Source organism: Megascapheus bottae, chromosome 11 (assembly GCF_031878675.1).
Source record: "Megascapheus bottae isolate mThoBot1 chromosome 11, mThoBot2.hap1, whole genome shotgun sequence".
In the NCBI taxonomy this organism is placed as follows: Eukaryota; Metazoa; Chordata; class Mammalia; order Rodentia; family Geomyidae; genus Megascapheus; species Megascapheus bottae.
Window position 1 is genome coordinate 21673877 of NC_143519.1, and position 72089 is coordinate 21745965.

At 37.7% G+C, this 72089-nt stretch overlaps 1 long non-coding RNA gene across 2 annotated transcripts; it reads left to right on the forward strand.

Annotated features, from left to right (window-relative positions):
- Window positions 1–20923: 20923 nt before the first annotated feature.
- On the forward strand, window positions 20924–42826 carry LOC150056810 (uncharacterized). 2 transcript variants are annotated; one of them, XR_016536993.1, is made up of 7 exons: window positions 20924–21101; window positions 22108–22249; window positions 24243–24346; window positions 33293–33369; window positions 38260–38315; window positions 40572–40702; window positions 42754–42826. It is a non-coding gene; the product is annotated as an uncharacterized LOC150056810 (long non-coding RNA). The 2 variants fall into 2 exon arrangements; XR_016536994.1 differs by lacking the exon at window positions 33293–33369.
- The last annotated feature ends 29263 nt before the right edge of the window (window positions 42827–72089 follow it).

The following is a 72089-nucleotide window of genomic DNA, read 5'->3' on the forward strand; positions in this document are numbered from 1 at the left end:
ACACGTTTAAAAATGATCTCATTGAACTGAGATCTGAGGATCATAGTTTGAAACCAGCCTAGGCACGAAAATCCATGAGACTCATATCTCCAATTAACACCTACAAAGCTGGAAGTGAAGCTGTGACTTAAGTGGTAGAATGCTTGCTTTGAACAAAAGAAAAGCTCAAGGACAATGCCTAGGCCTTGAGTTCAAGTCTCAGGAATAGCACAATAAAACAACTGGATTTTCCAAATACTTTGCTAGTGATTCTACATCAATTTTAATTGAGACAAAGAAATTCAGGTGGGACAAGACAATGAAAGGACATTCATTTCCTTTAGGTTTTCTGTTTTATCCCCTACATCATTTACATACAGTGGTGAAAGTATGTGTTCAGGAATGTATTTTTGTGGGGGCACTGGGCTTTCCTCTCTCATGTCTTCAATATGCTTACCACATATTGGCAACTAGTTACTTGATTCTGATGTTCCAAAGGGCTTCTCACTGGAGTCACTCTATTTTCCAAGTGATCATTCCTGACAAGATGACATTTGAAACACAGATTATGATTGTTACCTGGGGCAGAAAAATCTCCCCCTATAAACTAACAATAACATAATGTGTAACCTGTGATCATTTTGATTGATCTGAAAAGATGAAGGGCCAGTACTGGAACTTGAAATTAGGGCCTGGATGCTGTCCCTGAATTTTTCACTCCAGGCTAGCTAGCACTCAAGCATTTAAGCCATAGCTCCACTTCTGGCTTTTTGGTGGTTAATTGGAAATAAGAGTCTCACAGGTGTTCCTTCACAGATGGCTTTGAACCATGATCTTTAGGATCTCAGCTTCCTGAGTGGTTAGGATTACAGATGTGAGTCACCAGCACTTTCTTTCTTTCTTTCCTTCTTTCCTTGTTTCTTTCTTTTTTTCTTTTCTTCCTTCCTTCCTTCCTTCCTTCCTTCCTTCCTTCCTTCCTTCCTTCCTTCCTTCCCTCCTTCCTTCCTTCCTTCCTCTCTCTCTCTCTCTCTCTCTCTCTCTCTCTCTCTCTCTCTCTCTCTCTCTCTCTCTCTCTTCTCTCTTTCTCTCTTTCTCTCTTTCTCTCTTTCTTTCTTTCTTTCTTTCTTTCTTTCTTTCTTTCTTTCTTTCTTTCTTTCTTTCTTTCTTCTCTCCCCTCTCTCTCTCTCTGTCTCTGTCTTTGTCTCTGTCTCTCTCTCTCTTTCTCTCTCTGTCTCTCTGTCTCTCTCTGTCTCTGTCTCTCTGTCTCTCTCTCTTTTGCCAGTCCTGGGGTTTGAACTCAGGACTTGGGCACTGTCCTTGTACACTTTTTGCTCAAGTCTAGCACTCAGCCACTTGAGCCACAGCGCCACTTCTGCTTTCTCTGTGTATGTATTGGAGGAATCAAAGCCAGGGCTTCTTGAATGTGAGGTGGGCACTCTACCACTAGGATATGCTCCTGACACCTATTTTTTTCTTTTTGGTAATCATTGGATATTACTTCTTCACACTGATTATTTGTAGATTTTTTGAAAGTGTTGCTGGGAACACAGCAAATTAATATTTGGGTTTTACTGCATATATCAGTTTCTTCCCCCTCTCTATCCACCCCCCTCCACAACACCTGATTAAGAGATCTAATCATTTCCTTGCAATGAACAAATGGTCTCAGGGCTAGCAGTCACTTGTTGGATTTAAATTTTGCTTCTTTCTTTGACTTCTTTCTTTTTTTGGAATATCTAGCTCTTTATTGGTTTCATAAAAGTGTAGGTAAAATAGCACTTAATGTCCAAATTTCTACTTAAAGATACTGATATATGATTATTTCATTTTTTTCTAAATTATATTTTATTGTCCACAATGTAAAGAGGGATTACAGTTACATTTGTCAAGTAGTAAGTGAATACTTTTTGAACACTGATACCCCTTCTCACGTCCCCCTTTCCATGCTTTTGCTCCCAGCTTGGATGAAAGAGAGGCAGGACATGAAGGGTTTAAGAAAAAGAATTCACGATTAATGTTTTTTTCCTGTGGTTAAAAACTAAGGCTAGTGAAAATCTGTATCCATAGCGTGTAGTGAATTCAGAGAGATATGCATGACAAATACTTATCACAATGCTTGACATATTTTACACATTCATTAAATCATACACATTTACATTTTTGCAAAAGGTAGATACGAACTTCAGAGATAGATCTCAAAAGTGTAGTCTCAGATTTGTTACTCCATAGCTCTGTGATCACAACGTCATTTCTGCAAGCACTTGTTCCTTATCTTTTCACATGGAAATATTAGTGTGTACCTCACAGAGATAAAACACTGGTTAAATACATATAAAGTGATCAATAAGTGAAAATAATAGCATATAGGATCCTCAGATTTAGATAGTTATAAAATAAAGAGCATTTATTGGTCATTACAATGTAGCTCCATGAGCCACCTGCTTACTGTATAAGTTGACACTGATGTTCTGTCTTTAACATCTTGTAGGGCCAAACTGATGCTTTCTGTAGTAAGTAGTCTTCATCTGCATGAATATGAGTAACACAGGATCTGGTAGCCCAAGACTCTCATTGGTAGCTTGAACACAAAAGATACTTTCTTTGTGACATGAGCACATTGTTGACCTGCTGTGCCTTGAGGCATGTAGACATATGCCTTCTGCTCAGCTTCAAAAGCTCTTCACTTACATGGCCCCTTTGAAGCTGGGCACATGTTCTATGGGCTACACAGTGTGGCCAGAGGCAAATCTGACTCCTTGTTTAACAAAAGGAAAAGAGCCAAGGTAGCATTTTGGTTGCTGATCACTTTGGTTCAACAAAGCACTTGCACAAGTCTAAGAGTGCAAGTGAACCTATGTTTGCAAGGGTATAGAAATGATTTTAATACATGTATACTTGCATGTGAGTTCACATATGAATATGTATATACAATTACATATATAACTATAGGCCCATGGGACTTAGTCATGGAGTGCAATTAACAAAGACCATTAGCATATGTATGTGAATCACATGTACAAATGTGACAAAATGTTATAAAAGCAATCTCCAGTCATATCTAAGTAAATTTAAAGTTGTACATATGGTAAGGAAGGCTATTCTAAATGTTTTAAGTCTTTAGAACTGCATTCAGGCTTTGTTTTATCTATGTTCATACAACCTAAAGTGTAGGATTGAATTATACCTCCTATTATATAGAGACCTAAATCCATTCCCTGCTGTCCCTCCCATAGTTGTGTTCCAAAAGTGATTTTTAGGACAGTAAGTCCTAGATTATAACATTTTAAAGTGATGGACACCCAGGAAAATACAAAATTGAGGAAAATAGTAATATTTGTGTATTTGACTTATGAAGTCAGACATTGACTTTACAGACTAAATATTATATAATTAGATGAAGCTTTTCTTTCCTTCAAGTAGTTCAGTGATCAACAATTGTCCCATTTGATGGAGCATCGATAAAGAAGTGTAACAAGAAGTCGATTTTCTTCACATTTTTCAGATCATGGTCCTTTTGTATTATTATTGAATAGCCCCACCCATTTCTCCCTCTATATTGTTTAAAGCAGACAGGGGAAAGAAGGAGACTAGTCACATCAGTTCTTTGGTTATGTGGGAAAACTACGATTCTTTTTCACCAAAATAGCACAGAGGCCAGGCACCTGTAGCTCATGCCTATAATCCTAGCTACTCAGGAAGCTGAGATCTCAGGATTGAGGTTTCAAAGCCAGTCCGGACACAAAAGTCCATGAGACTCTTATCTCCAATTAACCACCAGAAAGCCGGAAGTGGTGCTGTCTCAAGTGGTAGAGGAGTAGCCTTGAGCTGATGAGCTGAGGGACAGCGCCCAGACCCAGAGTTCAAGCCCCCTGACTGACCCCCCCCAAAAAAAAAGCAGCACTGAGAAGCTTTGTTACTATGGATTTACCCGATTTCTATCTTAGCTTTAGAAAACATATACATTCAGCAGGCATCTAGTTAGACCGATGGCTAAAATATACCTCTGAATGTACACTTCTTATTTAGTCATAAGCAAACCTCTTAAAGTAACCATTCTGGATGCGGGCTCTGCAGATGGAAAGCAGTACAGTGTCTTCAGTATATGTGTGATAAACCTCATGGCAGTGAAATGCTTGTAGACCTAACTACCTAAAGCCTTTGAGTAGAGCAATGTTCCCTTATAATGGGGTTAGGAAAGACAAAATGCCACTGTAATTTCCTGAAGTTTGGCTGAAAAAACAAGCACTTTCTTTTATGTACAAAGCTAGCAATTCACAAGTCCCAGATGAAATGTATTCTTTTTTTCTTCCTTTTTGTTGCTGTTGTTGGAAGCTTTCAAAGATATGGCATTGGAGATTCCTTAATTAGATTTAAGATTTTCATTGTACAGTGGATTCTCTTTGTAACTCAGATGCATTTATTTGGCAGTTGCTTTATTTAGTGATGTTGATTTCACACGGTGAATAACCAACAGAAAACTCTAATATGCTAGCAGTCCTAAAGCTCTTTTCTTTTGAAAAACAGAAAGCAAAGAAATCAGAGAAGATTTATGAAGAGTGGTCCAAATTGAAACCTATTTAGAAGTAGCTTGCCTATTTGCACAGCTAAACATCTGTGTGTTTTATTTTAAATGAAGGAATACATAGACAGATAGCTGCAAGTTTGAAACACACAATAGAATATGTTTCTATAAAAACACATTACCCAATCAGCATTCATAGAAGGCTGCCAGCTCTGGAAGACTCACGTACCCACAGGTCATCTCTGGGGGACAGGCTGTATATAAATACCAACTGCCAGTTCACAGTTTGTGCAAATATAAAGTCAGTTTGGCCAAGATGACATAAATACAGTGTTACATAGAAGTACCCAGCTACACATGTGCAAATCTTAGTGTGTTTAGGGCCTGATATTATTTTACTTCTCAGCTACAACACAATGCTATTTTGGGGGTAGATTGGCAAAAAAAAAAATCTACCACCTTAAGATGTGTGGAGTAAAAAAGAATTGAACAGATGACTGTCCAGAAGGTCTGAATAATTGGGAGAGCCATTTGCTTCCTGAAACATTAGTGAAAAAAGAGAGAGAGAGCTTTGGTGCTGGCAGCTAATGCTATTTGGTTCATTGTAGGAGTTCAAAATGCAGGACTGAATGATCTCCTATAACACAGAGGCCTAAGTCCATTCTGTGCCATCCCTCTCACACAGATGTGTGATGCTGCAAGGGTGGCAACAGAAGTGACAGGCCTATGGTGCTCATGCCTCACACGTAAGTCTGTCCCACTTCCCTGGCCAGCATTACCAACGGCCAGCATTGATAATTCAGTCTCTGCCTTACCTGGGTTGGTCTGGAACTTCAGTCCTGACCTCAGGTCTAGCAGAGCTGGAATGACAGTCATATGCCACTACACTCAGGTATAGGCTGAGATGAGATCTTGGGAGTCTTTTTTTTTTTGGTCCAGGCTGACCTCACATCTTGACCGTCAGGACTTTTGCCTCCTAAGTAAATAGGATTAGAGGTGTGAGCCACTACATTAGTGTTATTGAGCCATAGAGAGGAAGGAATTCTTGCTATATGTGGCAACACAGACAAACCTGGAAAAATTTATGCTAAGTAAAAGAAGCCAATCAAAGAAGGATCAATACTGCACATTAATATGTGATATCTAAAGCAGTCAGACTTACAGAAACAGACAATAGAATGGTGGCTCCAAGGGCAGAGAGAAGGCAGATATATGACGCTTCTAATCAACAGGTGTATAGTTATGCAGGTGAATAAATCTAGAGATGAGCTGTACAACATTTTGCCCATCATTAACAAGAGTAGAGCTAATGTTGTTTTTACCTTGAATGACTAAAACATCCCTATTTCTATAGTATAATATCCATTTAAAGCTTCGCATTATCCTTTCATTCCCCAACTATCTTTCATCTATATTTCCATTGGTAAAACTCAGGCTGATGAAAAAGAAAACAAAGAAGCCTAAGTCAAAACTCCAGGAGTGTTTGTGCCCCTAGCAGAGCATATTTTTTTCAAACTTTAATTTCCTGCGTATGGTACTGACTCAGCTTAACTTGCCCTTTCTTTCCATTGTCTGTTTGATAACATTTCATTCTCTTAATAAGATCTAATTAAATAATCACATTTCTCTCTTTCCTAACCTTGCATACTGTGTTAATTGCTCTCTCCTCTGAATTCTTCCTAGTACTTTAAATATAACCATCTCGTATTGTTCATTCTTTGGGTTTTCCTGCATGCTTCCCTCAGGTGATTGTGGGATTTTAAAAGACAAAAAATAGGTTTTATTTAGATACCTCATGAATGAGAATAAAGAGCACATTAAAAAGGCTTGCTGTATTAAACTATCATATAATTCATGATCAAAGAAAAATTTAGGTGAGCTTAGTAGACATATGTAACTTTTTCCATTCTGGTTTTTAAAATTATATTTACTGTCAGGGTAACATATAGAGGGGTTACAGTTACATTCATCAGGTAGTGGGTACATTACTTCTTGAACATTGATGCCCTTTCTCATGCTTTTGGTCCCACTTTCCCTCTATGATGATAAAGATTAACCTACATTGATGATAATAATTATTTACCTACATTTAATGAATGCTTATTATGTGTTTGGCATTGTGATAATTTCTTCATTTTGTTTATTCCTTGCAATAACTGTAAAGTTGATATCCCCTCTATATACATTTAAGGTAACATGTTAAAATAATGTGCAGTTCTGATAAAAAGTAATTTTTCCCAAATTGACAAAACGTTTGAGATTTCTTATTTTTTCTTGATTAATTCTTAGTAATTCTTTAAAAAGTTTTTAGTTATATTAAATAGTATGTAAAAGAGTTGCTAATTAGTAAACAGTTTATGATTACAATATATCTTGTATATATCACCCCTTTGATCATTCTGCAGTTAATTCTTTTTTATTGTCAGGATAATGTATAGAGGGGTTACACTTACATTCGTCAGGTAGTAGGTGCATTGATTCTCACACATTGATACCCTTTCTCATGTTTTTGTTCCCATTTCCCCCCACCCCCTCTCAATCTTGTTTTCCCCCCTTCCTTTTCCTATTTCAAATAAATGTATATATAATATACCTGGTAACAAAGTCAGATACAGTAACAATTTGAAATTAACCATAAGGGCAAAAAAGAGACGAGAAATAACATAGTACATTAAGAACAACAATTGTATAAGAGAAAACTCTTGTTTCCATATCCAAGAGATCTTTTCATTTAGTCTCATCCTATATGACCTAGGTTTTGAGCTATTGTAATCCTCTGCTAGGAGAGTCCTATATGTGCACTAATTATTACAATTGAAGGAAACCACTGAGACTATGTTCCTTTCGGTTTGGCTTACTTCGCTTAATATAATTTTTTCCACATCTTTCCAATTCCTTACAAATGGGTGATATAATTCTTTCTGATGGCAGCATAGAATTCCATTGTGTATAAGTATCAGTCATCGACTGAGGGGCATCTGGGTTGCTTCCATATCTTCACTATGGTAAATAAATGCTGTTAATTCTTGATTTAAAAAATATAGAAAACAGTGGCTCAAAGTAGCAGAGCATCAGCTTTGAGAGAAAAAGCTCAGGGACAATGTCTAGGCCCTGAGTTCAAGCCCCAAGGTCAACCAAAACAAACAAAAAATCCAGAAAAACATAGAAAATTCCATTCAAAACTATTTTCAGATAAAGTTTTTGCCTTTCCTGGGTATTTACAAATTGCTTTTGATTTCTTTAGAAACAGCTAGGCACAGCACAAAATCTCTGAACAAGCCATCATTCACTTTGAGTATTCAAAAACAGCAAGCGGGTTTTGCTTTGGGATATTTGAGTATATTAGAAACTCTCCCGATCCTGCCATTCAGAGTAGAATTTCAAAGGAAGAAAGAGTAAGCTACTAGACAAGAGTTGAAAACCACTGTGCAGTTTCATAGAAATTTGGCATAGCTGGTTTTTTGTATCTGAATGCTGCCTCATCTTGAATGGTATAACCATGTATGACGTTTGAGTAGTAAATGAAAAACTAGTCTGTAATAATAAAAGCCCTAAACTGGAACTCTTTATGTTATTCAGTGGAGTAGTAAACAAATAGACACAAAAACTATTGCCCACAGCTTCACAGAATATTATTTGTATCAACCACAGAGATGAATCCACAGTCCTTTGATGTAAGTATTTACAGTTCAGTTGGGAGGAAATATATATAAAATCTATATTGTTGGTTTATTTTCCAAACTGCTTCTTTACTATATTGTTTTCCTATTTTTGTTAAACTTCTAGTATTTTCATTACCGGTAGTATGGAAATTCTGCACCTGCACTTGTCCCAGCGTCTTAACTATATATCACTTATGATTGTTTTTGTCAACCTATTTGGTCACCAGTGAATAAATTTGGGCTTGTTCTCTCCTATACAATACCAATCAAAGATTTATTCATCCATTCCATCTAAATTCTACCTTGTCTTGGGAAATCTTTCCTGATCATATCTATTAGACATTCTTTCTATCTTAATGCTTGGTTGCACTATTACAATTACCTTAAGTGTGTTTCATCTCTTGAGGCATTACCTTCTTATCTTCCTAACTGGATAATGTGATACAAACTTTAGAGCCTGCATCTTTGATGTTCCAGAATCTACCCACTCTAAGGAAAAGAGAAACTACTGTTTACTAACTTCCTGTGGTGTGCCAGGCTCTATATCAGTTCCTTCACAAATATCATCGGTTTACTTCTAACAGCAACTCTGTAAGTTGTGATTATTAACACCACTTCAGCAACCCAGGTTCTCAGAGGGTAGGCGTACTGCTCAACATCAGATAGCTAGTCATCTGGAGGTTGATATTCTATTGTGCTCTGTCCAAAGTTCTGTTTTCCTCCATATACTTGACATAGATAAATATTGTCAACAGCATTTCCTATTGATCTGTCTTCCTGTCGAGAGGCAGATAATTGTTATAGTAGTCTATAGTTCTTAGCTACTCAGAGTTCACTTATCACAATAGATTTTCATTTGTTGTGGTAGGACAATGTCTGTGCATTCTGAATGAACATGCAGAAGCTTCAGTATGTGCTCTTATAATGCCCAATAAAGCCAACCTTTAAAACCCAGTCAGAGGACAAGCACAAAGATTCATGTGTGTAATTTGAGTTACTTGGCAAATGGTAGTCAAGGGATCAAGGTTCAAAGCTGGCCTGAGCATAACAAGTTTTGCAAGACTGCATTTCAAACAGTGGCTGAGTTTGGTGGTGTATATCTGTCATTCCCAAGGGCTTGAGGAAACATAAGTAACAAAAAGAAACATGCCAGGGCCAGGGGTAAAGTGCAATCCTTACCTTGAAAATAATCAATATAAGAGGGAACTGGAGAGATAGCTGAAGAGGTAAGAGGTAGAGCATCTCCCTAGTAGGTGTGCAGCCCTGAGTTAAAACCAACCACTGCAGCAGCAACAACTACCACAGTCTCCACGTGCCCACCCCCGAATTGTGGCAAAGATTCTTCTTGGCCTTTAAAATTCCTGTTAGATGGAATTATATATATCCAAGCTATTCTATTTTGCCATTTTTGATTTCAAAGGTCTGGAAAGTGATGTAAGAAAAAGGAAAGAACTCTAAATCATTTTCTTCATTATTCATAAGCTTTGTAAATTAGAATGATGATGCTTATCAATGTGAATGTGAAAATGTACATGTGGCTTTAGCTAAGTATAACTATGTCAGTGTACTATGAAATATATGTAGTTATTTGATCTCAAAAAAGAAATCTTTGGGGGGGGAATGGAGAGTTCTAAATCTTTTAGCAAACAGATCTTTTGAGTTTTTACAATTTAATCTTTTTCAAGGTATTTGTTGTTGTTTCTGTATGGGTCAATGATGATCTTCCTGGCATTCCTGTTGCTGTATTCTGAATGAATTAATGGAACCCTTGTCTTCCTCAGCTACAGTTTCTACCGAGTTTAACCCAATATGCAATTTCCCTTCATGTTCTACACTAGATCTAACGATATTGAAAACTGAACTTGGGAGTGAAGGTGCCTAGAAAGTAGTAAGGTAGAGTAAGAAGAAGCAAAGGAGAAATTTAACTTGATAACATGAAGTCTTTTTATATGTTCAACATTCTCCTGCTGTACTTGATGAGAGAGTTGAGTAGAGCTACATTCTACTCACAGCCAAAGTTCAGTAAATGCAAATTTACAGTAATTTTTAAGACCTCAAAGGGCTGCACACATGCACAATGATTTACTGTTTTATATCATCAAATCCTAAGGACACCAATAAATTTTTAAGAGCTTGTCTATTTCCCAGGCTTGAAGAAATGAGAATTCTATATTTGTCTCAATATATAATTAACAATAATTTATAAGTAATGAGTTTCATGTTCTAAAGACAAATTACTGGCCTTTCTTCTTCCTTTTTTATTTTTAAATGTAAGTACCGACTGGGGTTTAGGGTCTTGTGCTACAATTTCTGACACCCATTTGGCATCTTATACTGTCCCAATGAGCTCATGATTTCAGGTGAGAAATAAGTAGAAGCACATGAGCCCTCAAGCAAAAGAGATGAAATTTTCATCTGAATGTCCTACAGAATAAAAATGATGGAGATAAAAACAGAAAATATATGACATGGACAAAGTTATTTCTAACTGGAACATTTTTCAAAGTTTTCTAGGGGCATCAATTGCTCTCTGAGCAAATCGTTTTGTACAGATCTCTAGTGAGAACATTAGCAAATGGTCCCCTTCTGCCTGCAATTTGATTAGACATGCATTTGTAGGGTAGAGTTTATGGTCATTTATACTCTAGAAGAATCCTTGCCATATAGTTTTCAGGAGGAAAACAAAGGAAATCACTAAAGTATGGACCATAGATTGAAGATTACTTTAAAAAATCAGTTATTTTTTAGTTTTAGATATTTTTTATTCAAAGGTTCTCAAAAGAAATAAAACAGAAAAAGCTAACAATCTGATCAAATGTACAGTTCAAAAATGTCTTTTGGCATTTAACAAGTCCTAGGAAAGAAAATTACAGAGTTATCTTGAATTGGACAAATAAGTTACCACCAGCAAGTTTGTGGCACTAGTAAAACACAAATAAAAAAATAACTCTCTTGATCATATAGATATGTCTATGAAAATCTTTTTTCAATCTGTACAAAAGGTCTTTCTTCATAAATTAATTTTTTAAATAATTTAATGGCTATCTACTATGTGATGTTTAACTGATTTTTTTCTTTTTATTTTTTTTATGTACAGAGGTTTGTTTCCCATATCTTACCCAGACGAGTATGGCACTTAGTTCAGACATTTCTAGAAGTAGATTTCCCCTTCCCTTCTAACTGAGCTACCAAATTTCTTTCTTAACTAATGCAAAAAAATCAAGTAAAAATCACTGTTTTTAAAAGGTATATTCTATAAAAACAAAGGGAAATATAAACACTATACTATAAATAGTTTTCTAACTTTAAATAGATTCTATTGCCATTACAAATCTCATTATAATTTGTTCTTCAACCCATGTGACGTGTTTCTCTGTGCCTTACTTTCTTTGTTATCTAGTTAAAATTTTCTGAATGGGGAAACATACCATATACCTCTTTATCTTCCAAGCACATACCACCTAATGTATTCTTATTAGGTAGATAATTGTGTTATGTGCTAGCTTTCTAATTTTCTAAGACTTTAGGGGAAAAGCACTCTTCGTAATAGGCCGTAACTGTCACAAGGGGCATCTGTTCAAAGTTCAGAAAGCACTGAGAAAGTCTAAACTTTAAAGTCTATTTAAGCCTTGCATAAAAATTGTTATAAAGATGTTATATGAACATCACCATCCACAACATCATCATCATTTTACACACAGTAGATACTCTGTAATTGCTAGATTAAAAAGCTTAGTTTAGACCCTATAGCAGGAAAGGAGCTATGGTGTATTTGGGGAAAAAAATCTTGCAATGAGGTCTGATTGTGTAGCCTAATGAATTGTGCATGATCTTGGCCTGTGTCTGCCCAGGAGGCGTGGGTATGGCCCTAAGACTTCCTCTAGCTATCACATTGGGCCAAGCGGATCAGTAATATATGTGAGCAGGCACTGCTGCCTGTTGAGTTCTGGATTTTGTGGACCGAGTATTGACTGGTCTAACCAGTCAATGACCAGGGGTCATTTTAGTACTCAAGCACCAGAATTCCATCTTTTACAAATATTTAGGAATCTTTTTTCTCAATTGCTTTCTCTTCCTTAAAATATGTGTTTAAGTATCTACTGTTTTAAGCAATTGATTTTAATTATGAAGTATGTGAATAAAGCCTACCGAATCACCCTAATTGCTTTTATTTTCTAAGACTTTAGGAGAAAAGGGGACTCCATATATTTGGCTACAACTATCACAATGAGCATATGTCAGAAATAGCACTGAGAAAGTCTTAATATTGAAAGTATATTTAAGTCTTACATGGAAAAATGTTCTAATGCATTTTTTTGCCAGTCTTGGGCCTTGAACTCAGGGCCTAAGCACTGTCCTTGGGCTTTCTCAAGGCTAGAGCTCTACCACTAGAGCCCCAGCACCATTTGTGGCTTTTTTCTCTGTGCATGTGGTGCCAAGGAATTGAACTCAGGTCCTCATGCATGCTAGGCAAGCGCTCTACCACTAGGCTAAACTCCTGGCCCTCTAATGAAAATTTTTATATGAAAATAAAAATAATTTATGTCCTAATGAAGAATGGACTAAATCAGGGCTTCTGTTGATACTTCTGATCTCAAACTTAAAAACAACAACTGTGATTTACTTAATATATTGTTGATTATTGTGTGAAAATATACTTATTGATTTTCTTCATATTTGCCACATATGAGGAATTATGGTTGTGGTCGTGGTGGTACATTATGCAATCTCTGAACTTTTGAGTTTGAGGCAGAAGAACCACAGGTTTGAGGACAGCCTGGGCTCTATCGTGAGATTCTTTCCTTAGAAAAGAATGCTAGGACTTAGGAAATTATAATTTATATTTAGGAAAGAAATGTGAATAAAAGGAATTCCAGGCAACACCTGGAGACCCAATCTCCACTTTTCCACGTCTGACTTCGAGTTACACCATTCAGTGATTTGGAAATAATTGTACAAATAGAAACACTTATTGAGTATGCTCTAGGCCCTTCCAAAGTGACCTTTCTCCTGCTTTTCAAGCATAGTCCGTGAATTGACTGTGTCAGCGTCACTTGTGAACTCATTGAGATTTGCCAATCTAGTCCCTAGATCTAGTCCCTTTCTAGCCCACCGGCATGAAGATTTGCACTATGACAAATGCTCCGTGATGCAGTACACACGACAGTTTGAAGCAATGCTTGCCCATTCCGCTTCTGATTTGTTACTGCCACAGCCCTAAGAGAAGTCAAGTCATTATGGAGGTTCACAAAGCCATTAAGGGGGGAAAGCACTGTCTCTGAACTCAGGTATCTGTCATGTCTGCAGTACACATCAGTATGAACTTGAAACCTCACTCTTCAGCTTTCCAGATCACGTCTTACCACCTCAACCAAATTATTCTTGATGCTTCCAATTCTGAATGTTTTTCCATTCAAATATCTCCCAGTACTTTGATTCCTTCTGATGTTTCCAAATTATACAATTTCATTTATTACTACCCATAAGGATAGAAATGGTCTTTTCTTTGTCTGGCAGTCTGTTGCACCCAGCTTAGCAACTACCAACTATGTCTTTAATGGATGTTTGAATAAATTCACAATTGTCTTTGCCCTTTAAATAAAGCTTCCTATAGTTCATTAGGCCAAGTAATCTCAGTTTGGTGTATTAACCGCTGTTAATTGCTCCGGGGTGATTGCTGCCTGGCTCACATTAATATTAATAATGAAAAATCCTTCCATACAGGTTTTTAGAACTTATGAAGCACTTCGATACTTAGGATCCTCACTATCATTCTGTGTGATAAAAATGCTATCACACTATTTCACAGAGAAATTCATGTTTACAGAAGTTAGCCAGCCTGTAAAGTATTAAAAGGAGCACTGCAAGACAGAAACCAGGCTCTGTGCCTCTCTCTCCATCTGTGTGAAACGAAATACATCTTGTATAAGGCCAAGAACTTCTCTCTCCAGTGTTTGCAATTGATAGCTTTATATCCAATATGCATTGATCTTTAGCTAGTCTTCAAATGAAGTCACTGTACCACAACACACTTAGAGGTGTGATAAAAGTAAGACTTTGAGTTACAAAGAAAGAAATATTCAGGATGTGATGATGATTTGCAATGTGTTGGAGAAGATGCAGGAGAGATTAAGTTCAATTTGGCACATGGGTTTCTGAAGCTGTAAGAATGCTATTGGTCAGTCCATCACAGGGGAGAGAATGAAAAATGTGGGAAGCAGGCACACTGTAGATAACTTGAGTTGTCTTTCTCTGCTTCTGTGCTTATGGATGTGTCTGATGAGATCAAATATAAATATAGGATTATATCATTGCCAATGTGAGATTTAAACTTGGTTATTTTAAGCCACTGAGACTTTGAAGTTAATTCGTTATGAAACTATAATTTCTATTCTACAAAATTCTGACTTCTAGATTCTGAGGAGAATTCTCTATAGGGTATTCCTAGAGTTGGCAGGTAATTCAAGTCCTTGATTTTGTCCTCCATTCTAAATTCTTTTTCTTTCCTACATTATTGTGAGTGAGCACTCTTCTGGAATTCAGAAAACTGTATGTAGAACTTGGCTAATTTTATGTAGGGGAAGACATCGAGACCTGGTATTAAGTTTGACACTTGAGCTTCTCTACTTTTCCTGTTGTATCTCAGCAAATCTCGAAACTGGTCTGAATTCAACTGACTAAGTTGAATTTGTTAATGTAGCAAGTGGGTGAGTTATACTGAGTGATTTATAAACTACTATGGGCTAACGCAGTTTGTATACTTAAATATACTGTTCAGACAATGAAAGAACAAATAGGGGAGTAAAACAAGAATTTGTCAGAAAACAATAAAGGAAAGAGGCCTACAAGATTTGGAAAGAATAGTTGCCAACTGTGTTTACAAAAAATCAACAAAGAATCTGAACAGGCATTCAAAAGAAGACATACAAATAGCATGCATATACAATATATTATAAAAATAGCTCACTCTCTAACTAGAAAATGATGATCAAAATCAGACTCAGACTTGTTCAAATAACTATTACCAAAAAAAAGAAAGGTAAGTGATAGTAAGGGTGTAGAGAAAAAGAAATACTTAAACTTAGTTGGTGGTATTATAAATCAGTACAGGCATTTTGGAACATATTATGGAAGTCATTTTCAAACCTAAAAGCATAATTATTACATATTCAAACAATTTCATGTTTAGGCATATGTCCAAAGGAACAGAATCAGTATGCTGCAGAAATGTTTGCCCTCTTGTGCTCAAGAGAAGGAAACAGGTGTGCATCTATGGATGAGAAAATTAAAAAATATATGTATACGAACAACAGAAATAGTTCAGCCTTTAGAAAGTAGGAAAATCTGTCATTTGTAACAACGTAGATGGATCTTGAGAGGATTATGGGAAGTGAAGTAAGCACATGATTGTCAACCAAAAATAAAGCCCTGAGCAGCTACATTGGCAGCAAGAAAATTTTGCTGTACTTTGCTATGTAGATGTGGCTGTTAGTTGAAGTGCAAAGCCAAGCACAAAAGTAAGAGTAGTTATCAATACAAATACTTTTTTAAAAAAGAAAATTTCATGTTAAAAATTAAACACTAAAAAATGAAAGCATGAAAGGAATGTCAGACAGGTCATATCTGCTGCAGTGTAGTTACTAGTGGGAGAGAGAGGGAAAAATGGATAGTGCCAAAGAGGTGAATATAGTCAGATTACTTTATGCACATGTGAGGAAATGAATAATGAGGCTTACTGAGATTGATCTGGAAAGAGAGAGGGGATGATGGAGTAATTGTACAAGTAACTGATGTTAATAAATGTGTGGGAAAAATAAAAGTAATGTAAGTTGAGATTTTATTTCAAGTTTTAAATCGAGATGCAGTACTGAGGACAAAGCAGAGTTAGTGTTATCCTAGTTCCTAATTTATACAGTATTATACAGTCTAGGTATATGTGCATTTTGCATATTGTAATGCCAGTGTCATCACAACAGCTATTGAGCTCTGACCTTTATATTTGAGCAACACTGACTTTCAATTTGGGAAAATACAAGAGAGCAGATTTGATCCAGGCATGTTTGGTTTTGTTCCTCCATAAGTCTACCTCTCCACAGTGATGGCATGTTTAAAATGACTCTAAGAGGGATCATACTGGAACTCCTTCCGGGTTTATCCAGCTACACATCTTCACAGTAGTTCCAAAACATAGTTGTAGAAGAAAAGGACTCCGCCAGAACAAAGCCAGGTTGGTGCTTAGAGCATGATCTTTCAGGAAGCACTCTCATTCATTTCTCCATGGCTGACAGGGGCACACTCTTAAATGTCCTTTCTGATCTTCCTCAACCTCCCCTGGGCCTAGTCCTATCACCTATGGAGGTGGCAGGCATCTGTGCCAAAGGTTAGCTAGATAAAACCTCCCTAACATATCCCATTGCATATGGAGCAATTGCCTCCTTAAATAAATGACATATGATGTATACAGTTGTAACAGAGCTTCAAGGAAAACAAGGAGCTCCACTTGATGGAGCATTACAATAGGACCCATTTTTAAGAAAAACACTGAGGATGATAGACATTAGCACAAGTCACAGGCCTACAGGTAACTTTTGATCAAAGACCCAGTACAAACGAGCCATGTCTAAATGCGTCATAGTTGTTGGTCCCTAGGGGCTGATAGATGACTGCTTTGAAAAGTCTCATCATGGGGCTCTATAGAGAAGTATGCTTGCCTGTTCTTTGACCCTGTGTGCTACTGGCAATTTCTTTTTCTTGTATTTTCTTTGTATTTCTTTTTTTTCCTTTAATGAGTATAATTACACTCTCATGTAATGAAACAAAGAGTTAGACAATGAATTTGTTACTGGTTACTTTTGGCTCTCACTATTTCACATGAGAGAGAGGTTCTTTTGCTCTCTGTCTGAATTCTTCCCATCCCCTCAAAACTCTTGTCCTCCTTCAGTTTCCAAAGGTGTTTACTTGCTCCAAAGTTCAGGTCTTCTTGGAATACTTGGGGATCTCAACATTTGGTTTTACTTTTTTTGGTTATTGCTTTTCTCTTCCTTGATTATTGCTTTTTACATGGTCCCACAGAGTGCCTTCCATATTCTGGAAGCATCTTCTTGCTTTTTTGGGGGGGTGATATTTGGAAACTATAAATGATGATTGGAAACTATAAATACGATAAATTGGGGCTGGGAAGGTAGCTTAGTGGTAGAGTACTTGCCTAACATTCATGAAGCCCTGGGTTTGATTTCTCAGTATCACATAAACAGAAAAAGCTGGAAGTGACACTGCGCCTCAAGTGACAGAGTACTAGCCTTGAGCAAAAGAAGTTCAGGGACAGTGCCCAGGCCCTGAGTTCAAGCCCTAAGACTAGCAAAAAAATTGTGTCAAATCTTGTTTGGAACTTCTCAGTAGCTTAGCTGAAATGTCATCTCCTTGTCAAAGGCTTTCTCTACCTCCTAAAGTGGCCCTGCAGTTGTGCTATCATTGTACTCACAAAGAGATGATAATTTCTGTTTATGTGCAATGCTCCAAGATTCAGGGATTCTATCTGCTCTGCTCATTGCACAGGACTTGACACTTAATAGATGTTTAGACAGTAACCCCAGATATCTGGTAATATGTCATGATTTTCATTGGCTGTGTCTAACACCATGAAATTAGCCTGGTCTTTCCACAAATGACTGGAATAAGTTTTGACTTTCTCATTTACATACATATCTGGAATGATGTTGTTTTAAAAAGCATTAACTCATTTTATTCATGTTAAAGGAAAGACAGAACACAGGCATCTTTGAAATATGAATTCTCTTTTTCATTGTCATTTCTAATGTGGTCTTTCTCTCTCTGTTTCTCCCCTCCCTCTCTCCCTTCCTTCCTATCTTTTTCTTTGAGTCAGTCTTGCTAGGTACTCAGGCTGGTCACATGCTCATGATTATCTTGTCTCAGTCTTCTGTGTGCTGGGATAATTGGTCTGTGCCACTATGTCTAGCTCTGTAATTTGAATTCTTAAAAGAAAGCCAAAAGCACAATAATGGTAATTTTTGTACATGTTTTCTATTTGCTCACCTAAACATTTTGAGTATGTGACGTGGGTCATTCCAACCTGGATGTTGGAACACTTTTGTGTATGCCCAGTATGGTGTTTACCCCAGAACTAGTTAACTACTGGCATCTACTCTTTTCTTGGTTATATAATCCAAGATCATCTAAAATGAGAAAGTAGAAGTGGGCTTCTAGTACTTCTTCTAAAAGCATTAGAAAAGGGCTGTACACAAACATGCTGCAAGAATTCAGCCTCCAGCTGAGCCACAAGCCATATCTTGGTTATTCTAGACATGAAAGGGACAATATTTATTTCCTTTCTTGAAACAGAAGAAATTAGTATGTAGCTATCTAGCTGCTTCTCCTCAGTCTCCTACCTGGTATAGAAGTGGCTTAATTAAGACTATCTTCTAGGAACATTCTTTCTCAGCTTCATAGAAGTTTTGTCTTCTAAGACTTCCACCTATGATTTTGCTCTTATATAGTTAGTGTTGGTGAAAGCCACATCTTTATTGCTGTCTGAGCCATGGTGGTTTCAAGGAGGGCACAGGCAAGCACAATGCATCTTTGTCTACCCCCAGCTAATCAGCGGAGTAGGTCAGAGTGCCTTTAACATTTACTGCAGCTCTGTTTGTCTGTGCTGTATAAAACCCATGCACGAGCCTGGGTCTCCTCATTGTTTTCAGAACCTTGACTCTCCTTACCATTCTCATCAACCAAATTTATTTAAGGATGAAACTATTAGAAACACAATTGGTGAATTAATGTCATAGGGACTGCTGCTGGCAGCTCATCAATTTTTGATATGCCACTCAGACAAATGAAACATAAGCCACTCAGAACAAGGGGACCTTTTGACACTTCAAAGGAAACCCCTATGGGTGGTTTCCTCTTGAAGCTACACTAAACTGGCTCGATCTCCTCAGCTGGAAGCTGCCAATGTCTCATTAACCCCTAAAAAGGCCCGGCATGAGCTTTTCTTTTCAGCGATAATTATGCCATGCACTCCCGTTATGCTGCACCGAATCGCAACACTGTCACTAGCACATTATAAACATCCACTCTAATTGAAAAGCAGATTAGACTCTTGTGTTAATTAGCCCAAAAGCCCGCCCACTTGCATGCATTATGATTGCCTCTTAAATACTGAGGATGTTGAAATCCCTCAGAAAGACAAGGCAGACTTAATTGCAATAACCTGCAAATTAAGTTTAATTTACTTTAAATTTACCGGTTTAGCAGGCTCATTTGATGGTGTTAATGTTCTAGCAAATTAATTATCTGAATTAGTCATGCCTGGTGGAGTTTTGCAGCAGAATACATTGTACAGTGGTCTATTAATAACAGACAAACAGGACAGGATTAATGAGAAGATTATGCTCGAGTTCTTAAAAAAAAAGGATCTTGCATGAATTCAAATATAATCACCAAAGTGCAAATACACACTCAGAATATAAACAAACTGAGATTTATTATACTCTACGGCATGCCTTCCAAGAGAAACAGTAAAACATGACCAGTGAAATATCTGACAGCAAGAGCCTGTTCCAGGTACTCCTGTAGAACCCTTCTCACTAGAGGGTCCTGTCAGTGTACACACCTGAGTGCTATGGTCATATGTGAGGGCCACAGCCACAGCTGTGAGCCATGACCCTATGTGAGAGCCACAATCACTTACGTGTTAGAGCCACAGTCATCTGTGGTGGCCATGTTTACATAGGAAAGCCATGATCCTATGCAAGTGTCATGACCCCATAGGTGAGAGACACGATCCGATGGGAAAGTCAGGGTCATATGTGAAAGTCATGATCAAAGCTGAAAGCCATGGTCATAGATGAGTGCTACAGTCACTCCTGCATGAGAATCATGGTCATATGTAAGAGCCATATTTACATGTGAGAATCAGGGTCACATGCCAGAGCCACCGTCATGTGTGAGAACTGGGGTCATATCTGAGTGCCACTCACATGTGAAGCCATGGTCCTATATAAGAGCCATGATCAGATGTGAATGGCTTGACTAAATGCCACATGCCATAGTCACATGTGGGAGCTATGATCCCATGAGTGTCTTGGCTGGCAATAGAATGTCTTCCACAGTCTGTGGGCTGCAGAGGTGGATTAGCAGGCCAGTCAGAAATAGCTTCCTCCAGCTAATTCTATTGCTCTTTTAGACATTTATAAAGCTTTTAGATGCTTTCTGGAACTCTTGTATAACCATTTCTTTGGCCAGATAAGGGTACTATTAACCGTAAATAATCTGAAATACTGATTATCTGCTGCTTCTCATCTCTGTCCCAGTAAAAGTCTGTTCAGGTTTATGTGGGGAATTTGTTAGGGAAGAGGGAAGCGGGATTTAGAAGGACAGAAATGCAATGGTTGAAGGGAATTTACAGCATTATCACCTTTGTAAAATCCTCTGCATTCAGACCTCTGGAATGATAAGATATGTATCTTACTCCTCTTTGCATCCCAGATCCTAAATGGAACTGGAAACATAGTAAGAGCTACAAAACATGGTTTTGTTTTTGAGTGGATGAAATGTAAAATTAGCTCAGGGGCGATTTCAGAAGATTATCCCACCTAGAGTACTGTCTAGTCCTCAGTCCTATCAAACGTGCAATGTCTCTGAAAGTCTGTGCCAGAGTTTCCCTTGCTTACAGCTCATCACTCGCCCTCCGTTTGGTTCTAAAGAGCCACCCACAAGCTCGCTTTCTTCCCTCCACAGTAAAAGAAATAGCCCTTGGGTGTCAAACTAATAATCTTCAACTGGCTTGAGCTGAGAATGGCCATTGCAGCGATTGACCTCAACACACCAGATTATTGATTGGGCTGGAGATGCCTGAGCCATCATTTCCTTGGAGCTGTCACCGCCTTTGTCTTGGGTCTGTCCACAGCTGTCATACCATGGTGAGCCATTGAGAGAGTCCCTATTGGCATCCTTCATGCATTTATGCTTCTCTGCTTAAAATAAAAATGCCACCACTTGAAAGGCTGAATGGTTGATTCAGTGTTTTAAAAAAATTATCTCATTAAAAGCCAAGGGCTTGGATTTAGTTCAGAGTGGAGGGAGACATGCAGAATATGTAAACTTGCTTTATGGGACATATTTAATTTGGGGGAAAATAATGAGAATAAAAATTGTTTCAATATGTTTTCTGAATTGTATCAATAGATCACACAGTTACTTTCTGGAGTCACGTTTGCTGTTAGGGTGGTCGTGTGTTTTTTTGTTGTTGTTTTCATTGTTGTTCTTGTTTTTGTGGTTGTTCTCTGTTGAATTATAATTTGGAGCAGTAAATGAAACTGGCACAAAAAGCAGGTGTTATTAAAACTGGGCAGAAAAAGGACCATAACAACATCATTCTCCTTTAAAGGCCGATGTGTGTATGGCTGAAATGACTTTGGTGGCAACCCATAGGGAATAGAAAATACACCATAAAGAAAATGGATTTCAGTGATACATAAACAAAAGGCAAATGACTAATATATTTACATATAACATGTGGTGTGTTCATTGCACACCATGGTGACAGAACTGTTTATTTCATTTATAATTTATACAGCAAAACCTTATTAAATGTGTAACTAGTTTGCCAGATGATAATATACGTAGGAGATTAGGCTTCCATTATGGAATAGCATTAGCAACAAAAGATTTCCGTTTGTGAGTTAATTTCTCCAGTTTCTCTATTTTCAGTAGAGTGTTTGCAGAATAGGATCCTACCCCTTCTCAGTCATAGTGACACTCTGGCAAAAAGGAGGTAGCCAAGAATTTCTGGAGAAGAGAGTTCACTGGCCAAGTAAAAGCCTTCCACCTCTAATTCTGGTATTCTCTAGATCATCAGTCTTTAAACATATAAAAGATAAGTGATGGCTTTGTATAAATTTCAAGCGTTTTTTTTTTTTTTTACAGATGCTAGAAAACTTTTCTCTGTCAAACAACACTGCCTCAAGAACCAGAAATACAAGAATTGAAGACTAAGCATAGATTGCTTTAAGAATCGGAGAATCCAGTAGGGATAGGAAAATGACTTCAAAGTCTCACCTTCCTCCAGGTGAACCCATCAGACTAGAAGCCTTAGAAATAAATGACATGGAGGGACTCATGTGTGTACATTGTGCAAGGTTCAAGCAGTATGGAAATCATAATCCTCAAGAATTCACTAGACAGAATATTTTTCCTTCCAATCATACCACACCTGTCTTTTCCTGTGTTCTTGTTTCTTTCACACATAAAAAATAATTACCTAAATCTGAGTCACTTGTCATCCTAGCCACTCTAAATCACAGGTCTAACATCACAGTTCAAAGCCAGTGGGGGGCAGGAAAGTTTGTGAGATTCTTTAATAACTAGCAAACAGCTGGAAGTAGAGCTGTGGCTCAAGTGATAGATCACTAACCTTGACCAAATAAAGCTCAAGGATAGCACCCAACCCTTGAATTCAAGCTCTAAGACTGGCATAAGCCAAAACCAAACCATATATATATATATATATATATATATATATTTTCCTGGTACATTAAAAAAAACTAACAGTAAAGTTCCAACTTTAGGATTTGCCTTTTTGCAGTAGTATTTATCAAGGACTAAACGATTCCAGAATGTCTGTGATGCATCTTATTCTAAGCTAGCTGAGGCGTGCTTATGAGGGCTTGGGGTAGGTGGAGTTTGGGGGGAGAATGAAAGTGAGGTGGCAGAGAAAGGCTTTTAAACAATAAAATGTATTTTGCTTTCAAGTCCACAGATGTCAGGCTTCATTTCAAATAATGTATCCTGACAGTTCATAGGCACTCTTAAAAACTGGGGGAAGCTTTTGCAGTTGCAAACTAGTGTGATAAAACATGAAAATACTTTATTCAGGTAAAGTGGAAATAGCTGTTCAGCCTGGTTAAGTTACACAGAACCCTTTTTTCTCTTTAAATTAATGTACTGTGCAAATATCCTGCCTGTGACATCCAAGCTGTCCACTTAATAAAATCTTTCCACTGAGAACCGTGTCTTAGTGCATCAAAGCATTAGTGAGTGTTCCAAATCTATGGGCAGATAAACTTGAGTGTTCAAACGAGCATCTGAGCAAGTGAATCTTTGTGTCTCACTGCTGCTAAGTTGTGAATGCAAAGAACATGTATTTATTCAGTCTCTGCCAGGCCAGAAAGAAAGAAAAGGAAAAAAAAAAGACAAAAACCAACCAAACAAAAACCTAACCCAAATTGCTGGATTTTACTTTTGTTTGTATATTTCCCCACTTCCTAGTTTCATAATTGTCCTATGAGTCTCATAAGGCTGGGCAGTGCTAATCACACATACAAGAGATGGACTGTAAAACAGAAACAAAGCTACAACCATTTCATTTCATCAATGCAGGCTCCATTGTTGTACCATACCCTATGTTCAAATAAACACAAGAGTGAATAAGTTCAAGTCCTCAGAGAATCACCATCTAGTGGGATGATTGTTGATTACTCAGGAAAAACCTGCATGGAAAAGCAAACCACCGAGGAAAATCAGGGCAAGACCTGTGGTTGTCTGTATCAACCCTACTAGAAGCTCGGGTAGTGGAATTGTGTAATCTCTTCATTGAGTAACTGGAAACTTAGGGTTGAGATCTTCAAATCTGGGGCCCAGGATGTTATGGGCTGAACTGTAGCCCTGACACACATTCATATACAGATGGTTCATATACCATACCTCACAGCATAACTGTATCTAGAAATATGTGCTTTTAATGAGGTACTTGAGCTCCAATGAGGTCATAGAGGACGCTCCTAATGCACTGTGTCTAGTGTCCTCGTGAGAAGGGACAATGATCCAGGGATGCATAGAGGGGAGAGCCTGTGACGGGAAGTCAAGGATAGAAGCCTCAGAAGGAACAAACAGCCGACACCCCAGATGCGCTAGTCTCAGAAATGAGGTTGTGTAAGCCACTTCACTTAATTTGTGGTACTTTGCTAGGGCAATTCTGGTAAACTAGTCTGCTCTAGAGTTAGGCCACATCTGGGGGGATGGGCTGCCTGGCTTTTTACTCTGACTTTTTTTTTTTCCATCAGAGGAACAATGATGGTGTTGATGACAGCTATGTGGAAAGAACTTGCAGGATCAACTCCTAGATCTATCTATTCTTCACCCAATCCCACTGAGCCTAGCGGTAAAGGTAAATCAGAAATGATCTTTTGGTTTGTTTCGATTGTCTTTTAACAGTGTGGTCTTCAGAATATTATTCCTGGAAACTTAGTAGAAAAAAAAAGCCTATGATCTCTCCAAGGCCGGAAGCTCAAACCTGTAATTCTAGCTTCTTGGGAAGTAGAAGTTAGGAAATCATAGTATCAGCAGAGTTCAAACCAAACCAAACCAATCCAAAGCTTGTGAGACTCCATTTAGACCAGTGTCAGGGTACAGTGGGGAATGCCTTTACTCGAAGTGATATATAGAAGCATAAATAGGAGAAGCACAGTCCAAGGTCACCAGGTTATAAAGCCAGATCCTCTCTCAAAAATAGCCAGCCCATTAACCAGGTAGCACAATAGCACACATAGCCAGGTAAGCACTGGTGGCTCATACCTGTAATCCTATCTGATCAGAAGGCTGAGATCTGAGGGTCATGGTTCAAAGCCAGCCAGAAAGGACTCTTACCTCCAATTAACCACCCCCAAACCAGAAATGCAGCTCAAGGTGGTAGAGTGCTAGCCTTGAGCAAAAAAGCTCAAGAATAGCACCCACGCCCTGAATTCCAGCCCAATGACTGATCAAAAAAAAAAATAGCCAGCATACAAAAAGCCTGGTGGGGTGGTTTAAGGAGTACTTGCATAACATGTAAGGTGCCTTAGTTTTAAACCTTAGTATCACAATACAGTAAAAAAGAAAAGGAAGGAAGGAAGGGAGGGAGGGAGGGAAGAAGGAAGGGATAAAGGGATGGAAGGATGGAGGGATGGAGGGAGGGAGGAAGGGAGAAACTATAATCAGATACATTTGGAAACTGCATCCACTTTCTTCCGTTTAGTGATTCATACAGTTTATTAGTTTGTTAAAGACCCTAGTGATCATTCAGAAAGAAGTTTAATTTTTATTAGTCTAGTTCTTGCGAAATATTTTTGACCAGAGAATTAATTTCCCTGTAACATCTCTTAAAATCCAGTACAATGAGTATTCCATTAAAATTCTTTCAGTAAACTCTCATCTATTAACATTAGTAATCCTATATGTATTGCTAAATGGAAATTAAACTTTAATTTGCTAATAAAATAGCAATATTTTTACTAGTCTATAAAAACATTGGCCTAAATGATTCTCAAATAAACTAATGATATACGCTGGTCCTTCTGGTAAGATTTTCCCAAACTCTTGGTCATATTTCAAAGTCTTCCCTAAGTTCATTCATGTTCATCCAACAGTAAACCTATCCTCATCATTGGATCATAATTAATCACTTTAGTTATGATATAGGCCTTGGATCTGCATTAACAGTAAAAATAGCTTCTATTTCATCCCTTCAAATATTTTAAAAACTGAAATCCTCCCAAACACAAACAAAGTAATGACAAATACAAAAGGAAAAGACAACAAAAACAGTATGGGACAGAAGGTGAAAAATGTTTCAAAAGGAATTGTACTAAAAATCCGGGAGCCAGTGGCTCATACCTGTAATCCTAGCTACTCAGGAGGCTGAGATCTGAGGATCATGGTTCAAAGCCATCCCGGGCACAAAAGTCTGTGAGACTCATCTGTAATTAACCACCATAAAACCAGAAGTGGTGCTGTGGCTCAAGTGGTAGAGTGCTAGCCTAGAACTGAAGAGCTCAGGGACAGTGCCCAGGCCAACAGGTAAAGCCCCACGACCAACTGAAAAAAAAAATAATTGTACTAATTATACCTGATTCATGTAACTGTAGTCCCTCTGTATATCAGCTACACAAAAACAATCCTAAAGAAGTGAAAAGACAGAAGAAATGAAATCCTCTTGGGTATGGGTGAAGTTCATGGAAACATAGAATCAGTTCTGTTCTAGGATTGCACAATAGAATAAAGCTCTGACAGAATGGTGCACAAGGCCTGCGGAACCCAGGAGTGAGATGGGGAACAGAGACGATGAAAACATCTCAGCCATGAAAATGGGAAAATGTCTGTTCTTGTACTTTACTTAGGACTTGTCCTCTCTGGGAATCACAGCCCTGGAGCCCACAGAGGAACATGCATCTGCTTTCCGCTCTACATGGTGAAATCGTCCCTCTACTAGATCCAATGGGAAAATCATGTCAAAGCATTTTTTTCATAGTCACAGTACAAGAAAGAACCACTCACTGTCATTGATCCACCATAGACCTTCATGGCTGAGGAAGTTCCATGCAAGACTCAGTACACTGCAAGGAAGAGGTGCGGGGCATATAGGAAATTCTGGGTATAAAAGCACTCAGAACAATGTTAGAACTCTTTCTTTGCTCCCTTTTCTGCTTGTCTCCTTTCCCTTTTACCCCAAATGTAGTCAATGGAGCATAGCAAAGATGAAATACACACATTATAGTTTAGAGGCTAAAATAAAAATAATTTCTCCTAAAATTGGTATCAGCCAAGAGAAACTTTTTTCCTGAGAAGGATACATTTGAATAAGCTCAGGTTAATACATTTTGACATATGGAATAACTCTCATTTTGTAATAGAAACACCATCATGAATATAATATATAAGCTTCCCTGATCCAATCTCTTCTCGGCAACTTAACTGTTGCAATATCTTCAATGTTCAGAACAATGTATGCCATATATTAAGTGCAACTTGAACTTTTGCATTTTTATTGGCATAATCTGAACAGAAACTTGGGGTGTACAGTCTGGGGAGGAAGAGCAAACGAATGGCTTAAACTCATTTCCTGCACCATGAGTACATTCATGTGGTATGCTTATTTATTATTGCTATTACTATTATTATTACTAAAGATACTGTATTTGCTAAGCATATTCTACTTTTGGAAATACTTTTAAATACATTATACATAATTTTCACAGCCCCCTTGTGAGACAAGAGCTATTCTTTATTTTATTGCTGGAAATGCAACAGCACAGTATGTCTAAACAACTTGCCATCTCTCCCTACTCATTGGTAGCTGACCCAAGATTACAGCTGTAATTTTCCTGGCTTTAGTCAAATGGGCCACCTACAGATAACACATACATCCAAAGACAGGATGAATAAGCTAGGGGGAAAATAAAGAAGATTTGAGGAATCAAAAAGCCAGTACAAAGATTTTAAGTAGTGCTGATGAAAAAGCGAGACCAACTTCTCAGTTGAGTGACAGCCGAGTGAACACTAAGTGACAACGTGTGGGTACAATAAATGTGTGATAATACTCATATGAAACATGAAGACGTTCTCATTTTTTGCTGTATACTGAATTAGATGACTAAGATTTGTAATTTAACTTTTTAAAAACATTTTATTGATGTGAGGTTATCATACCAAAAATTCATAGGTATTTGATATATGCAACTTGAGTTTGAGAGAAGTATGCATCCATAAAAACCAGGTCAACAGTATCTATATAAAAAAACAGCACCAGCAAATATAACTGTAACCCCTCTATTAAATATCATAAAAATTGACATATCAAAAAACCCCAACACCCCCCAAAGTTTCCCCCATACTTTTAAATTTTAATTTTATTGTTGGGGTGATGTACAGAGGGGTTACAGTTATACTCATCAGGTGGTGGGTACATTACTTCTTGAACACTGTTACTCCTTCCCATGTTTTTCTCTGCTTTCCTTCACCCCACCCCCTCCCACTTATCTTGTTTTTCCCTCACCTTCCCATTTTCAAATATGCAAATAAGTGTATATACAATATACCAAAGTCAGACACAGTAACAACATGAGATAAACCTTATCAGGTAAAGAAGAAAAAAGAAATAGCTTCACATAGTACATTAAGAATAGCACAATCACTAAGATAAACTTGTTTCCATATCCTGGAGTTCATTTCGCGTAGCTTCATCCTATATGGATGAATGTCCAAATAGCTTTTGAGCTATTAAGATCTTCTGTTAGGAGAATCTTAGATGTATACTAATTATTACAAATGAGGGAAACCATGGAGCCTATGTTTTTTTGGGTCGCTTATTTTACTTAATATGATTTTCCCCCCAAGTCTACATGTCCTTACAAATGGGGCAATGTCATTCTTTCTGATGGCAGCATAAAATTCCATTGTGTATAAATACCACATCTTGTTGATTCATTCACCTGCTGAGGGGCATCTGGTTTGGTTCCATATCTTAGCTATTATGACTAATGTTGCGATGAACATAGTTGTTCTGGTAGGTTTAGTATGGCTTTGTTTCTAGATATTCCTCCTATCCATTCTTACTATTAATTATTATTACTAATTGTTGTTTTAAGAGCATCTAGCATCAGGTCTACACCCTTAGGGTGGTATTAAGAGGCTAGGGAAGGGAAAATAGGGAGGTATTAGTAGAAGGATATGAAGTCTCAGCTATTCAGGATGAATAAATCCTAGGACTCTGCCATACAGGATAGTATTTGTCAATAACAACACTACCTGTATACTTCATAAATGTGCTAAGAAGTCAGCAATTCTTGCCAGAGCTATAGGATTCCTGAAATCACCTCAGATAACTCCCCTGTGCCCAGATTTGATGTACTCTTTACCCAGTTGAAGCTCTTGCTCAGTTTCTCTGGCTCCATGCCCATTTTGAAGGCCAGCCTTCTCATATACTTGGTGGTATATTGGCCCAGAAATAGTTTCTTGTCTACATACCTGTGTACATTGAGTAGTAATGATGGCATGAGGTGGAAAGGCTGATCCATTCCTTACATCCCTGAGAAGAGGAAAACTAGAACTACAATATCTGAACACTCAATAAAGATTAGTTTTCTCCACTAACTACTGGCTGTATAAAGAATCTGAACTGAAGGAAAGCTTCCGTTCTGGAACTATCACAACTCCCCAAAATTTGTTCAAGATCTCTTTTGCTTTCTATTTGCCAGTCATGGTCTCTGATAATGCCATTTCTCACTTCAAGGAAGAGGACATAGTTTGAGTGAAGGAGAGGTGACAGGCGTAAACTTGTGGAGTGCTACCCAGCAATTTGCAAACTGTACTTACCGACCACAAGCCTGGAGAGATCTATAACTACAGACCAAAGGGGTGAGAAATGTCACAGCCACTCATTGTACACTCAAGAATCCTCTCCTTTTATATCTTCTGTTTCCTGAAAATTAAAAGGCCACTTCCCCAGATGTTAAAATATCTAAAATAGAAAGATCGAGTTCCTTGCTTGGCATTTACGGTCCATGGCAATCTACTTCTACACTTTACAACAACACCTGGTTTGAGCAATGTGATAAAGACTTGGTGTGGTGACCAAGGAGACTACCTTTATTTGTCCTGTGCTTAGTACAAGCTCTGGCATAGAACAGGGGCCTAGTTCCTGCTTGTTGAATGAGCGGATGAATGTGATACAGTATCTTTCCCTGACATCTTTGCATTCCTAAAGATGTGTGTCCACTTGGAGATCTCTTCCTGTGCTTTCTCATTTCACTTTCATCTAACTGTCCATTGAAGCTCCCAGTGAGAACTTCCTAAATGCTAGAGCTCATCTTTCTCTCCTGTCTCCTGAACATTCTTGTGGATATTGTTTCTGTGATTCTTCCATGTTCTGTTTTGGACTGGACCTACTGATGTCTCTCCTAAGGGAGTCTGCACTCTGTTCAGCTTCTGCCCACCTTGTTGAGGCAGACTTTCATTGAGGAAGCTCTCACTAGCCTTCATTCTCATGAGGGCTGTCTCAAAACTCTCCAGATATCCCCAAAGCACAAACTAGGAAGAAGTAGATCAGTAACCTGATATCCAAGAAGTGCCTGGAGTGGGCATTGACGGAAGGAAGGCTGTGGAGACTGGGTCAGAGACGAGGCAGAGTCCTGGCAGCAAGGGGATCAAGGAGACAGGCAGGAAGCAAGAGGAGGGAGAATGCAAGGGCTCAAGATGCCCTGCTCTTTGAGGCTGAAAAGAAGGCCTGACAGATGGCCATGTACATATATCATGTTTTCCCATCTGGTCAGTTGAATTTCCCTTTCTCCTCCCTCTACCACTTTGCTTCTTGCATACGCTTTCTCTGTATTTTCAGTAGTCTAGATCTCTTGGTCAGTTTAGGCCTATATTTTTGGTCAGGACCAGTTTCCCAACATTTGGCTTTGTTTTCCATGTCTGTCTGAGTCATATCTCTAGAATGGTTTTCCTCATCAGTAGCTTCTACTACTGTCAGGAATTGGAGAGGCTTATATTTGGAGGGGATCTGGACTGGATTTCACCTTCCAGCCCTGCCATCAGATTTACTGCTACTAGGAGTGGTACTTGCCATGTCATGTGTCCTGGACAGTGTAGACCGATGACCTGAGGCTGCCTGTAGGGAAGGAACTGTAGGCTTGGGAGGTAGCAGCTGTGACACAAAAGGAACAGCTTTAGAGACGGAGTGGAAGGAGTGACATGCCCCAGTCTTTAAAACTGTCACAAGATGGAAATGGAAGCTTCAAGCATCAACATAGTTGTGAGTGAATCTTGTTTCCTTCCATTCCCTTCTGTTCCCTTCGTTCTCTTCCCTTCTCTTCCGTTCCCTTCCCTTCTCCTTCCATTCCCTTCCCTTCTCCTTCCGTTCCCTTCCCTTCTCCTTCCGTTCCCTTCCCTTCTCCTTCCTTCCTTCCTTCCTTCCTTCCTTCCTTCCTTCCTTCCTTCCTTCCTTCCTCCCTCCCTCCCTCCCTCCCTCTCTTCCTTCCTTCCTTCCTTCCTTCCTTCCTTCCTTCCTTCCTTCCTTCCTTCCTTCCATCCATCCTTCTATAACACTTGGCCTTGAATCCAGGGCTTTATGAAGCAAGTGCTCCACTACTTGAGCTATGCCCTTGTTTTAGTTTATTTTTTTTAGGTGGTGTCTTTCCCTTTTTTTCCCTTCCCGCTACCCCAGGGCAAGACTAGGACTGGAATCCCTTTGCTTACACTTCTCAGACAGTTGGAATTTAGGTGTATGGCACCTTGGGGGAGTTTTTAATAACTTTTGGCCTGGGCTTGTCTGGCCCTGTAAGCCTTTTAATCTCCAGCTCCATCTCCCAAGTAGCTGGGGTTAAAAGCACACACTGTAGTATCTGGTCTTGTTAGTTTTTGGTGCCACATTGAGAGACCATGATGCTAGAACCTCATCTTTCCCTTAACAACTCTCATACAATTCAAGGTCGACATGTGTGAGGAATCCAATTAAGAACTTAAAAATATTAAAGAATGTTCCGTATTTTTTTTCATTCACTTTACTTATGAATTACCTGGTCAATTTTTGTGTTTTCATGTAACTAGTTTATGTATTGTAGATCACCCATAATATAATAAGATCTGGAATAGGAGAGGTAAGAAATAAGTCATGCTGATTTCAATAAAAATGTTTGTAGATATCATGTGTATAAGATCTCATGGGAACATGTGTGTGTGTGTGTGTGTGTGTGTGTGTGTGTGTGTGTGTGTGTGTAAGTGACATGTTTGTTAAAGTTGGACTGATTGAGGAGATGGGAGAGGGGGAGGAAGAGAAAATGGTGGTGGGTAAAAAATACTGAACTTTGTGACATTTGTGTATGAAAATCCCAAAATGAAATTCACTGAAAGCTATGGAGGATGGGAGGATGGAAAAGAGACCAATAGAATGGGTTAGTCTGATTAAAGTCCACTATAAGCACATGTGAAATAGCATGATAAAATCCCTTCGACCACCCAATCCATGTTTTAAAAAACAAAGCAGAGGAATATCAGGCAGGTCCTATCTAGATGTGGGCACTCATGGAAAGTGGATGAGTAAATGGGGTGCGTGGACATGGTGGAAATGCTTTACAGTCATGCACAAGACTGGAACAATGAATGGGTTTGAAATTGTTTTAGGGACAGAGGAGGAGGAATAAGGGAAATTACTAGAGTGAGGGAGGTGGTCATAACACATTGTAAATATGTGTTCAAATGCCATAATGAAGTCCCCCTATAATTGCTAATAGATGCTAATAAAACATCTTTATAGACATATATGGGAACCTAAATTTATTCTGTATTTTTAAGTTAAAAAAGTTTATGGTGCATTACTTCACATACATTGATGCACCCTCTATCTGGTGAATATAATGTAACCCTTCTATTAATTAAAATAAAATATATGAAAAAAATAAGGTAATAAAAAGTGTATAAAATTCTAAAAAAATTTATGGTATAAAATGGGAGAATCTTACTGTTCTATAACTTCTAGTGTCTTTCTCGCCAACGGTCATTTGAGAAGGGAAAAGAATTTTAACATACTCAAGCATAGTCAGAAGTGCCTCTTGGTCAAGCTGAGCTCTCAGGAGTTTCAGTGGCCTCATTTTATCATCTGGGTGACGGGATGAGGAAGGATTGATGGGTCTCCCTTTGTAGTTCCTCTGCATAGTACTTCCTCCCTGTCCTCAGGCAAACTCACTGTCACGTGTACAGGAATCACTGGCAAGAATCAACAAGCAAAAATGGACAGCTGCATGTGTCCTGGCATGGTCTGCTTTGAACAAGCCAACTACATTGATGAGAGAGCTATCATAGGAGTCAGAAGCGGTTGTTCTCTTGTATGGGATGAGTGCCCACTAACCAGCTCTTTATGTCCATCTTGCTCGCCTCTCCAAGCTCAGTTCCTCACACCACTCTTGGAGGCCTTCTCTCATGGCTCTTATTGGGATACTTCCTTTCTTCTCCTCCCTTCTTTACCTATCCTGCCTTCATTAACAGTCTTGGGGACTCTCTACACCTGACTACTTGACAATATAATGTTGCTTTCTAGAGTTTCATAAAAGGAAATACTTTGTCCTTCACTAAACCTGAGGTTCTTCAGGCTAATACATGTGACACTAAGTGACATCCCTTACTTTTAGGATCTTAGAATTGGAAAGCCATTAATTCATTCCATTGAATCAAATTCTATGAATTTGTATGAACATGTCACAGAGATATCAACTGACATGATCAAAAGTAATTTCAAAAATAACAGTAAAGAATTAAAGGCATTATGGATTATATGATGATTTCTTTTTTCTTTTTCTTCTAGACTCAGGGATGAGTGGTGAAATAGTATGGTTTTGAACCTGTGAAGATTACGCCACTGGGTAGCATTTCCCTTCACAGGTAGCTTTGTTTTAAGCATATTTAATGTCATTTCTTCTCATTAGTCCTTTGGGACTAATTAAGAAACAAATGGTATTTAGAAAACCAACTTGCCCAAGATCACCTCTCCATATTAAGAAGAATACATAGTTTTGTACCCAGGTTGATATAATGCCAGACCTGGCTCCCAACGGTTGTGTAACAGCCTTACTTCTGGCACTAGGGAAACTCTTGCAAAACAACCACCACCACCACCACCACAACAACAAAATGAATTAATTCACTCAATCAATTAATTCACTCAGTGCTAATTCTACATTATGGCATTCGCCACAGACTTGTATTTCTCTGATGTCCTATGAGGCCAACCTTTTGCTGCTTTGCTGAACTGGTCCATACATCATTTTAGGACAGGTATATGACATTTGATTTTGTAACATGTAGTTATAAGCACATATATGGACAGAGTGACAGATATAGAGTTATAGAGGTAAACTTCATTTTTCCTTTCACCTTGTACCCTTGGGGGTACAGGGATTATTGTCTGGGGGTGCATAATATAATAGAGTCTTCATCTCTGAGTCATTAGTAGTACTAAATCCAATCTAGGATAATTGCCTCAACTATTTATTTTATGGCTAGTCAGTGTATTTCAAATGTATTTCTTTATGAGAAGTACATTCATTTTCTCTGTGGTAGATTTCCAGGAACATATAATGTCTTTTAAGAGGGATTTTTTTTTAAAGTTGATAGTTAAATCTTAAATTCATTTTGCTGATCTGTACTTGAAATATAGAAAAATTCCTACTCTCTCCTACTGTGATATAAGAAGATTTGAGCCATTGACAAAGAACCATGTCAACAGAGAGGATCATATATACCTCCTGAAAACCCAAAGGACAGCCAGAGAAATTGGCCATACATATCAATATACATTCTGGAATTTCTTTTTTTTTTTTTTTGCCAGTCCTGGGCTTGAGCTCAGGGCCTGAGCACTGTCCTTGGACTTTCTCAAGGCTAGCACTCTACCACTTGAGCCTCAGCACCACTTCTGGCTTTTTGCTATGTATGTGGTACCGAGGAATTGAACCCGGGTCTTCGTGCAAGCTAGGCAAGCACTCTACCACTAGGCCAAACTCCCGGCCCCACATTCTGGAATTTCCTATGAAAAAGAAATTGATGAGATGACATGAAGACCATCCGCAGTAACAGGAGGATAGGTGAGCTACTGGGGATGCTGCATAGTGTAAGAGTTAAGAGAAGGTACTGGAGCCAGGCTGCTGAGCAAGCATGACACTTACCAACTGGGTAACCATGGAAAGATATATGGTCTCTGCATCGCTAAAAGGTGGAGCAAGGTGGCATCTCCCTCATAGGGATTTTGTGATGAGTGCACTAGCTAATATATATATATACTTATACATACATACTTAGTACATAATAAGCATGTTTATGTACATTCATACATGCTTAGGACAGTACCTGGTACTTACAAACACTGGATGTTATTACTTGAACAAAACATAAGAAACTATATTTCACAATTTATTTATACATTCACAATTCACAAAACTGTATTTCAAGTCTTTTTTTTTATTCTCCCAGTCCTGGGGCTTGAATTCATGGCCTGAGCACTGTTCTTGGGCTTTCTCAGCTAGAGACATAGCACCACTTCTGCCTTTTTTCTATGTGTATAGTACTGAGGAATCGAACCTGGGTCTTTGTGCATGCTAAGCAAGCACTCTCCCACTAGGCTAAACTCCCGGCCCTGTATTTCAGTTCTTTAAAGGAATCTAGAAAGTTGTCCATGTCTATTTAATCTGACCTTACCTGGAGTGCCAGGCATCTAGCAAATTTCCAGGGAATCAAATATGAAAAAGTCTTTGCCTATAACTTTAAGGACTTTATTATACAGGAAAAGGAAGATTGGTCCAGCAGTGCTTCTCCATTCCTGAGCTACATGTTGGAATGGAGACGTCCGGAGCGGTGGTAAGGAGCACGTGAAGAAAAGATTAAGTAATTCTCCCTGGGAGAAGTGCTTCAAGGAAAAGAAGTTGAGCTGAGACACGAAGAGAGAGTAGAACTGAGAACACCAGCAATCAGTGCTTGGTGATGGATCTCGTTTGTGAAGATGATGTATGTGTATTGGGCTTAGGGCAATGCATAGACTTTACACAAAATAATAGCAGTGTGTTCTAATCAACTATGACTTGGTAAGTCCCTTTACTAGATTTCCTGCACAGGGTAGAGAGAAAAGGGAATTGAGAGGAAGAGAAAGGGCAAGAAGAAAATTAAAAAGAAGAGAAAAAGGAAAGGGTCTAATTTCCCCACAGGTAAAGTTAAGCATATGAAAGCTTCCTGTGCAATATCCTAGTTGAAAGCAACAACATCCCAGAGGCTTATTTTAGTAAATTAATCAGACACATGGAAGCCAAGGAATGAAGCCCTGTCTTTCACAGTTATGAATGAAAGAACTTTATTTAGGGCTAATTCCTCCCAGGAAACAAAGCTCTTTCAACTGATTTCTGCCTGCTATCCGGATTCGTCCTTCACTACTAGGTAATATCCAGACATTTTCCATTGCAGTTTGCCCAGTTCTACTTCACTGGGCATTGGGGAAATTCATCTAAACCTGCAAAAAGGCCTTGAAATGTTTGCCTCATATTAATAAAAATGGGAAACCGAGGAAGCTGCCAACTGGCAGCAGAGTGTGTTTTGGTGGTTTGATAAGGCTACTAAAGAGTTTATGATGTGACAGATGTTTCACTACACTATTGTGAAATGAATAGATTATGAGAAGTAATTAGATGTACATTGGAATCAATGCTGTTATCATCGAGGCCTTCGGGCGATGCACTAGAAGAGAGCTTTGGCAGCAGGTGGTCCTATGGCTCTGAGACAGGAAGACACACCGCAGGAGACTGAGTGACAGGTTTCACAGATCCAGGGGGTGAGAGATCTGAGCTGGGGCTTGCATTTGTAATCTTTACTCATGTATAAATAATAACAACTCCACCGTTGACTTCATATGCTATGTCATCGCCACCGTTACCCTCACACACGCACAGTGCCAGGCCCATGCACACCAAGTGATTCTCAGCTTCACAGATGCATATGTATGTTGGATAGTAACTGTAACTGACAGCTCCATCACTTTTTTTTCCTTGAGAGACGACTTTTATAGCTAATCATCTGATGATGACATTTATTTTTAATGCCTGGCATCGAGGCGCCATTGTACAACACTTCCTATAGGTTGCAGATCAGAGGCTGAAAAGTACTTTCGCTCACTGCCTTTCATCAGCAAGGAGAATTCTCCTCTCTGGCTTCATGACTCACATTTCAAGGGACACGTTTGCCTCTCTGCTCTGCAAAATCCCTTTGCAGGGGACTTGGCAGGGTCGCCTTCCATGCTCGAAGCAACCATATGGAGCCTGCTGCTTTCAAGAGGAGGTTTTTGGTTTCTGCCAGTTTCCAGGGTCAGCCACGAGTACACTGGGGAATGTGGAAGTTTCCAGCCCAGGGTGAAGAGAAAGGAAAGGAATGGGTGATTAGGGGAATTAAGTAACTGATTTCTCTGTGTACATCTGCTACCCCACAGGAAGACACAATAGCTACTCAAATCATTTAGTAACTCCTCTCTGTTTTATGTCATTTATGTGAAGGGGGGAGGAATTGGGAGCTTTTTCAATAGATATCAAAATAATCTATAGTTATGATCTTTGTAGAAAATCAGTAGTCTATGCAGACCTACTTCCTGTATAATTGTACATTCATAATACAATACCCTGGATAAGTATTTAGCTAATTTCTGTATTCATACTTTTGGGAAATATCATTGAAATGTCATGGAATCCCTATTAGTTGTTTGCAGTGAATATGAACTTAATAAATCATGCCACTACTCAACCATGTATATGGGTGGATACATGTATATACTTACACATGAATGCTTTGCAAGGTATTCTGGGTGTCCCTTCTATAATAAACCATATATTTTGTTGGATAGGCATGTTTTGGCTGCTTTCTTTGATGCAAATACAGGTTATATATCAAACTTCCTAAAAAGAATGATGATCAACATAATGCAGTGAAATAATATACAGCTCTATTAACCTCCTTTTTCAAAGTAAAGATCACTTGTTAGTGGCCTTAACTCATATTTTGACATAATTACTATCTAACAGAACACATTTTTCAAATGATGAGATTTTCTTCTTGCTTAATAGTCTTTTTACGTGCTAGAGGCATGGTGCAAGTGGTAGAGCACTTGCCAAACACGTACAAGGCTCTGAGTTCAAGCCTTAGTACTGGCAAAAAAGACTCTTAAAATTCTGCCGAATAAAAGACTAGAAAAAATGATGTACTCCACATGTTATATGTTAAGCTAAGGATGATACCAACCTAATTAATGAAACAAACAGCTTTTGCCTTTCAAAGATCTGCTCTATCATGTATCAATGTCTGGGGATTTCTAGAGTTAAAGCATACATCCTATGGTTCTGATGGACCACATGGCTGGCCAAATCAAGACTTCTCAAGAGAGCAATAAATCTCAGCCCTTCTCAGATAACAGGGCCATGTCAAAGGACCATGAGGATGAGGCTGAAGAGCAAGGCTCTGTACACTTGACTGATTCCCAAATGAGTATGCACTTTCAGTACCAAGAGCAACTACCCGTGGAATAGTCTGCCAGATGCCTTGCAGATGTAACCAGCGAATTCTCATAATAGCTTTAGAAGTTAGAATCTGCAATTGTACTCATTTGATAGACAAGAATTCTGGGTTGAGAAATTTGCCCGAACTGCTCAAGAATGTCTTTTAAATCACCTCTCTGATTCCAATGCTCATGTGCTATGTCACCATATTTCAAATCTTTGAGTCTTTTGCTTTTGTTCTTTTGTTATTTAGGTTCCATGTCAAATGAGGATGGTTTTCTGTGCCAGATATCGCCTATAAAATTACAGGTAAACATGTTGGGTGGTATGTAAGTCTACACAAATTGAATTAACTGATACATGGTAGATTCAAGGTAGAACTCAAATAGCATAAATACTTAGAAAAGCAAGCTCAAAGTTCATCAGGAAGCAGGGTAGGGTAAAGGTCCAGGGGGAAGATGCAGATGAATGAAAAGAAGAGAGGAGAATGCAGTCAAAAGGTCAATATCTATCCTACAAAATTAAGAAGAGTGAAAAAAAGGGAAAATAGGGGAGAATTGGGTGAGGATATTATCATGTTAATACATTGCTTTGTTAAATGGCAACTCCTTTGTACAGCTACTTAAAGATAATAAAAAATAAGAAAAAATATATAATTTGACCTATTACTTAATGGAATAAACTCACTTTTACAAACCAAGGCTTCCCAATATATGTGTTTCCATATGTTTGAATGCTTGCTTTTATTTCCTTTGTTTCTAGCATTGTGAGGTATTGGATAGACCAAGACTCTGGTTTCCAGTGATTGTGAACTATTCTCTATCACTGTCTCTATCACTTACTAAATTTGTAACCAAATCAGATGATTTAAATAAGATTCCCAGGAAGTTCATATGTATATTAAAATATGAGAAGTACTATTTCAGACTAGCAATGTATGCACATTTCCAAAGGCAGAAAGATATACCTGTGTTGAGAGAGACTTGGCTGTTAGAAAGTTTGAACAAATGTCTCCTAAGGGCTTTCATATTTACATTAAAACTCTATGTTGGGTATTTGAAATACGGAGTTTGGAAAATTGATACCACAGTTCATCTGGGAAAACAAATGAACAATACTCAGGGAATCACCAAGAAAGAAAAACTACCACATATTAAAATAAACTCAAATAGACCCACATACATAAATGCAAAGTATATATTAAGGGTGGTGGATGAAATCACTTGAACAAAGATATACTGTATCAATACAGGTATTGAGTAAACATGTATGAGTAAATAAAATCGATGCATTTTTAGGATGATAAGAAGAGCCACCTCCAAGTTTACCAAACTTTAAAACATAAAGCCATATATGTACAGTAGACAAATTATTAGTAGTATTTCCAAGTCCACCCTTGAGAGGGATTAATACAGATCCAGTGGGATTCTTGGTTAATTCTTTTTTTTTTTTTGCCAGTCCTGGGCTTGAGCTCAGGGCCTGAGCACTGTCCTTGGACTTTCTCAAGGCTAGAACTCTACCACTTGAGCCTCAGCACCATTTCTGGCTTTTTTCTATGTATGTGGTATCGAGGAATCGAACCCGGGTCTTCGTGCATGCTAGGCAAGCACTTTAACCACTAGGCCAAACTCCCGGCCCCTCCTTGGTTAATTCTTAAGAGTGATTTGTTACAAAAAGAACAAGACCAGCCTCGTACTCTGGCTTCCAGCCACTCACCATTCAGGCACTGTGATGCCTTCTACATGACATCGTCCTGCCCTTAAAACTCCAGAACTACAGGCTAAATAAATCCCTTTACAACATTATCCAGACTCAGATGTTTTGTTATACTCACAGAAACAGACAATTACATTGGAATAGTTGGATTTTTTTTTACTTGATTTAAGTTGTTGTCTCCTTTGTTTCTAAAATTTGACACTTATTAACCAGGCCTGAATTGTCATAAAATTCCAAAGGAGCCTCTTTTTCCTCATGTTAGATGTTGACTTACATAAGTGAAAAGTGACTGCTCAACTTCTCTTATATCAGTTGTTTCTACCACACTGTTTCTCCTACTCTGCATGTATCATTGAGGTGTTATGAGTCCTGGCTGTAAAAATCTTATATTTATTCCCATTATGTTTTTTTTCTACCTGAGGTTACAGCATTGCTACAGCCTATTGAGTCTTTTAAAACTTCCAAAGCTGTCACCAACTCTATGAGCCATTGTGCCACCTATAAATCTGTTGAGTAAGCTTCCTATATCTTTATCTGAGCCTCATATAAAACCACTGAGCAAAATCAAGGCTCTTCTGAATCACCATCAATTATTAAGTAGACAGCTTTCTCATCACACAAATTATAACTGACTATACTCACACAGTAGCTATATCCTGCCAAGTGTGTCCCATTTTGCTTGCCAGGTTAGAAGGCAGAGCTGTCAAACAAAGTCTGAAGTTCAGAGCCTTCTTACCACAGTTCTGTGAATGAGAACCCTACCTTTATTGTGTGGCGGAGACATGTCTCTCATAGTAGCATGAATCACAGAGGTCAATTCAAGTCTGGCTTCATTTCTCCTCTGGCTAGCTCAAGTCTGATCGCTGAAAAACTGCCAACATGTCACTCCAAGTGGCATCTAGAGAAAGCAGGGACACAGAGAAGCCAACAAGGTATTTTCTGTCATAACATCTGTTTCCAACCTAAAGTGATGGGAGAAGGTGAGTGGGTCATTTGTATAAATTAATTTATATTCCTATTCACGAAAGATAGGTTTAATAAGGTAAGTCTTTTGAGGCTGCTTCAATGAGTACATTCTATATTATGAGTCCAAAGGAAAGAAAAGATGATCAAACTTATTCATGTTTATACTGTTCAATATTTTTATTTATACAGTAACCTTAAATGATTGAAAGGTAGCATCTGTTATAGTTTATCATGACTTTGACTTTACTTGGGGGATATTGAATATACTTTCAGAATATTTCTTGAAATTAAAAAAACAGGGGTGAGTCTAGTAGGACAACCTTTAAAGTCACTTAAAATAACCTGCTTTCCTTGAAGACATACATGCTGTCATCCACAACATGGAATTTGGACTGCTGGCTAGTATATTTTCATTTATATTATATTAGTTGTTAAAAAGGGCTTAATTATAGTATTTCTATATATGCAAACAATGAACCCAGAACAGATTCATTCTCTATTACTAGTTCTTATCTTTCATCCTCATCATTGTTACATTTTATACATATATATATATATATATATATATATATATACAGAGAGAGAGAGAGAGAGAGAGAGAGAGAGAGAGATTATTTGACTTATATTCATACCATCTCCTTTCCCTTTCCTCTGCCCACTGGTCCTACCCCAAGACAGAAACTGTTTTTACAATCTAGTTATTCATTTCCTTAAGATCCGGATTCTACCTATGGCATTTATTTGTCTTTCTTATTCTGACCTCTTTGGCTTAACATGATGATCTCTACTTCCACCTATTTTCCTGCAAATGACATTCTTTCATTCATTGTCACTGAAAAATACTCTACTTTGTATATGTCTCACATTTTCTTTATCCATTCATTGGTCTATAGGGACCTAGCCTAATTCCATAGCATGGCTATTGTGAATACTACTATTATCTATAAACATGGTTGTACAGGTATCTCTAGTGCATGCTGACCTACATTCCACTAAAACTGAAATCCATAGAAGGCTTACATTATACTTCTGTATTAGTTAAACTGAAAACAGCCATTTCCTCATCAAAACTAAGGTGTGCTCAAACAAAGAAATTCACCCATGCTCCAAGCAAACCTCCATCACACCCAGCACTATCTTCATTTCACCACATCCAGCACCAGCCAAAGGAGATGCTTATGAAACTGGGTGACTAATGAATTGTTTTCCCGAAGAAAAGTTGTTAAATCTTCTCATCCAAGCCATGGTCCTAGAAAACTTTTTCACTCTCTGGAGTTCTTGTGCATGATAAATACCTACCAGGTGTACCTTAACACTTGGTTTGCATAGCTCCTTGTCATGGTTATTTTCCTTTGCAAACTCAGTTGGGTTGAATAGAAGCCATATCTCTCTGTGCAAGGCTACTGCTTCTTAATTTCTCTGCACATGAGCATTTTAAATCTGGAAAGGTGCCCCTGATCGTAAGTATCTTGATCCAGTCTCATTTGTGGGTCTTCAAAGATAGATATTCACTCAGAAAACATTTGAATTTCTCTTTATCTTTTGGAGACCTGCTTTTGTTGTGTAATTAAGGTGGCCTATAGCCAAACAAACATCCCAAGTGACTCCCATGAGAATTAATAAGCATGGTTTTCTTATGACTTGGGATTAATGGTAGTTTTTGAAGCATTGGTCTTAAGCTTAATAATGAAAATGTTGGAGTGTAACTGGATTACAATATTAAATGACCCAAGAGAATAAAGAAAAACCACATAACCCTAAGCTATTTGTCACTTATGGGTTATGACATTTTTAAATATAAAATGCTGTAATTATTATTACATTATGAGTTCTCATGCATTAAATTCATTATTTTGGAAATTAATATGCAAAAATATAAGAGAAAAAATTCAACAGACTTATAAATTTACTAGGTTGTGTCAGTTCCTCTAAAATGTATTTATTTTGTTACTCTTTGGTGCCTTTTATACCTATGACATATTTTATAATAGTATAAAATATATGTATGTGATTTAGGGTTCATTCCAATTATTGAATGATATATTTTCAATTCTGCTCATTTTAGGGAGCAAAATTCAATAAAATACGTTTTTACAATTACAGATGAACTATGCCAAGAAGACTACCTTTCAAAGTATAATCAAAGCTCTGAAAATAATAATAAAGTTATAAGCCATATGCCTGGAACCAATGGATTTCTTTTCACCTTTGACTCGGGATAAAAAAGCATAAAAGAGAGAGAGGAGGTTTCCGTCACACCATACTTAATCCAATTTGCTTTGGGTTTAATCTCCAAAACAAGGCTGGTCTGCTAATTCCCAATTATAATGGCACATGTAATCAGGACCCTCATTAACAAAGACTGACTATATTGTCTATTAGGAATGAAAATTTGAAATGCAAATTTGGCAAATCAAAACATTAAATGAGCTTCTACCCAAGAAGTGCAGAACTCCCGCCAGGGCAGACCAGGCTGGGCAGCACCTGCCCTAAATTTCCCCTCCAGCTTTGGTTGCTTTCCGTTCCAGTCTTTGCCTCCTAATTGACCTGCTTATGATCTTTCCAACAATTAACATATGCTTATTAGTAATGGCTGGTTAAAGATTTCAACTGCTGCGGTTTACAAATCTAACAGAGATGACACACCACAGGAAAGATGAAGCCTCCACTTCCCTCATCAGCGACGTCACAATGGTTGGAGCTGGTGTAGAAGAACCACACGATTTTTTTTCTCGCTGTCTGTAGTATGGGCAGGGGCACTAAATGATACTAGAAATCAACACGTACATGACTTCAGACATCACATTTTCCACACTGCCTGAGCCCTTCTTCCCTTTGAGCAAGCAATGTCTAGCAGGGTTTTAGGAAGAAGGGAAATTAAAAGAGCTTTTTGAACTGGGTGAATAGCTAATGACTAATGGGTAATATCATACAATGAAATAGGAAATCAGTGATGATTGTGCCTTTACACAATTAAATTCAAAGCTTACTTTCAGCACACCAAAACACTCCACACCACATTTAAGAAGGTTGGGATGTTGGAGAAGGTTCTGTTTTTGCTTCTGTACAGTTTGATGGGACTAATGTTCTATTTATTCTGAAGTAGGTTGTGTGTGTGTGTGTGTGTGTGTGTGTGTGTGTGTGTGTGTGTGTGTGTGTGTGTTGGGGGGGTGCGTGCATACCAGTACTTGGGCTTGAAACTCAGGGCCTGGGTGCCTGTTTTTTTCCTTGTTTGATGGCTTTTTTTGGCTCAAGGATGGTACTCTACCGCTCGAGCTACACTTCTACATTCAGCTTTTCTTTAGGTGATTGGAGATACATTCTATTCAAAACTAATGTTTGATCCATTATAAGTATCAATATTCATAGTTTCTTACTGACTGGATATTTGTATTTTGTGAATTTCTTCCTAGGAGCCTGCTGGATCTTGATTATATACCTTGATGCTTGTTGGTCCAATTCATACTTAAAATCATCATTATCACTGTCTCTACCCAGAGTAAAAGATAGTGTTGTCCTGCATATCAGAAGGTCTCAGACTACCACTTATTAACAATAGGATCTTAGACAACTTGACAATTGGAAACCAAGTATTACAGGCTCAAAAGTTTAAAATGCTACTCGTTTATGCCACTGGTGGTTTTCTAGGGCATGGTATAAGTAAATTCTCTGCTCCAAATCTCACTAAGCTAAAGTCAAGGTATTAGCCAGAATGACAGGTTTTCCGTTCAGGGTCCTTTTTTCAAGCTCACTAGCTGTAAGCTTCCTTTGAGCTGTAAACTTGAGATTTCAATGTAAACGCTCCTTTTATAACCAGCCCAGTTTCTAACATGTGGTTCTTTGTTCCACTTGAAATCAGTCTTAGTCTTCTGACATTCAATTACCATGACTGAAGCCTATATTCAAACTGAGAGGTGGATACTAAAGCTATTTATTATCTTATAATTGCTATTTTCTGTCTTCAGTAAAATTATTCCAGGTACTATCCTTTTTGACTACATTTACTGGATTTTCCTGGTTTTGGTTGCAGTTGGTAAAATGTTTGTAACTTTTATATAGACTTACTCAGCTATATTTTGATGATATTGGATTTCATCCTCCTTTGTAATATAAGACGTTAGGTAGCTGAGATAATACCGTGTCCTGTGTCCTGTTTAAAAAATTTGGACACGAGGGGCTGGGAGTTTGGCCTAGTGGTAGAGTGCTTGCCTAGCATGCACGAAGACCCAGGTTTGATTCCTAGGTACCATATATGTAGAAAAAGCCGGAAGTGGTGCTGTGGCTCAAGTGGAAGGGCTCTAGTCTTGAGAAAGTCCCAGGACAGTGCTCAGGCCCTGAGTTCAGTCCCCAGGACTGGCAAAAAAACATTTAGCCATGAATAATTGAAAAACTATAATAAAAAGAAAGCAAAAAAAAACAAAACCCCAAAACCAAAAAACCTGAATTCCTTATAATACTGGAGAGAGAGGCTCTAGCTCTGTTCCTGAATTTTATGCTACTTTTCCAAATTTTGGAGGAAGTGCTTACAGTCACATAAACATATAGCTAGGAAAAATATACTTAATATATCTCAAGTACATTATTTATAGCAAAAATCATTATAACATTTGCCTCAATGAATTGTAAGAATATTAAGAGTTAACACTTGTAATACCTGCCGTAGTTTACTGGCATTCAATAAATGTTAAGGAAGTATTATTATCATTATTGCAACTTTTCATGTCTGATATATATGTCTGGGTTGTATTTTATTAATATATAATTTAATCTTTTTAGTATTGTTCATTTTAGTGGCATATATACATATATTAAATAAAAGTCATTCAGTATAAAGTTTAGTATATCTCATAAACTTGTAAACCATTAGTATCTACCTGAGAATTACTGATGTTAACTTTTAACTTAAATTGATTTTATGTTTAATTTATGAATGCTCAAAATATTATAAAGTAAAAAAGAGAAATGTGACCTCATAAATCAATGTGTTCTGAATTGTCAGTTTAATTTCAATATTGATTTAGTGCCTAGGCTGATAGGCGATTCCAACAGGTATAAAATATGGAGTCATCACTGCATATAATAAGAACCACAACTAACCAGGCACTGGTAGCTCATGCCTGTAATCCGGCTACTTAGGAGGCTAAGATATAGGGACTGCAGTGCAAAGGCAGCCTGGGCAGAAAAGTCCCTGTGATACTCATCTCCAATTAACCACTCAAAAATGGAGGAGCTTTGGCTCAAAGGGGTAGAGTGCTACCCTTGAGAAAAAGAGCTCAGAGACAGTTCTCGATCCTGAATTCAAGCCCCACTACTGACAAAAACAAGATGATTGGGAGGGAGTGGGGGAGGGGAAATAGGAACAAAAACATGAGAAGGGGTATCAATGCCTGAGAAGCAATACGCCTACTATCTGGCGATTGTAACTGTAACCCCCTATCCATTACCCCAGCAATAAAAAATTAAAATAAAAAAGTTTAGATTAGAATTAGTCCCATTAATTGGCTTAATATATTTTAAATAGTATTAAATATCCAGCTAGTACCTGCTAAGAAAATAAAATGAAAGCTAATATCTTCAAAGATCAGCCTTTAATCATTCTCCATGAGAAATAATAATACTGATAAACTAGATTTATGATGTACATGTGTTGGTACTGGGGCTTGAAGTCAAGATCTCATGTGATTGTTTCAGTCACTACCGGTGCTCAACCACCTGAGCTTAGCCTCTAGTTCCTAAATGATGTCTTGAATTTTGATTTATGCTTCATTTTTATAGCTCTTTTTATTATTTAAGTGAGAATGAATTGTGAATTTACATAATAAATCTTGTATTCATTTGTCCCCAAATATGTTACAGTGTCTACACTTCTTAGTATTGGCGTACTAATGAGATGTTGGTACTTGAATATTATAGAAATTGTTACAATATGAGAACATGTAGAAATAATTTCCATTAATTCAAACATTTTTCATATTTCACTACATCTGCTTTTTACTCTAAAGCAGAATGTCAGAACAGCTTAGTAAAGTAGGGCAAATGTTCATTTTACTGATAATAAGCTGATGTCTGAGAATTAAATGACTGGTTCCAAGCTATAGAGATAATGGCAGAAACCTTTACTGGTGTTTATTGGATTATCCCACTATTCTTTCTGTAAAATTCCAACTGTAAGATGACCTGGCTGGCAGACATGGCATGTTCTATGTACAGCCTGGTAGAAGGCTTCTTCTTTTGCCTGCTTGTAACCTGTTGTACCTTCTGGTTATGGGATAAGTTTTCCAACAGTCAGATGGTTTGTCCCCAAATATGTTACAGTATCTACACTTGTAGATATTAGCACACTAATGAGCTGTTGGTACTTAAACATTACAGAAACCAGTATCATGTGAGAAAATACAGAAATGATTTCCATTAAAACCAAGCTGAATTTTAAAATTTGTTATTCATTGATTATATAAAATACACCATGATAAGACAGAATATCCTATGGAAATCAGTTTTCAGAATAAGTACATGGAACTATGGTCACTATTTAAGTTTGGTAGAACAATGTAGGTGGTCTCAAGTTTAAATTCCTTCCTTCCTTTCTCTCCCATGCTCTTCCTCTTTTCTTTTACTTCTCTTCCTTTCCCCTTTCCTTCCCCTTGCCCACCTTCCTGTTCAGTATACCCAGATGATAATGAATATTTAGTTATCATTTCCTGGAGAGTGGTTTATGAGTGATTATTACCTCTGGCTTATATTTTCTTGCTCTTCTCCAAGTTTATGCAATAAAACAATCTATTTTCAAAAATACAATATGTGCCCAGAAATAAGATTTTTTGCCATCCTTCATGTCTGATTGATTTGTGATGTTTCTTTTTGTGGTACAATTTAGCTTCTGTTTCCTTTTGCACCCTGAAAGCATGATTGGCCCATCTTATCTTCCCACAACAGTACAAGGGTTCCTGCCTCAGCACATGGAATGCTAAAGAAAAATTTGGATTACGTGGAGGTTTGGCAAAAATATAAAACCTGGAGAAAATATCACAACACTTTAAAACAAATACACAGTCAGGTGGTCTATGGATTCCTCTGCTCCTGTAAAGAACCCTTAGAGCTGAAGGGGTGGCTGAAGTGATAAAGTGCTTATCTGGGTAACTGCAAGGCCTAGAATTCAATCCCCAGTACACACACACACACACACACACACACACACACACACACACACACACACACAAAGAATTAATTAAAAAGTCAAGAACTCTCATGAGAAACTTCATATGCCTTGTGGGATTGGTTTGGACAAGGTAAGAGAAGGGTTCATCGGCAGTTCTCTTCTCTAAGAAATGAATTGGTATCATGCGCAAAAAGCATGAATTAAAGTATACCTAGCACTTCATGTATCACTCCTATGAATGACTGTTTTCATCAACTTTTGCAATAAATAAACCCGTCACTAGTTCTCTATATGAGAAAAGATACTGTAATATGCCAGACTATATCCAACTGAACTTAATTAGCTAGTCTATAACTTTGTATTGAAAAGAGAAATGTTATTTCTGAAGAAAGAGCTCAGAATTTAGACGCTTACACATCTAGCATTATGCTTGCTGAGTGACCCTGCCTAAGTCACTTAAGCCTTTACTTTCTTCTTGTGGTTGAAGAAATACCAACTTTCTATGGAGTCCAGGAGATAAAAATAAGCAAATACATACAAAGTTCAAATTTGTGTAAAACACAGCACTGATAATCACCTATGTATCTACCTACATAACATTAACAACATCCACCTGGAAATATTTTGAGAAAGGTATTATTTATTTGTGTATTCTTATAGCCCCAGAGAAGCATGAAGCATGAATGACTGATATATGGCATGTACTTACTTACTTCTGAGCATCTCTGATGGTGAGGGATAATTTCTCCTCCTCAAATCAGTTTCCCTCAATACCTGACTGTTGAGTAGGGAAAAAAATCATGCCATGAAGGTTTTCTAACTGATCTAATGACAAGCTAGGAGCAAGGTGAATGTGGAGTATTAGTCATGTGTAATAGGTTTATCATTGTGCTGGGAATTAGATGTGTGTACTAAAAATAGATGAACTAGAGATCCAGAATATACTAATGGATTCTAGTCAGGGCATCATGGTGTTTATCTGACTGTGAACGTGTAAACAGAGAGGGAGATAGCTACTATTACTTATTTTTTCCCTAGTGTTGGTTTTATATGTAGAAATTAAACTGACATCATGAGCAACTCAGATACTTGGAAGTTCTAATTTAATCCAGCCCCAGAAGCAGCAGCTGTGGGATGCCTAGTGAAACCTAAAAATAGCGCAAATGGGACCCAATTATTGAACTGTGGGGACTTAGAATTGTCAGACCTTAGAGTCAAGTTCAATTAAACTACACATAGAAAGACATGGTTGAGTTGATCAGGAACCAGCAAGGTGAAAAGTAGTAAATAATGTTTCAGACCTACAAATGTCATATATAGACACACATACCTACACTCTTGTTCGTTCACCCACCGGAAAACAGTATAGCAGTGCCTCAAAAGACTAAACATAGAACTTCCCGATGACCCAGCAATTCCATTACTTAGTATTTACCCAATCATCCAGAAACAAGGACATACTAAAGCACAATGATGTTTATTGCAGCACTATTTATCATAGCAAAGATATGGAACCAACCCAGTGCCCCTCAGTAAATGATTGGATCAAGAAGATGTGGTAGTTATACACAATAGAATTCTTTGCTGCCATCAGAAAGAATGACATTGCCCCATTTGTGGGAAATGGAAAGACTTGGAAAAAATCATATTAAGTGAGATAAGCCAGACCCAAAGTAACCTAGGCTCAATGGTTTCCCTCATTTGTAATAATTAGTTCACATCTAGGACTGTCCTAGCAGAGAATTATAATAGTTCAAAATCTAGGTACAATGTCATAAGAAAGGGTATCAATGTTTGTGAAGTAACGCACCTTCTATCTGGTGAATACAATGTAACCCTTCTATTAATCACAATAAAAAAAACCCCTAGGTGCATAAGGTCATATAGGATGAAACTAAATGAAAGGATCTCTAGGATATGGAAACAAGAGCTTTATCTTGTGTGAGTGTTGTTCTCTCCTCTGTTTTTTTCCTTTGGTTAATCTCATATTGTTACTGTATCTGACTTAGTTACATGGCATATTGTATATACATTTATTTGTTTATTTGAAATAGGAAAGAGAAGGGGGAGAACAAGATGATTGGGAGGGGTGGGGGAGGGAAATGGGAACAAAAACATGAGTAGGGTTATTGACATGTGAGAAGTAATGTATCTACCACCTGATGAATGTAACCTCTCTATACATTACCCGGACAATAAAAAAAAATGAACACGCAGACACATTAGTAGGTTAAATACACCCCTTAATTGCTTGAAGTATCCTTTATGAAAAGGGAGACACTATTTTTCTAAACACTCCATTTCCACTTTATGTGTGACTTATCTTCACCACCAGAAAAAGGTGGAGATGACATGGAATATTGGCCAGGAATTGCAATGTGTAGAATTTTGGAATGAAAGATGACATAAAATGAGAGGCCCAGCCTCCCAGCAACTGCAGCTGAGCTCCTGAGTTTCAGTGACAACTGATGGCCACTACACAAGTATGTCTAGGCAAGAGCAAAAGAATCACCCAGTTGACTCACAGAAGAGTGAGAAGTTATAAAGCACAATTGCTTTATTAAGTCACTGTTAGGACACCCATTTATGCACACAAGCAGGTGATAGAAGCCTGAAAACAAATGTAAATTTTTGCATTTTTTCCTAACAAAGGAGAAGTATAAACAACCAGAATTTTATTGTAGTGGCCCCAGAAATCTTAAGTAGAAGCAAGTTAGTTCTAGCTCATTAGGAGTAACAGAAGTTTAAAATCCTCAAAACTTGAGCAAGCACATAGTTTTCTATGTTGATTTTGTAAATCTTAAATGCCTGGAGAACAAAGACAAAATACAATGCTAACCAAGTTGAGGGGAAGATCATCTAAATGTTCTGAGGCTTCAAAAATGAAAGGAATAAAAATCAGTTTAAATATTTTTAAGCAAGCAAAGATAGTCTTGAATTTTGAGGGGGGAAAATGCTGTGAAAGAAAAATGCTTCAACATTCAGTAGTCTCATTTAAGATTCTTCAAATGGGTATGGACTCATATTGAGCCTTAAGCTAGAATTTTGATTCATTCAGATAGCCAATCTAGAGGAAGAAAAATTCTCTAAGAATTTTTTTGTGTTTGGTCGTGGGACTTGAACTCTGGGCCTGGGTGCTGTCCCCGAGCTTTTCAGTGCAATGCTACTACCCTACCACTTGAGCCACAGTGCCACTTCCTGCTTTCTGGTGATTAATTGAAGATAAAAGTCTCATGGACTTTAGTGCCCTGGCTGGCTTTTGATCCTAAGATCTCAGCCTCCCGAGTAGACAAGATTACAGGTGTGAGCCACGGCACCCGGCTTCCCTAAGAAAATTTAAAGCTACACAGTGTCAACTAGAAAACCCTGCAGAGAAATCTGTCTGCCCATTTTTCCTTATGCCACATAACACACATTCAAGTAAAGTTTAAATTTTCTTCCTAGCTCTCTAGGAAGCATTTTCCCTCTGTACTTAGAATTAACCACAAATGCTTTCAAAACATACATGACACATGGTTTTGAACTTCAATATGTTTACATGTCACATTTATCCAAGTCCCAACAATTTATAAAGCAGTAATACACATTGATTTCACACAATATCCTTCTCGTATATAACTAAGAGAAATGGAGTTCAGTCAGTTAATGATTGTTCTAAATGCAAAGTTGAATTAGTACTTCAAAAGGATTAACATATATTTTCTTCTTAAACTGCAAAAATGGATTACATAATAATAACACATTGATAACTAATGTTTATAGTTCTGTACTCCAAGTAGCCAGCATTATAATAAGGTAAGACCATCATTCATGACCCAATAACCTTTGAGGTAAATATTATTCACACACCCATTTTACGATGAGAAAGCTAGTCCAGAAGCATGGGAATTAATGTCCATCGACATAATGACAAAAGAGGAATCTGAGCCCTTCAACCCCTCTGTAGAGTATGCGTTTTCAGCTACTATGTGCTCATTCTCTAGGAAAATGAGTGGCAATTATCAATTTTGCAAATATAATCATTCTAGATTATTTTTGGCCCATAAATCTACTTGGAATACTTTAGTAGCTCCAAAGGTTTCCACAGTTGATCAGGGAGTGACCCTGCCCCGGTAAGATTTATACACAAGAGATGAGAATTGAAAGAGATGCTTTCTCAAATACGCTATGAAAAAAAAAAATGGGACTATTGATATCCTGATACCATTTTGAATGTGAAAATCTCAACTCAAATTCCTGGGGTCCCTGAAGGCCAAATTACATGGCCAAAGATATATTTATTGATTGGTTGCTAAGGAACTATTACCAAGACACTTAAGCTACAGCTTCCCACCTTTGTAATGGAATTGGTTTTGTGTCTTTCAAATGTGGGGTTTATGTCAAGAAGAGATTAAAAACTAGACAATTGTATTAACCTAAGAATATGGCTATTTGGGCACTGAGTAAATAGAACATGGTTTTTAATATTGGATTTTCCCTAATATTTAGTTTAAACAATGATTTAAAGTAAAATAAATTCTTTTAAAATGTGCCTCACTTTATCACATAATAAAAAAGAATGCTGGCAAAGGCATACATGAAAATCAGTTCATCAGTTTTAGAATTTTCATAGTCAAGGGCTCTTTTGAGACTATGAGACCTATCATAATTATAAAAAACAAAAATACCACGTTGCATATATTTATAATCTATATGTAAATTGTAAAAAGATGAAATCAAGTTCCCATATCTAGCTTCACACCTATTTGTTATTTTTCATTATGCAGTATGAATATTGGAATTCCAGCCTTAAACCATCATTGAAATATACACAATAATAATAAAACACATTAGTATTATATATGGTGAATAAAAAAATTGCATATTATTTAAAAAAAAAACAAAAAACCCCCCCAAAACAAAATACTTTTTCAAATATTTTTCAATGGGCCCAATGGATCTTAAAGTCTATCAACAAACACCTAGATTAAATATATCCACTCTATTCTTCATTTATCAACTAATCTAATTGGGGATATACATAATATATCTGATATATTAATGTCTACAATGACAATACTAGCAGTTATATTACTATTAACTAGCATTTATCTTATATTTCATATTTACCATAATTTATGACCATATGGTCATGCACTGCTGTAATCATCATTTTATATATCAGAAAATGTGTGAAAGAGAGATTTCCTTACTCCATGTCAATACAATGCTACATTTTGAAACTGGAGGGTCAGATTTCACAGATACCACTCTCTATGAATCCAACTAGTCTACTGTAGACGTATAATAAGCTGTCATTAATATTGGACTTACTGTTTGAATGTAAAGGTGGAACTTGTAAGAAAATACACAGCAAATAAGAAAACCTTTTTCTTGAATAAGGGAAATGGATTTTTTCCCTTTGATTTAATAATTGTCTCTTTTGCTCTATGTGCTAATAGTTAGATAATGGATCTTGTCAACCACTCTATATGTTCACCTCCAGCTGGGGACACATAACTTTTATTGTGGTCCATTAGCTGGCCATTAGAGGCCACAAGTGCGTCCCCTGACCCTCTGCCTCATATTATGCTGAAGAAAAAGAGTGGAGACAGCAGCTTTTCCAGCATCACAACTGAAAGGAGCACCAGAGCCGCCTATATTGAGACCATTCATTTTCCTGCTGCTGTGAAGTCCATCACGTAAGAAAAAATTCAAAATTCAACCCTGGCTCCACTTTCTTGCTTTCCTCCCAGCTCCATTGCCTCAAGGTAGCAGTCCAGCAATAGCCAAACTTTACTCTTTGCATATTTTCTTTTTATTTTAACAAAAGCTTTCAACTACTCATAAGTTTAATGAATATGGCCAAAACACTTAAAATTATATTCCTTTTTTTTACAAATGCCACTTTCAATTAAAAATCCATTTATAATGTTTATTTTTTGCTCTGCTTGTTTGTAAAAAATGTTTTGATGAAGTAGTTTTATAAAGCAGTTACAGTTCCATAAGTCAGGTTATACATACAAAGCATCTTGATCTGTGTCACTCCGTCTACAATTTTCCCCCAGGCTCTCCATCCTATCCCTGTCCTCCAGCTACAAAGTCTAAATTTTTAAATAGTGTACATTGGCTATAATAACTATTTGCTCACACTTTCTCCCTCCATTTATATGCTTCTCTATTACTGCCCCACCCCACACGTTTCCCCTTTCCAGTATTCTTTTTTGTCTCAACCTTTTAATAGATGTTTCTGGAAGATGAAGTCTTATATTGCACATTCCAATTGTAGTATGTTAAGGTCCTCTCATATTTTTAAAGAAACCTGAAAAAAAGGGCTTTGTTTTCTCCTTGCTTGCCCATTCGTTTTTTTTTTTAATCCTTCAATATTACTGTTCTCCTTTTAACTCTTTCTGAAAAGTACATGTATGGGTAAAAATATTTCTGTTTTCTTAAAAATGTCGAATTCAGGCAGGGTTCATTGGCTCATGCCTGTAATCCTAGCTACTCAGGAGGCTGAGATCTGAGGATCATGGTTCAAAACCAGACAGAGCACTAAAGTCCATGAGACTCTTATTTCCAATAAATCACTAAACCACTAGAAAACCGGAAGTAGCGCTGTGACTCAAGTGGTAGGGCCATAGCCTTGAGCTGAAGACCTCCGGGGCAGTGGCCAGGCACAGAGTTCAAGCCTCATGACTGACAAAAAAAATGTCAAATTCATATGTTTGATAGCAGATGAATCAGTGAAAGATTGTGATAAGATCTCTAGTGTCTTCAGTAACAGAAAGAGATTATGGCAAACTGGTCTTGTTGATTGCCCACTGCCTGTGAATCGCAGAGCTATATTTATCAGTATTCAGGATAACCAGTGACTTTAGTCAATACACTGTTATGCATATCACTGAGGAATCACTTCCTAAATCTACGCCCCCAGCAGAGTGCATCTACTTGACCAAATTGACAGGGAAGTGGTAAAAAGTAGGTAGAAAAATAAGATTACTTTCCTGGATTTTGCATAAATGTGTATGTACAGAGGTAAATCACTATGAAAGGAGAAATTGGGGCCTTCCAGTAGTTTCCCAGGTCCCATGGACATACTCTAAATCCTCATGGAACCCAAGAGACCATAGATGACTTGAAAGAAATGAGATTAAATACAAATGGGGTTCCTCTCCCATTCAGAGAATTGTAGAGTGGGAGTGATTCCAGTGAGTAGCCTGCTCTTTGAAGATGCAAGTCTTTGATCTGCTTCCAAACACCAAGAAACCAATTACCTTAGTGCTCAGTGTATAAGGTCTTAATTATGAAAGTCTTGAATGGAAGTTAGACTTGAATTTACTGGTAGTGCATTGTCAATTCTGGCTGCTAAGCCAGACATTGTCACAACGAGGGATTTGCTTTAGGAATACCAATCAGATTTATTATAAAATGAATTGGGAAAAGAGACTTGAGATGAAAAGGCTAATCAGAAAGATTTTATATTTTTGTCAGATAGACCTAATAGAAATCAAAGCTGGGATGTGCCAGAATGATGGAGAAGACATAGTACTTTGAGCAAGGTTGAAATGGAAGACAGAGGTTTTCCACAGATGCACAAGTAGGAAAGGAATGTTCAAGCTAATACCAATATTTCTGGTTTGGCTAGCTGGAAATTAGGTAAAGTAGTATTACTCATGAATGAACAACATAAGAAAGTTTGGTGTAAACATAATAAAAAAAATTAAAAGCATTTCAGTTTGAAGTCAGTAGAATGACCAGAGAGAAGTACCTGGGGCACTCAGAATATGTGCTAGAAATTGAAGATAGAGATAGATTCATGAGTAGAATCCTTAGAATCATAATCAGAGAACACAGTACATGGAAATGACAGAGGGAAAGACCAGGTGCCTGAACAACTCCTCCCTTTTGGGGAAAGAAAGCAGAAGAATCCCTAGAAGAGAGAGTAGATTAGAATGATACGAAGATTCCTGACAGAGGACAGGGAAGAACAGTCTCTTGAACATTTAGCAAACATTTTTGTTGTTGTTTACAAGATGAAAGAAAAGTCTATTTTTTTCAAAGTTTTTGTTAGATAACTAGAACATTCAAGTGTATTCCCTGCAAATGAATGGAGAATTAGACACCATGAAAAGGCTGTTGGATTTGAGATGTCCTGGTAAGATTTTTGCTTGCTTCTTACAATGCCTACCATTTTATACTTTCTTCTGGGAAATTTTCATATCATACCAGTAGTCTGAATTAATTAGTTTATTCATGAATTTGCCTATGTAACTGGTTCTGTGAAATGCTTGGCTTTTATTGTTTTGAGTGATATGAAAACTAAACATCTGAGTTCTAGGCTTAACAATATCATGCATAAAGGGATTTGTGTTTTTTTCATTTTTTTGTTTGTTTGTTTTGTTTTTGTGGGTCATGGGGCTCAAACTTGGCCTGGGTGCTGTCATTGAGCTCTTTGGCAAGGTTACCACCCTACCTCTGGGCCTGGGCATTGTCCCTGAGCTCTTCAGCTCAAGGCACTGCCCTACCCTTGAACCAAGCCCCACTTTCCATTTTCTAGAGGTTAACTGGAGATAAGAATTTCAGGTCCTTTTGTGCCTGGGCTGGTTTTGAGCCTTGGTCTTCAAATCTCAGCCTTTTGAGTAGCTAGGATTACAGGCATGAGCCACCCCACCCAAGTGTCCTGGTAGTTCTTGAATAATGATTGTAGTAGTATGATGATGACAGGAACCAGATTACAAAAGAAGGAAGAATAATCAAAGAAGGAAAAAATACCTCTGGGATATAGATTTATTTCTCTCAAAAAAATCTATTGGAGGTCCAGGAGTTTGGCCTAGTGGTTAGAGTGCTTGCCTAGAATGCATGAAGACATGGGTTCGATTCCTCGGTACCACATACATAGAAAAAAGCCAGAAGTGGTGCTGAGGCTCAAGGGGTAGAGCTCTAGCCTTGAGAAAGTCCAAGGACAGTGCTCAGGCCCTGAGCTCAAGCCCAAGACTGGCAAAAAAAAATCTATTGGGAAGTTTGGCAATGACTTAAGGGAGAGGAAGAAAATGGCTGTTAAAAGAGTAATGAGGAGAAAGTGATTTTATTTACTTGTTTGTTTATGTGAGGATGAGGAAACCTGAGCAGAGCTGGGAGTCTGGACAGGATCACTGGACAGGAGATGATGTAATGAAATGAGAGGTTCTTGAGAAGGCAGTTATACATGAGCTGGCTGGGACTGGACCACGCCACAGATTATCTTGAAGAGAAGGACACTTTGTGAGATGAAATGAATCACCATGGTTATTAATTTGACACTTCTTATATAGTAGGTACTGCTTTCTCCAAAAGGAGACTAGCCCGAAGAAAATCTTAGTTCTGATGGTAAAGCTCAATCTAGTAAAAAAGAGAGAAGAGATATAGATTGTGTGTGTGTGTGTGTGTGTGTGTGTGTGTGTGTGTGTGTGTGTGTGTGTGTGTGTGTATGATTTCATTAGACAGATTCTATAGGGTAAAATGAAGCAGAAAAGGGAAGACAAAAGAAGTGACATTTAAAATAGGGTTAAAATTTAAGAGGGGTGATAGGAGAAGACATAACTGAGAAACTGACCCTAAAATAGACTTATTGAAGGTAGGAGAACAAGTCAAGTGAGTAACATAATGAAAAGAATCCAAGAAGACAAGAACTTGTCTAATGGAGTCATGAGGGCCAAGGTAGCTACAGAGAGGAGGAGGGGAGATGAGATTAGGGATATGAGACTGGGATGTGAGATATCAATATATTGGACTTTTAAAGATAATGAAAGGGTGAGATTTTAATAGGACTCCCTGGTCCCTGTGTTATGATAGACTATAGAGGAAAAAGCCAGTTAAGAGAGCATTCTAATAATCTAGGTGTGAGATGATGATGTCTTGGGCTAGGTGGTAAGGGTGGCAGAGGTGGAAGGTAGTCAGATACAAGATAAATTCACTAAACCTATCCACCATATTTTAGATGTAGGCTATTAGGGCTCCAGGATGAGTCAAACACTTTTGGTATAAACAATGAGAATAATGGAATTTCCATTTACTGAGATTGATATGATTATATATGAATATGGACTGGGGAAAAGATGATACAATTATCCAGTTAGGATAAAAAGGTTTGAGATGAATACTAGGTATCCAAATGGCGATTCCAAGTAAGCAGGTCTATGAACAAATCTGGATTTTTTTTTTTTTTTTGCCAGTCCTGGGCTTCAGCTCAGGGCCTGAGCACCGTCCTTGGACTTTCTCAAGGCTAGAGCTCTACCACTTGAGCCTCAGCACCACTTCTAGCTTTTTTCTATGTATGTAGTACCGAGGAATCAAACCCAGGTCTTTTTTTTCCATTCTTACAATCTCATTTTAGTTACTTTTTATTAACACTGGGGGTTAGGGTTTCAATATAAGCATTTGGAGAAGAATTTATTTCCATTTATAACTCAGGGCAAACAGGTGAATCATAACCATAGAAAATGAGCTTATAATTGTCAAAACAGGTAGGAAATTAGTTCTCAAATTTAGTATTGCTTAGAATACACATGGCTATACAGTAGTATACTGCAGTCTCATTATAAGTTTTTTTTTTTTTTTTTTTTTTTTTTTTTTTGCCAGTCCTGGGCTTGAGCTCAAGGCCTGAACACTGTCCTTGGACTTTCTCAAGGCTAGAGCTCTACCACTTGAGCCTCAGCACCATTTCTGGGTTTTTTCTATGTATGTGGTACAGAGGAATCGAACCCGGGTCTTCATGCATGCTAGGCAAGCACTTTAACCACTAGGCCAAACTCCCGGCCCTCATTATAAGTTTTTATGTAACAAATTTTCTGGATCATGATTCCAACATATATAAGCAAAAATGCCTCCTTCCCCATTTTTTAAAGTTTTCCCTAGGAAAACATTTTTAAAATATTTTTTCATATATTTTTTATTGTAATTAATAGGAGGATTACATTATATTTGCCAGATAGGAGGTGCATTGATTCACATACATTGATATCCTTTCTCATGTCTTGGTCCCCATTTCCCTCCCCCCCACCCCCACCCGTTATCTTCTTTTCCCCCCTTCCCTATCCAATTTCAAATAACCAAATACAATTATATCCAATATATCAGATAACAAAGTGAGATACTATAATAATATGAGATAACCAAGGGACAGAAAAAGAGATGAGAGATAACATAGTACATTAAGGACAACGATCACTCATTATATGGCTTTTGTTTCTATATCCTAGAGGTCCTTTCATTTAGCGTTATACTATATGACCTATGTATCTAGGTTTTGCTCTATTGCAAATGTCTGCTAGGAGAGCCCAAGGTTTCTACTGATTATGACAAATGAGGGAAACCATTGAGCCTAAGTTCCTTTGAGTCTGGCTTACTTCACTTAATATGATTTTTTCTAAGTCTTTCCGTTTCCTAACAAATGGGGTGATGTCATTCTTTCTGACAGCAACATAGAATTCTATTTTGTACAAATACCACATCTTGTTGATCCACTCATCAACTGAGGGACATCTGGGTTGGTTCCATATCTTTGCTATGGTAAATAGTGCTGCAAGGAACATCGTTGTGCTGGTGGATTTACTATATTTGTCCTTGTTTCTGGACAATTGAAACCCAGGTCTTTTTGCATGCTAGGCAATCACTCTACCACTCAGCCAAACTCCCTGCCCCTCATGGGTACTGGCTTACAACTATAATCCTAGATACTGAGGGGGCTGAAATCTGAGGATCATGGTGGTTCAAATTGGGGCAGTAAGTGTGTGAAACTCTTATCTCCAATAAACTAGTCAGAAAAAGCCAGAAGTGGTGCTGTGGGTCAAGTGGTAGGGCACTAGTCTTGAGCAAAAGAAGCTCAGGGACTCAGGCCCAGATTTCAAACCCCAGGACTAGCAAAAAATAAAATAAAATAGTTTTTAACTTGGGAAGTATCAGCACTTAGGTGTATTTAATGTAAGAGTGAAAGAAATCACCAAGAGAGCAAGTGTTGATACAAAGAGACGAGATCTTAAGATCTAATCTGAAACACTCATTTGAATTGTAGAAAGCTGTACATGTCTCAACTCATTATGGGTCTTTGCTATTGAGTGGTGCCATAGTTCTCTATACATAACTTTTTATTTTTGTTCCTACCACAAGACTAGAAATAATTTGAGGGCCAAGGTTGATTTGGTTAACCGGTTGATTTGGTTAGACTAGTATTATGCTTGTTCCAACTAAGAACTTAATTTAAAAAATTGCTGGCTCAGTGAATGAAAGGGAAGAGTCAGAGCTTTGTCAAAGAGGGAGGAATGAGACAAGGAGTTAGAGAAAGGCCAACACATTTAGTCTAAAGATTCTCAGGCTTTCAGATCAAAATCTTTCTCTTTATCCCTAATATATTTCTTTTGTCTGCTTTAAATATCATTTTGTTACTTTCCTCACCCAAATATATTCCTTTTCTTATACACACACACACACACACACACACACTGCTCAACTCTAATTACCTTTCCCCTAATTCCTATTATAACTGACTCCTGCCCCTATCAGAACTAATTTCCTATCTCATTGAATCTAATTTTGATCTATTCTTCTGAAACTGCCACGCTCAGACATTACTGAATCTTATTTTTGACATGCTAGTTTAAATGTGTCAGTGCAATTTCCTGATGTATACAGTGTACTTTAATCTGAAATTTCAAATACAATTACATTAAATTCAATATACTGTGTAAAGTTAGGTGTCAGTGGCTTAGGCCTATACTCCTAGCTACTAAGAGAGCTGAGATTTATCTGATGATTAAGGTTCACAATCACCTAGTGAGACTAATCTGGGAGACTCTTATCTATGATTCTCCATAAAAAAAACCAGAAGTGGAAGTATACCTCCACTGGTAAATTGTCAGGTCCTGAGTTCAAGCCCTACTATCCCCACAAAGTAAGGGAAAATCTGTATAATTATTCACAATTATTAAATTAATTTTAAGATATCTTTATAAGTCAAATGGAGGCCATTAAAATTATTTGCAATTCAATGTCACCTTGTAAACTAGAAAGAAAATATGTTTCTAAGAGTAATGTAATTATTTTGAAATCAAATATCTAATTTTTAGAGACTTCAACTTACATTTCCTAACCTGACACGACAATAGAAGAAAAATCCCAACTCTGCTTCTTTGCCTGCTAATAGGTTTTTACTCAGAAACAAAAGTTATTTAGTTTAATACTTTGCCTGCAAATTTTAAGATGAGTTAACCTATTCAAAAAATCTTGATGAAATCCAAAATGCAAAACATGATACAGTGATTAAAACTCTGACCACAAGTTATTTGCCTTTCTTTGGAAAGCTGAGCCTTGAGCAGGGGCTGGGTTTCCTAATTTCAAGAATAGAAAGAAAAAGAAAGTTGAAGTGAGTGTTTGACTTGAAGACAAGATAAAAAACGCCCCGTGGCTTCCTCCTGGCTGTATTTCCTGGATGCTATGGAATTTCGTACAGTGCTCCTGTCAACAGCTGGCAGAAACCAGGCAGGTATCATCTGAGAAGTGTGAAGGTTAGCCTCACAGACCTTCAGATAACTATAGATGCTTTGATGTCTTCTATGTACCCAGTACCAGAAGAAGCACCCAGAAAAAACAGAGGACACAGTATAAATTCTCTATAACCTGAAAAAATATTGCGTTTGTCTAGAGAAATTGTGCTTCCTACATTATCTTTGGTTTTAAATTGTACTTAGTCAATGCAATGAAAGGAGCTGCTGACATAAAGGGAGAATAGAATTTGTTGTATTCAGAAAAGTGACTAATGTAACTATCTCTCTTTCATTTTATTTATTTTGGCTGGTCCTGGGTCTTGAACTCAGGGCCTGAGAGCTACCCTGAGCTTCTTTTGCTCAAGGCTAGCCTTCTACTACTTGAGTTGCAGTGCCACTTCCAGCTTTATCTGATGAGTTTTTTGGAGATAAGTATCATAGACTTTCTTGCCCAGGCTGGCTTCAAACTGGGCTCCTCCTATCTCAGTAGCTAGGATTATAGGTGTGAGGCACCACACTAGCTCAAAGTTATCTTGGTGAGACATCATCCAGCGCTTCCGGAGGTATGTAGGAACTTAAGACTTGTGTTCTACAAATGGCTTTAATGTTAAGAGCAGGAAATAAGTGCATAACTTCACAGGGGTTCTGCCATACCACATGTGTGACCATCTGGTTTCTCAGGTAGGATAGTAGGATGCGTTCCTTACCCTATAGAGAGGGCAAAGTTGCTGTAAAGCCCCTTGACAAGACAGGCTCAAGCTTCAATATTCTCAAAGGTAAGGAGAAGTCTAAGAATGCTCATGTTGGCCAAGTGGAAAGCTGGAAAACATGCTACAACTAAGAATACCCAGGTAGATTTCCAAAGTTTGACCCAAGAAGGCCCAGGTAGACTCCAAGAGTTTGGTCCAAGGTAAGGCAGGAATCTGCTGGGTGTTAAATAGGCAGAGAGCAGGATGTTGAATATTTTTCAAGAAAAGCACTGAGATTGAGAGGTGGTAGGGGATGCATTCTGGTTTAAGAGAGGCAGTTTAAGACTGTAGAACAGTTACTTCACTAGAAGCAGAAAACATACAAAACAGAGGTCTGTAATTTGGAACTGTGTCCATCACTTAAATAGAGCATATTTCTTTCTTTCCTTAGCTCAGAAAGTTACCATGAGCATTAGAAGAAACAATTCAGAAACATGGTGTGAATTTTAGACTGGTCTCTGTGGCCCTTGCATTGAAAAACCACACTGAACCACGTCCTAAATTTTACAGTAGGTGAGTAGAAAAACGAAAGCAATGTTTAAAAGCAAAATGAAATCATGAAATCTGTTTAGTGGTCAGTGGTCTATTGTGTGTCAAGACCTAGCAGAACTTTCTACCACTTCTTTGGAATTAGCAGACTACTTTCTTTGACTCTTTATCTGTGTGAACTGAATTCTCTTTTCAGTATGTTTGTTCTTTATTCAGGACAGTGGTTCTGAATCTTAAAAGAGCATTAAGCTCTCTACATCATTACAGCTACAATTTTGGCACCATGTATCCACTTTTTGAAAGGTTGACACAAATTTTTAGAAGTTAATTTATGTAATGGGTAATATGTCAGGAGTAAGAAAAGAAAGTACAAACTTGAGTCCTGGCCCAGAATGTCACATCACTAACACTAAGGTAGTTCACTAAATCAGAACTCTTCTAAAATGGAGAGCTCAGCATGTTCAATGATAGATCTAGAACAGCAGAATAAATTTAGTGCTTTTTTTCTTTTTAGTTTTTTTTTTTGTCACTCCAATATACACAGTTCATTGTAGTATCAGGGTCCTTCCATTAAAAAACAAAATGAGAAGGGGTGTCAATGTGTGAGAAGTAATGCACTTTCTGTCTGGCGAATATAACAGTAACCCATGTATACATTAAAATAAAAACAAAAAAAACAAAATACAGCTGGGTGCGATGGCTCACGCCTGTAATCCTAGCTACCCAGAAGGCTGAGATCTGAAGATCAAGCAAGGCTCAAAACCAGCCCACGCACAAAAAGACCTGAGACTCTTATCTCCAATTAACCTCTAGAAAACAGAAAGTGGGGCATGGCTCTAGGGTAGAGTAGTAGCCTAGAGCTGAAGAGCTCGGGGACAACGCCCTGGCTGAGCTCAAGCCTGACAACCCACAAAAAACAAACAAAAAATCCTACTTTTTGACTTTATATGTTCAAAGGATTGTGCTAGATACCAAAAGAAAACCAAAGAAATTCTTCCCTTATTTCCTCTACCACTCCATGTCTCTTTCCTTTCCCTTTCATTCTTCTTCCCTTTCTTTCTCCTTCCCTTCTTTCACTCACCTTATGTTTTATGGCACCTATCCACACAGGTTCACAGAGGCAAACAAGAGCAAAGGCAAATTTCATTCTCTGACTTGGAGTTTACAGTTCTTTAAGTGTAACAGATAATAACCACAGAAACAAATACAAAATTGCCACTGTGATAAATGCTTTAAAAGAGTATGGAAATTTGATAATATGTATTATGGAGATTCCCCCCTTACTTTTGAGAGACAGAAAAGCTTGTTCTAGGCTGGGGATGTAGGCAGTGGTAGAGTGCAAGGCTATGTATTCAATTACCAGCACTGCAAGCAAACAAAAGCTAATTATAGGCTAGATGCTGGTGGCTTATGCGTCTCAGGAGGCTTAGATCTGAGGATCACAGTTCAAAGCCAGCCTAGGCAGAAAAGCACAAGATATTCTTATCTCCAATTAACCACCAAAAAATTAGAAGTGATGCTGTGGGCTCTAGCCTCAACTGAAAAAGCTCAAGGATAGTACCTAGGCCCTAAGTTCAAGCCCCATGACCTACCAAAAAACAAAACAAAGCAAAACAAATCTGTTCTACGAAAACTTAAGAAGATACTTCCCCAAAATATTTTGTTGGCTTAACTTTGACTTGCTTTCTGGGGAAGGACAAAAACAGAATTTTTATAATAAACACTAATATATTGGGCTTTCTGTCACATGTAGTAAACTTAATTCTAATTTTTCAATTTTTTGATAGTAATAACTGTTAGTAAAGTGGATTTCATCACAACTTAAAAGTCACTGGAAATATTTGTTTTATTCATCTTAGGGACTCTTTTCTTGAAAAATTCTGAAATCCTTAGGAGAGAGAATATTAACATTTATGTTAAGCACAGAAATACAGAGCTATATTTTATATGTTAGTATGAAGGAAGTACTAACAGAGCAGCATCAGATTCAGAACATAAGAATGATGAAAACTGGTTATAGATAACCTGGAAGTATTCAGTGATTTTCCTAGTCTTTGATTAAAAACAAAATACATCTCTAAAGAGTCCATTTGCCGGACTCTACCCAACTCATAGCACTTTATAAATGGAATTTCTCATTTATATTGTTGAATAAATGCTCAAGGAGGAGAATTGATCAATCAATTCTAGAAAATAGTTCTGGGAATCTAAAACTTGAAAAATCAATAGAAACAAAAATATATATTGTTTCCTTCCTTCTTTCCTTCCTTCCTTCCTTCCTTCCTTCCTTCCTTCCTTCCTTCCTTCCTTCCTTCCTCCCTCTCTTCCCTGAGTTTGTACGCAGGGCTTCAGTGATTGTCATTAGCTAGGCAATCACTCTAATACTAGTCCCTTTTTTGCTTGAAGATCTCATGTTTTACTTTTTAGTGCCAGGCTCAAATCTTGCTTCTTTGCCTGCTGTATAGTTGGGATTGCCACATTTGGCTTAGTGATTATTCAAGCAGAATTTCAATAAATTTGGTTTTTGCCCAGGCTGGCCTTGAACTGTCAAATCTGACCTCTACCTCTTAGGTAGCTTTGATTACAAATTAGAAATAAATTAATTAAAATAATTTATAAATGTGGGCCACTATTCCTGCCACTGATTTTTAAGTATATTTTATTGTTATCATAGAAGTGATACAGAGGGGTTTCAGTTATGTAAATCAGATAATGAATATATTTTTTATGAACCATGTCACCCCTTCCCTTACTCTCTCCCTGTCTTCCCTCTAGTCCCTACACAAAAGTTGTAAAGGTCATTTTGAACATAGTGTCTAGTGAGTACCACTGTTGTATTTGATCACCCTTTGTTCTGCCTTTTCTGTGCTCTCCTTCCCCTGCCAAAAACAGATAAACTAACAAACAAGACAAAAGGAAACGACAACAAAAACAGCAGCAGCAACAACAAAAATCTCTTATTCCCATTTCTTGGAGTTCATTCTGGAAACTCTATTATATGATCTTATGTACATAGCTACTGAGCCTTTGTGATCTGCTCCTATGAATATCCTCCTTTGGTTTCACTGTGCGACTGCCTAGAGACCTGTATAATTTATTATTTCCCAGAGTATTTTTTTTTACTTTTACCATCCAGTGTATTTACTTATAGATTTATAGGCACATTCTTTTTGTCAGTTCTGGGGCTTGACCTGGTACTGTTCTTGAGTTTTGTGGCTGAAGGCTAATGCTCTGACACTTCAGCCACAGCTCTACTTCTGGCTTTTTGGTGCATAATTGGAGATAAGAGTGTCACAGACTTTCCTGTCCCAGCTGACTCTGAAGCATGACACTTAGGTCTCAGTCAGTTAGATAGCTAGGACTACAGGCATGAGTCACAGGTGCATGGCTGTTACTTATATTTTAAAGAAAAAGTTATTTAAACTATAATTGAATAAATATTATTGATTAATATTCATCTTGGTGTGAATGTTTTGCGTTGTTTTCTCTCATTCAGTCTCAGGTTATCATGATCACAATTTTTACTATGAATACTTGACACAAATTGTAAAGAGTTATGCACATAGGTCCCTTTAAAAGGAAAACATTTGAGTCCTGTGTGATAGTACAGAATTGAAGTTTTATTTCTTGAGAGGCTATATATGGCAGGAGGATCTCAAGTTCGAGGCCAGACTGAGCTATATAGCAAAACGTGGCCTCAAAATAAACCAAACACCATTTGGAATAAAACATATACTTTTTAGAAATCAAATCATCTGTTTGCGTAAAAGGTAAACAAAAAAATCCAGTATTATGGTGAGCTAATTCAAATACAAAAGTATTTGAGGTATACATAGCAAAGATATGCAACCAACCCAGATGCCCCTCAGTTGATGAGGGGATCAACAAGATGTGGTATTTATACACAATGGAATTCTATGCTGCTGTCAGAAAGAACAACATTGCCCCATTTGTAAGGAAATGGAAAGACAGAAAAACTCATATAAAACAAAAGCCATATAAAGAGTGATTGTTGTCCTTAATGTACTATGTTATCTCTCATCTCTTTTGCTGTCCTTTGGTTATCTCATATTATTACAGTATTTTACCTTCTTATTTGATATATTATATATATGCTTATTTGATTATTTGAAATAGGATAGGAAAGGGAGGAAAACAATATGAGGGGCGGGGGGGATAGGGGGTAAATGGGGACCAAGACATGAGAAAGAGTATCAATGTTTGTGAAGTAATAAACCTTCTACCTGGTGAATATAATGTAACCCTTCTATTAATTACGATAAAAAATATATGGAAAAAGTATTTGAGGTATAAAGCAAGTTAAATGAAGTACAAATGACACAGGCCAGCAAGAGAAGACTCCTCGGGGGCAAGTGGACATTCTGGCTTTGCACATAAAACAGTTTTATTATAAATGTCCTTTCCTGAAGCACATAGTTCATGCTGGCTAAAGAAAATATATCCTGATATTCTTAGTTACATGATGTGTCGGTATTTTCTTTGTTCTTAGCAGAGTGATTTCATATTGCCAGGCTAGATTGACTGACAGATTACATGAACTCTTTGACTGTCTCTTCATCCACAAAATGGGGAAAATCTACCTTGAGGATGCCTCTGTAGATTAAATTTGGCAAGACAGATATTCTGGTAAATACTAAAGGTTTCACTACCAGGAAAGTACCTTAGGAAGCTATAATACATGCACCTCGTAGAAAAACAGAGCAAATGGTTTTATTTCCATTTATATTTTGTTTTTTTTTCAAACATATCTTAGCTCTTATTTCTAATGAGATTGACTGAAATTAGGGCACTTGAAATTTAGAAAACTTCCAATACTGCACAAAGGACAGCTAATTTCTACTGCTGTTTATTACATGAAGCTTTTAAAATCCAGGTCAAAACCAGCTCTGCCTCTGTTTATAGCTATTTCACATTAAACACATATCTAATTTGTAAATTATGATCACCCTTGGACTTCAGATTTCTTTTATTCCCCTGCCTGAGAAGAATTCATATAATTTTTTCTACATGTAGTCATTTGCATTTTTGAAGGCCAAATTTTCTTTTTATGTAGACAGTTCTAACTTCTTTAGATTATATTTCTTGGGTCCCCAGTGTTTGGTTCTCCTCCCAAGTTAAGATCATCTAAAATTTTTATGAATATGTTCAAGATATGTACATTTCCCTAACACATTAATAAAAATATGGAGTGAGAATCTCACACATATCCTTATGCTAGCCTCAATTACTACATCATCTAATTTAAGAAAAAAATTCCATAGAAATTACTTTGTTCAAATGGGGACCATGTCATGAGAAAGGGTATCAATGTTTGTGAAGTTATGCACCTTCTATTTGGTGAATATAATGTAACCTTCCTATTAATCACAATAAAAAATTATTAAAATAAAAAAATTACTTGCTTCATGTCAACAAACATTTATTAGGCCTTCAATATTGCAAATACTAGAGGTAAAGATCTGAGTAAGTCCATAATCTTTGTTTTCAAAGATCTCACATGTGAATTACCCATCCAACTACTTCCTCTCGGTGAAATATCCTGTAACCTTGGGTCAGTGCAAAGATGGGAAGATGCATGTCACTTACTTAGACTAAGCAAGTTTACAAAGCTTCAGAGTTACTATTAATCTGCCATGTATTGGGATTATTGAGTTATGATAAGGTGTTTCTATGCTTGACTATTTTTTATACAGTTAAAGGAGCAAAGGATTTGGGGGTTGAAAGACATATATCTAGCAGTATGGTATTTCTTCTTCCTCTGCTTTGTGCTGCCTTGCTTAATGGGATCTCTGTTACATACGCCAATCTTCCTTTATCTGATACACTCTTGAAAGGCCAGAGTTCTATCAAGACTAGATTTGGGAGGGGGGGCCATATTATACTTTGATTGTTAAATATAAATTAGCAGTATGTTTATAATTTAATGTTATATAAATATAACACATTATGAATGTAATTTAATATTAAATATTATAAAACAGGTGTATACATTTGTATTTTGGATGTTTGGCAGGAATGTCTAATGATCCTTGAAAATACATGTTGGAGATGACATTTCTCATACTCCTTTGCATGTACATGAGGCCATATGGCTAGTTCTCAACTATCCAATGAGAGCAAGTATATTACATCTGTGTAAGGCTGAACCTGATGACTATATTTCTTTTTTCTCCATCTCTTTATGTACAAAGGACTACAAAGGGGATTATGGAATCTAGTATATGAAAAACTGTATAAGGAAATAAGCCATTCCTTAGCAAATAACATCTGCAGTGTTTGGTGAGTTACTATGTTAAACTGTCACTATGATAAAGTATCTGAAAAAGCCAACATATAAAGAGAAGGAAATATATAAAGCATGTTGCTACTGAGCCAAAGAGTTTGATCTGGTATGCCGCCCCTTTGCTCTCCCTGGAGTGGTTACCTAGGAAATTATTACTTCAAATAGCTGGAAGTAGAAACCAACTTGGCTCCTTGATACAGCAAATAGATCAAGGGCCCTTTCCTACTCTCTGCCAACTTTTTTTTTCCAGTCCTGGGCTTGAGGTCAGAACCTGGACACTGTCCTTGGACTTTCTCAAGGCTAGAGCTCTACTACTTGAGCCTCGGCACCACTTCTGGCTTTTTTTCTATGTATGTGGTACCGAGGAATCGAACTTGGGTCTTTGTGCAAGCTACACAAACACTCCACTAGGCCAAACTCCCGCCCCACCTGCCAACTTTTAAAAATCATTATTTATTGATAATTGTAAATGTGGATATGACAGTTACGTAAGTCAGATAAAGTGTACACTTATTTTAAACAATGTCATCACTTCTCTTGCTCTCTCTCTGTTTTCCCCTCTGTAGAGAGCTATTACATTCGCCATTACAAGATGGCGCTGGCATCCGCCTTGTGGTTGCGCCACTGAGTTGTTTGTCTGAAAGTTTCCAGGAAAAGATGTGATTGTTCTTGAGCTTTATGCATGATTGGAAGTATGTGTAATGCCATATTGCTACTTGTTTAGAATGTGCTATAGAGGTGTACTTATATTATTGGCTATAGAATTGTAAGAAAGCAAATGTGATTGGATGATGGGCCTATAAAAGCCCAGGGTTTTGAGGAAGTCGGGGTCGACCCGGCATAGCTGTAAGCTTGCTGAATAAACTGCTGCTCGAGAAGAAGTCTCACGTGTTGCATCTTCCTTGCCGGCCGAGGGGACAGCGACAACTGGTGGCCCGTACGGGGACGCCCGTACGCCAAGACCTTCACTTCCAACAGACTTCAGAACTCGAGGCGGTGCACCGGTAAGTTTCCCAGGTAAGGGGAACCAATTAAAGTCCAAGATAAGAGAGACCTATTAAGGTCTTGGGAGAGTAGGACCAATTAAAGTCCTGGAAAAGGGGACTGATCATTTTTGCTCTTTTCTGTAGATAAAGAAAGAGCGGGGAAAAGCTCCGGTTTTGAATTATGGGAGCCTCAGAATCATCTCAGCTGCTAAAAAGCACAAAGGAACTGAAAGTGAAACAAAGTATCTTGAGACTTTTCCTCCTTAACGTGGAGGAGGTAGCTCCCTGGTTCTCTGTGTCAGGTAATCTATCATTGCCTGCATGGGAAAAGCTAGGGAAAGATTTAGATAGAGCTGCGGAAAAGGGCAGACTCGGACCAGGAGTGAAACCCATTTGGAAACTAGTTAGGAGCTGTTTGACTGATGAGCGTTGCTCCGGCGCACTATTGGAAGGAAAAATAGCATTGGAGGAATTTAAGGAGGAAAGGTCAGAATCAAGGAGTGAAAATTCAGGGGAGGATCGAAAGGTTCCTTCTATTTATCCCCCCTTGCCGCCTGAAAATAGGCAGGAGGAGTCTAATTTAGAGGAGCCTGTGCTAGGCGCAGTATCTCGAGTTCGTATTACATCGGACTGGAAGAGGTCGCGCAAGAAAGCAGACCTTAATGCAGGACAGAAAGTTCCTTTTTTCGAGGCGCTGCCCCCCCCTAATTTCCATCAGTGAAATGCTTACACTATATGGATAATATCTTGTTGGCTTCCAAAGACCAGGAAATGTTAAATGAAGCTTTTAGTTTATTAGTAAAGTGCCTTGAAAATAAAGGATTATTTATAGCCCCTGAAAAGGTTCAGAAAAATAGAATATCACAGTATTTAGGAAGCATTATAACATCTCAGAAAATAAGGCCATTGAAATGGCAGTTGCGAAAAGATAACCTTAAGACCTTAAATGATTTCCAGAAATTGTTGGGAGATATTAATTGGATTAGAACCTCCCTCCCTATGAGCAACAGTGAATTAAAGCCCTTATTCGATATATTACAAGGTGATTCTGCCTTAGACTCACCAAGAATGTTAACCCCTGCAGCCAGAAGAGCTTTAGAAGTTTTGGAAGAAAGATTAAATTCAGCATTTTTACAAAGAATAGAACCAGGACTAGAAATTTCTTTAATTATTTTGGCTTCTTTTAAACAGCCTTCAGGAGTCTTGTGGCAGACTGGACCTTTGGCGTGGGTTCACCCTAAATTGTCACCTGCAAAATCAATTGAATACTATCCCACAGCTGTTGCAAATTTGTCCATTTTGGGTATTTAGTATACAACACTTTGGTTGTCAACCTAATCTTCTTATAGTTCCTTATACTTCTGATCAAATTCAGGTTTTAAGTGCCACCATCGATGAATGGGCTATTTTAAATTGTATGTTTACAGGAAAAATAGATAATCATTATCCTAAGAGTCCTTTTTTACAGTTTTTTAAAGAACATCCCGTGGTTTTTCCGGTAGTTACAGCAAAACAACCCATTATTGGAGCAGTTAATATTTTTACCGATGGCTCTAAGAATGGATTAGGGGCCTATTTAATTGAAGGACAGCAACCAGTTTTATGTCACTTTCAACCTGGATCGGCACAGAAAGTGGAGTTACAAGCTGTTATTGCTGTATTTCAGAATTGTCCCTTTTCTTTTAATATTATTTCTGATTCCCTTTATGTAGTAAATGCCTTGAAAAGTTTAGAACTTGCTGGGGTTATCAGCAAAAGTAGTAGTGTTTATAAATTATTTGCACAATTGCAGGAATTAATTTGTACCCGTAAAGCTCCATTTTTTCCAGTTCATATACGTGCCCATACAGGATTACCCGGACCAATTAGTTTGGGTAATGATGTAGTGGACAAGTGCACACGTGTGCAAATGGCCTTTACTGTTTTTACCCCGGAACGACAAGCTCAGGAATTTCATAGTCATTTTCATGTTAATGCCCGTACTTTACAATCTAAGTTTAAGTTAACCCAACAAGCAGCCAGACAAATTGTGTTAAATTGTCCAAAATGTGTTACCCACCTATCGGTTGCGTCATTGGGTGTTAATCCTCGTGGTCTTCTTCCTTTAAAAATTTGGCAAATGGATGTTACCCATGTTATGGAGTTTGGAAAGTTGAAATTTTTACATGTCTCAATTGATACATGTTCAGGAATTATTCATGCCACTCCTTTAAGTGGA